The sequence below is a fragment of the Nicotiana tabacum genome, chromosome 17, assembly GCF_000715075.1.
Source record: "Nicotiana tabacum cultivar K326 chromosome 17, ASM71507v2, whole genome shotgun sequence".
NCBI lineage: Eukaryota > Viridiplantae > Streptophyta > Magnoliopsida > Solanales > Solanaceae > Nicotiana > Nicotiana tabacum.
Window position 1 is genome coordinate 73,105,059 of NC_134096.1, and position 72,089 is coordinate 73,177,147.

Consider the following 72,089-nt stretch of genomic DNA (forward strand, 5'->3'; position numbering starts at 1 on the left):
ACTTACCCAATTCAAAGTCGAGAAAAATCGCTTTGGAATCGCCAAAATCTGAGACTCAAAACTCAAAAATGAGTAAAAATGGCTAAAACCCGATTTTTATGTGTTCTGTCCAGCATTTCTGCTTCTGCGGAAATTTGACCGCATCAGCGGAAAATTGAACGCATGTGCGGTTTCCGCTCTGCGGAAAATTGATCGCAGGTGTGGTTTCCGCTTCTGCGGAAATTTGACCGCATCTGCGGTTCCGCTTCTGCGGAAAATTTATCGCAGGTGCGATTACACCGAAAGGCCAAAATTTCATATCTTTTTTTTTAAGTCCATATTTGATTCGTTAACCATCCGGAATCCACCCGAGCCTCCCCGGACCTCAACCAATTATACCACCAGGTTCTAAAACATCATATGAACTTATTTGAAACCTCAAATCACATCAAACAATGCTAAAATAATAAATCACACCCTAATTCAAGCTTAATGAAACTTAAGAATTTCCAACTTCTACATTCGATGTCGAAACCTATCAAATCAAGTCCGATTGGCCTCAAATTTTGCACACAAGTCATAAATGACATAACAGAGTTGTGAAAATTTTCAGAATTGGATTCCGACGCCGATATCAAAAAGTCAACTCCCCGGTCAAACTTCCAAACTTTAAATTCGTATTTTAGCCATTTCAAGCCTAATTTCACTACGGACTTCCAAATAAAATTCTGATCACGCTCCTAAGTCCAAACTCACCATACGGAGCTGTTGGAATCATCAAAATTCTATTCCGGGGTCGTTTGCACATAATTCGACATCCGGTCACTATTTGAACCTAAACTTTTAATTTTTCATCAAAATTCCATATCTCGGGCTAGGGACCTCGGAATTTGATTCCGGACATATGCCCAAGTCCCAATTCACAATATGGACCTACCGGAACTGTCAAAACACTCTGTTTGCTCAAAATATTGACCAAAGTCAACTTAATTGAGTTTTAAAGCTCTAATTCTTATTTTAATCTATTTTTCACATAAAAACTTTCCAGAAAATTTTACAGACTGTGCACGCAAGTCGAGGAATGATAAATAGTGCTTTTCGAGGTCTTAGAATATTGAATTAATTATTAAATTTAAAGATGATATTTTGGGTCATCACATTCTCGACCTCTAAAACAAACGTCTGTCCTCGAACGGAGTTAGAAAAAGTACCTGAGCTGGTGAATAAGTGTGGATAACGGCTGCGTATATCATGCTCGGTCTCCCAAGTCACCTCTTCGACCGGATGACCCCTCCACTGAACCTTCACGAAAGCAATGTTCTTTGACCTCAGCTTTCGAACCTGCTTATCTAAAATAGCCACTGGTTCCTCAACATAAGATAGATCCTTGTCCAACTGAACCGTACTGAAGTCTAACACATGAGATGGATCGCCGTGATATTTTTGAAGCATAGAAATATGGAATACCGGATGAACCACAGAAAGACTAGGTGGTAGTGCATGTTTGTAAGCCATCTCTCCAACTCTCTCAAGAATCTCAAAAGGCCCAATATACCTAGGGCTCAACTTGCCCTTCTTCCCGAACCTCATCACACCCTTCATAGGCGAAACCCGGAGCAATACCCGCTCACCAACCATGAATGCAACATCACGAACCTTTCGATCCGTATAACTCTTCTGTCTAGATTGGGCTGTACGAAGTCGATCCTGAATCAACTTAACCTTTTCCAAGGCATCCTGAACCAAGTATGTACCTAATAGTCTAGCCTCCCCCGGTTCGAACCAACCCACTGGAGACCGGCACCGCCTACCATACAAGGCCTCATACGGATCCATCTGAATGCTTGACTGGTAATTATTGTTATAAGCAAACTCTACAAGTGGTAAGAACTGATCCCAAGCACCCCCAAAATCTATCACACACGCACGAAGCATATCCTCCAGTATCTGAATAGTGCGTTCGGACTGCCTATCCATCTGAGGGTGAAATATTGTACTCAACTCTACCCAAGTACCCAACTCACGATGTACTGCCCTCCAAAATCGTGAGGTAAACTGTGTACCCCGGTCAGAGATGATAGATACCGGTACATCGTGAAGTCTGACAATCTCGCGAATATATACCTGAGCCAGCTGCTCTAAAGAATAAGTAGTAATCACAGGAATGAAATGAACTGATTTGGTTAGCTTATCCACAATCACCCAAACTGCATCAAACTTCCGTTGAGTCCGTGGGAGCCCAACAACGAAATCCATAGTGATACGCTCCCATTTCCATTCTAGAATCTCTAACTTCTAAAGTAATCCACCCGGTCGTTGATGCTTATATTTCACCTGTTGACAATTTAGACACCGAGATACATACCCCACTATGTCTTTCTTCATCCGCCTCCACCAATAGTGTTGTCTCAAGTCCTGATACATCTTTGCAGCACCCGGATGAATGGAGTACCGCAAACTGTGAGCCTCCTGGAGAATCAACTCACGCAAACCGTCCACATTAGGCACACATAGCCTGCCCTGCATCCGTAATACATTGTCATCTCCAATAGTTACTTCCTTGGCATCACCGTGTTGAACTGTATCCTTAAGGACAAGTAGATGAGGGTCATCATACTGACGTTCCCTGATACGATCATAAAGCGAAGTGTGAGAAACCACGCAAGCCAAAACTCGACTCTGCTTGGAAACATCCAGTGTAACAAACTGGTTGGCCAAGGCCTGAACATCCAAGGCTAAAGGCCTCTCTGTTACCGGTAACTATGTTAAGCTGCCCAAACTCTTTGCCTTACGACTCAAGGCATCGGCCACCACATTGGCCTTCCCAGGATGATAGAGAATGGTGATATCATAATCCTTAAGCAACTCCAACCATCTCCGTTGCCGCAAATTAAGATCCTTCTGTTTAAACAGATGCTGTTGATCGGTGTAGATCTCACAATGGACACCGTACAAATAATGCCGCCAAATCTTCAAGGCATGAACAATAGCTGCTAACTCAAGGTTGTGGATTGGATAATTCTTCTCATGTACCTTTAACTGTCTGGACGCGTAGGCAATCAACCTACCGTCTTGCATCAACACTACACCGAGACCAATACGCGACGCGTCACAATACATAATATAAGATCATGTAGCTGTAGGTAATACCAATACTGGAGCTGTAGTAAAAGCTGTCTTGAGCTTTTGGAAGCTCTCCTCACATTCCTCGGTCCACCTGAACGGAGCACCCTTTTGGGTCAATTTGGTCATAGATGTAGCAATAGAAGAGAAACTCTTTACAAATCGGCGATAATACCCAGCCAAACCAAGGAAACTCCGGATTTCCGTAACTGAGGACGGTCTGGACCAACTCTAAACTGCTTTAATCTTCTTTGGATCTACCTTGATCCCCTCGCACGAAACTATATGACCCAAAAATCCCACTGAATCAAGCCAGAATTCACACTTTGAAAATTTTGCATATAACTTCCTTTCTCTCAAAATCTAAAGCATAGTTCCCAGGTGTTGTTCATGATCTTCCCGACTCCGGGAATACACCAGAATGTTGTTAATAAACACAATGATGAAGGAATCATGATAGGGCTGAAATACACTATTCATTAAGTGCATAAATGCTGCTAGTGCGTTGGTCAGCCCAAAAGACATCACAAGGAACTCGTAATGACCGTACCGAGTCCTGAAAGCAGTCTTCGGGATATCTGGCTCCCAAATCTTCAATTGATGATAGCCTGAACATAAGTCGATCTTAGAGAATACTCTAGCACCCTGAAGCTGATCAAATAAGTCATCAATACGTAGCAATGGATACATGTTCTTCACTGTAACCTTGTTCAGCTAGCGGTAATCAATACACATCCGCATAGAACCATCCTTCTTCTTTACAAATAAGACAAGAGCAACCCAAGGCGATACACTGGGCCGAATGAAACCCTTATCAAGCAACTTCTGTAACTGTTCTTTTAATTCTTTCAACTCTGCTGGGGCCATACGGTATGGTGGAATAGAAATAGGCTGAGTGCCCGATAACAAATCAATGCCAAAGTCAATATCCCTGTCGGGTGGCATACCCGGAAGATCTGCTGGAAATACATCAGGAAAATCCCTTACTACAGGAACTGACTCTACAGTAGGAGTATCAATACTAACATCTCTCACATAGGCCAGATACGCATCACACCCCTTCTCAACCATTCGTTGAGCTTTAAGAAATGAAACAACCCTGCTAGGAACATGATCCGAGGTACCTCTCCACTCTAGCCGCGGTAGTCCCTGGCATAGCCAATGTCATCATCTTGGCGTAACAATCAAGAATAGCGTGATAGGGCGACAACCAGTCCATGCCCAAAATAATATCAAAATCCACCATATTGAGCAATAGTAAATTAGCTCTGGTCTCAAAACCACTGATAACAATTAAACATGACAGATACACACGATCCACAATAATAGATTCACCCACGGATGTAGATACATAAACAGAAGAACTCAAGGAATCACGTGATACGCCCAAATACGGGGCAAAATAAGATGACTCATAAGAATAAATGAAGCCTGGATCAAATAAGACTGACGCATCTCTATGACAGACCGGAATAATACCTGTGATAACATAATCGGATGCAACAGCATCTGTCCTAGCAGGAAGGGCATAATATCTGGCCTGGCCTCCCCCTCTAGGGCGACCTCTACCTGCCCGACCTCCACCTCTAGCTGGATGTGCAGGTGGAGTGGCAACTGGTGCAGTAATCATGGCCTGAGAAGCCTGAAGACCCTGTGGAATAGGTGGGGCCTGAGAAATCCGTGGAGGTGCACCCCTTCTAAGTATGGGACAATCCCTCATGATATGACGAGTGTCACCATACTCAAAATAAGCCCTCGGAGGACGTGGCTGTTGGGACTGGCTCGGGCCTGATTGACTAGACTGCCCGCTGAAAGCACCTCGTACAGGAGGTACAGAAGACACTGGCGGTGCATAATATGGAACCCGAGGTCTGGGACTAGCCGGAATACCACTGGACGCTGGAAGTGCTAAATGAATAGGAAGGCTCACATAACCTCTACCATGACGGGCTGCAACTGGGCACGAGAATTATTATATGTGCCAGAATCTCGGGGTCTCTTAGCTTCTCTCTCTTCCCTCTCCCGAGTCCGCATGCCTTCCAATGTCCTAGCAATTGACACCACCTGTTGGTATATGATATGCATCTCTAGCTCTCGGTCCATACTGTATCTGATACTATGGTGGAGACCCTCAATAAATCTGCAAACCCACTCTCGAACATTAGCAACTAAGGCTGGTGCATGCCTAGCCAAATCACTGAATCGGACCGCGTATTCTGACACGGTCATAGAACCCTGGCGCAGCTGCTCAAACTCTGCATGCAATGCATCTCTACGACTCTGAGGAACATACTCCCTTAAGAACATATGTGAAAAATGAGTCTAAGTAAGTGAAGCTGCCTCAGCCGGACTATCCAACTCATATGCCCGCCACCACTGGTAGGCTGCTCCTCTAAAATGGAATGTCGTGAAAGAAACCCCACTGAAATTCACAATACCCATAGTACGAAGGATACAATGATATTCCTCCAGAAAACCCTGAGCATCTTCTGAAGCTAAACCGCTGAAAGTGGGAGGGTGGTACTTCTTATACCTCTCGAGCCTGAGCTGCCCCCCCCTCCCCCTCTGAAACTGCTGTCCTAATCTCAGGCCGAACTGGGACAACTGGCTGCACTGGTATAACCTTTGGGGCATGGTCAACTTGGGCCCGTGGCTCTGGAGTACGGGCGGCGGGAGTCTGCGCTCCTCCCCCAGTCTGAGATGTGGCAGGAGCAAGTGGAATTAATCCTGCCTAAGCTAAAGTACCGAACATGCTCAAAAACTGGGCAAGAGTCTCCTAAAGTGCAGGAGTAGTAACAGGCATCTCAGGTGCCTGCTCTCCAACTGGAGCTACTGGTGGCTCTGGTGCAGCAGCTCGTGCAGGTGCTCTGGCTGCACCACGTGGTCTTCCTCGGCCTCTGGTTCGGCCTCTGCCCCGACCCCGGCCTCTTGCGGCTACAACAGGGGGTGCGGGTGTCTGATCATCATATCCAGTTGTGCGTGTCCTCACCATCTGTGAGAGAATAGAAAGACAATTGTTTAGAACTTTGAAATCAACAAAGGCGCACGATAAGGGATCAAAGAAGTGAATATTTCCTAACAGTTCCATAACCTCTCGAAGATAAGTACAGACGTCTCTGTACCGATCCGTAAGACTCTACTAAACCTGCTTGTGACTCATAACACCTATGAACCTAGTGCTCTAATACCAACTTGTCACGACCCCAAATTCCCTCCGTAGGAGGTCGTGATGGCACCTAGTCTCTAAGGCTAGGTAAGCCTATCAATGCATAATAATCATAAATATCTGAAATAAATAAACTACAATTCAAATAATTACAACTCTAAAAACCTGGTAGAAATAAGTCACAAGCTTCTAAAAATTTATTCTCAATATTTCTATGTATCAAGGTCTAAAGAAAAATAAGGAAGCAACATAAAAATGATAGAAGGGGACTCCAGAGTCTGCGGACGCTGGCAGATATACCTCGAAGTCTCCGTGCGCAGGTAACTCATTGGCGTCTAGACTGGTAAGATGTATTTGGATCTGTACAAAAAGATGTGCAGAAGCATAGTATGAGTACACCACAGCGGTACCCAGTAAGTGTCAAGCCTAACTTCGGTAGAGTAGTGACGAGGTCAGGTCAGGCCCTACTGGAGAATAGATAATGACATGGAAAATGTTTAAACAATTTAATAAGATAAAATGACTATGAAAATGAATCAAATAGTATGTCACATTTAATGACACCAAATAATTTCAAATAATATCTCGTGGAATCAAAATAGAATTTCTTTCAACTTTATGAAAATCACAACAATTAATCGAAGGCAATTATGGCCATAAATCAATATCAACAAGGGCACTATCGAGGTACCGCCTCGTAGTCCGAAATTATAAATAAATTCACAATATCTCATTTCCTTATATCATCGCGGGAGCCTTAACAATTTATTTAAAGAAAATATTTTTTCCGAAATAGCATCCCGTGTTTTAGCCATCCTTATCACACTGCATGACTTCTAGTAGTTCCCCCCTACTAGCCACGCGTATCAAGCCACCCTTATCTCACCGCATGTATTTCAATACCCAGCCCTTATATCACCGCATGCGTATCAACATCATAATATATCACAATTTGCACCTCAAGTGCTCAAATAATTTAACTCACCAAAATAATTCAACAATAATATTTTTTCACAATAAAGAGCTCATGTCAAAATAATTCAACAATAATATTTTTCCACAATAAAGAGCTCACTGCTCCATCACAATGAGTACGAAAATCTTACAAAAATATTCAGAAATAAATAATTCAGCAAAATAATATTTCAAAAATTTTAATACGTTGCTTCGATACCAAATTTAAAAATGTTAATTACTTCATATTAATAATATTTAATTTAAAGAAAATCTGCTCAAATAATGCACAGAATAAAAGAAACCAAGTTCCAACTAAACAGATAAAACAATTAGCACGAAAAGGTCAAGCAAATTTAAAATATAAATATTAAATCAATAATGAAAAATATAACAAAATAAAATAATTTAATTAATGCGCAACAGTGATCTACACAATTTAAAACATAATCTTTCACATTTAGCCCGTGCACACACTCGTCACCTCGTGTACACGACTTTCTACACATTATAATTATCAATCATAAGGGAATTTCCCCCGCACAAAGTTAGACAAGTCATTTGCCTCGACTTGGTCCAATTTAATCAAGTAATATGTTTTTTACTCGATTTTTCAATTCTGATTGACTCGAATCTAGTCATAATTAATTCGATATAGTCAACAAAAATTATAAAATCAATTCCATAAGAATATACTACATTTTTCAATAAAAAATCGAAATTAACTCAAAAATTACCCGTGGAGCCCACGCCTCGGAATCCGGCAAAACTCACAAAATCCGACAACCCATTCAATTACGAGTCCAACCATACAAAAATTATCAAATTCTGATATCAAATGGACTATTTCAAATCTTAAATTTTCGTTTTTGGAAGATTTTATAAAAACTCCAATTTCTTCCATCTAAATCCGAAATAAATGATGAATATAGATATGGATTTATGAAATATAATCACTTTTAGTTATAGAACACTTACCCAATTCAAAGTCGAGAAAAATCGCTTTGGAATCGCCAAAATCTGAGACTCAAAACTCAAAAATTAGTAAAAATGGCTAAAACCCGATTTTTATGTGTTCTGTCCAGCATTTTCGCTTCTGCGGAAATTTGACCACATCTGTGGTTCCGCTTCTGTGAAAAATTTATTGCAGGTGCGGTTTCCGCTTCTTCGAAAATTTGACCACATCTGCGGTTCCGCTTCTGCGGAAAATTGACCACAGGTGCGATCCAGAAGGCCAAAATTCGAGATCTTTTTTCTTAAGTCCAAATTTGATTCGTTAACCATCCGGAATCTACCCGAGCCCCCCAGGACCTCAACCAATTATACCACCAAGTTCTAAAATATCATATGAACTTATTTGAAACCTCAAATCACATCAAACAACGCTAAAATAACAAATCACACCCCAATTCAAGCTTAATGAAACTTAAGAATTTCCAACTTCTACATTCTATGTCGAAACCTATCAAATCAAGTCCGATTGGCCTCAAATTTTGCACACAAGTCATAAATGACATAATGGAGCTGTGAAAATTTTTAGAATTGGATTTCAACCCCGATATCAAAAAGTCAACTCCACGGTCAAACTTCCAAACTTTAAATTCGTATTTTAGCCATTTCAAGCTAATTTCACTACGGACTTCCAAATAAAATTCTGATCACGCTCCTAAGTCCAAAATTACCATAAAGAGCTGTTGGAATCATCAAAATTCTATTTCGGGATTGTTGGCACATAATTCGACATCCGGTCATTATTTGAACCTAAACTTTTAATGTCTCATCAAAATTCCATATCTCGGGCTAGGAACCTCGGAATTTGATTCTTGGTATACGCCCACGTCCCAATTCACGATACGGACCTACCGAAACTATCAAAACACTGATCCGAGTCTGTTTGCTCAAAATATTGACCAAAGTCAACTCAGTTGAGTTTAAAAGCTCTAATTCATATTTTAATCCATTTTTCACATGAAAACTTTCCAGAAAATTTTACGGACTGTGCACGCAAGTCGAGGAATGATAAATAGTGCTTTTTGAGGTTTTAAAATATATAATTATTTATTAAATTTAAAGATGACATTTTGGGTCATCACACATATGAATATAGAAACCACATAAACTCAACATTTAATGCACATGTAAGTGATGATGATGAGCACTTTACAAATGGGGATTGAGATAATGTTAAAATACTTATAGATTTTTTTAAAAAAATTTATATTGCTAGAAATGAATTTTCTGGGCAATATTATCCTACAATTTCTAACTGTTTAGTTTATATTGCAGAACTTGCAAATTTGTTTGCTCATTTTTCAAAGGGTAGAAAAATTTATAAACTTGCTATTGATTCTATGAGAAAAAAGTTTAAAAAATATTTTTTCCCTATTTCCCCTATTTATGGTGTTTCTGCTTTGTTAAATCCTTATATGAAATTAGGAGGTCCTCATTTTTTGTATGAAACTGTTTATAATGGTTTAACACTTGAAGATGAGAAATTGTCTCAACTTCCGGAAGCAATAGCCATAATTAGAATAAATGCTCAAACTATTTTTAATACTTATCAAGTTGCATTAAATCATGCTAGATCAAATGTTTCAACTCCTTCATCTTCTGATTCTCAATCATCTAAAAGAACTGCGGGAGTAAGAGCACTTAGTGCTTGGGGGGGTTTAGGGGTTCTCAAGGTTCTAGTAGTAGTGATTTTTCACAACTAAATAAGCTTGAAGTTTATTTGTCGCAGGGAATTGAGGAAATGAATCCCGACGGCTCCTTTAATCTTTTGGAATGGTGGAAGGACAAAGAAAAATACTTTTCGGTTCTTTCAAGGATGGCCCGAGATATTTTAACTATTCAAGCTTCAACAATGGCATCAGAGAGCGCTTTCAGTCAAGCAAGACTTCAACTCGGTGATTATAGAGCGTCTATGAGGGAGAGCTTGAAAAAATTAGTACTTTCCAGAGATTAGATCCGGTCGGAAAGAAGAAATTTTGGACTTGCTGAATCACAACCAGATGAAGACGAAGCTTACGAAGAAATGCTAGCTGAACTTGCGGAGGATGTTGCTTCGCCCGGAAGTGGCGATGACCAAGCTACTTTTCCGCCACCACCAACGAAAATTCCTCCCGACCTTGATAGATTTATGAAATTTGTAAGAGATACCATGTAACTTGTATGAACAAAAATTTGTATGTATTATGTAACTTATATTTTGGCACATCTTGATTAGTTTCGTTTTCTTCTCAATGGTGGTATTAGTACCTTGTTGTGCTCATTCCATAGGGGGATGAAGACTAAGAAAGATATTGTCATATTTTTTAATGCTATAATAAAATTACAAGGCATTGCTTTTAATATCTCTTTACAATATTTTTGTCTTTAGACTTTAAATTTGAATTAAAAAATATTTAAAAATTTAGGTCACAATTCTATAATAATTTTTACAAAGTATTGCCTTAGATATTATTTTTAACATCCTTTTGTCTCTAATTTCTATTTAATTTTTTAAAAAAATTCATTGGGCCCACTTAGCCCATTTAGCCCGCGGGCCAGGACCGTTTAGCCCGGGATCAAACGTTCTCGATCTCGGTCCCGGACCGGTCCCTACAAAAAGACCGTTTAGCCCGGGACTATTTGGCCCGTTTAATTGGGACCGACTCGGGACCGGGACCGTTTGAATCGGACCACTTAGTCCGTTTAGACCCGGGACCGACCCACTTGCCACCCTTAGTCAAAGTAGCAAAAAATGACAAATAGCTAGCAAGAGCAATGTTGGGCTTTGCGGTTGTTAACTGGAACAAATGAAGAGGCCAGAGCTCAACCCCGCGTTCGATTGGTTAATCAAAGTCAAAGCGGTCGGTTTATTTTGAATGGGTCACCAATATAACCCATATAACTTTTAAAATCTAACATCACTTCTCTCTTTCTGGCTTTGACCGGCCAAAGATTTCAAATGAGTATCTTATGGGGCAGTCATAGCTTAAACCTTCCTTCTCGCGGTAACTCCGGCAGCAAACGTCCTGGCTTATTAGATCAAAAGTTCATTTTCTTTACACGGGCCTACCATGGCACGTTGTAATTTATGATTCTTTTTGTCTAGGTGGGACAAATACCACTAAAACAACGGGAAGTATTACGATGACTACCAAGACAATTACATTATGACTTATGCCTTTTTCTTAATTATAATTGAGCTGGTCTAAGTCCTCAAAAAAACAAAATAAAACTGATCTTGGTACTAAAATTTGTACAAAATACTATTTGTTTGGAAAATAAAGCTGATCAAACAGGATATAAGAAAAAGAGAGCTAGGGAGAAGGAATCATATTCCGAGCAGAAAATGCCAAAAAGAAGGGGATGGCAAAAACAGAAGTTAAGAGGGAAAATCTACGTGATGTGGAGATTGTCTACCTATAATTGGCAAACCCCAATCAACAAAGCCCAGTCGTCTCGTCCAGAGACAAACAGCAAACACACAGATCGCGTGTGTACTAATCTCTGCCGCTGAAAACGACTAGAGATGAAAGGAGTGCAACAGTCAAACATAGAACGGGTACAGTCTTAATAGGGGCCATGGCATTCGTATGCATCTGCCTGCGGTTCCGATAGCTACAGCTGATGGGATGACGCCGCGCGCATGCCTCTCAGAATCCCCAACAAATCTCCGACCGTTTTGACTACCATTCTGACCTTATTGTCTCTTATCTTCCTCACACTCTTCCTACTCCTATCGAGTATGCCTTCCCTCTTTGTCCTTTCATTCTTTGCCCTTTGATCTCCTAGGATTTGGAATATTGCTTTGTGGCGTTTACATATAGCTTAAAAAGTATAATTCTTGCAACTTATTAATTGAGCAGGATCTAGAATTTTTAGCTTATGATCTCTAGATCACGATTTTTTTGCTTATTGGGTTTAGATAGATTATTTATACATATAAAATAATTTTTTTAACACAAATACTAGGTTTAAGACAAAATTATTGAGTTTTACACAATCCATGACTACAATAACTCTTTTCCCTTGCAATTACTATACGTGAGTGTTTTTTTCGGTACTCTTTAAATAACGCCATCTTAATTGTGTTGTCATTTACATAAAAGAGTGTTATTAAGAGTAAAATAAAAATATAGAAATTAAAGCATTTCATTATATAAAAAGGTACTATCATTTTTTTGAACGGAATAAACAACCATGTAACAACTCAATTGTATAGTTCAAAATAGAAAAAGTTAAATGAGGTGGTCTGGAATTTGCAGTTCTACTGTGCTATGTGTTTAGTCCATGTCAACTAACAACATTTTACCCTAAACCCTAACTTTAGACTTATATATGAAGATGACCGGTACTAGTGAATCATTCTATTATAATCTGTACAAAACCCAAATTTCATCTAACCGACCTATTTTTACCTAGTGTTGCCGGGAGGGTAAATGGAAGTTACCGGGGGGTTAAAACACGATGCTACTTGATTTGAGAGGTTGGTCATAGACTCAACAGTCACAGTAAAGCGAGAAATCCGGCAGAGAATATAGGGGGGTACGGAATAGAAACGAAATCAATAGTATTAGAGCAGGATGTGGGAATCTGAAGAAAACGACAAGTCTCATATATAAGGGGAAAAGACTTTTAAGACCAAAGTTGGGTTTGAGATGGGAACAGTCCAATAATTGAACACCCACGCTAATCCGACATTCATAATATTGTCGGTACTAAATAAATGCATCTATCAGTCCACGTTTTCTCTAATAATCTTTTTCCTGTTCTTACACGCTCAGGGTCGTTGCATTTGAGTGTTTTTTTAAGCCTCCCGCTCATGTCTTTCAAAATTATTTGGTTGGTTTTGCCCTTTTGTCCCCATTTACATTATTGCTTCATTTGGTAATAATTTCACTTGTTTCATTCCGCTTTTGACTCATTTCTCCCTTCGGTTTTTTATCATTTTGACCGTCTTTGAATGTACTACGTACTCCTACCATTAGAACAATCCGACTATTGCAGCTTGTTAAAATAAGATCAGTCATGTAAAAGAAGTAGCAAAAGTAGAAACTCTTCTTTGTCCAAGTTTTAAAAGGGAACGAAAGTAAAATGTTGTCCTCTACTAAACTTAAAGCATTTATGAATGACCGGAAAATATGGACTTAACTAATTTACACATATTAAGAATTAACGCTTAATTTGAAATATATGTAAGTTGAATATATGGCTTGTTGTAATTACTGACAATGACCAATTGTGCGTTTCATAAAATGATAACTAGCCAGAGATTTTCTCAGAATAATATCTTCACTTCACTTACTGTGTAAATTTTGTATAACTAGACAAGGATTTTCTCAAAATATTACAAATCGATTCTGACCAACAGTGTATACACATTCTTTATGATTAGTTTGGTTTGACAAGCATATGATTAAGTGAAAAGATATAGTAATTCAGCACTTGCGACATATTACTACCTCCGTTTCAAATTAGATGAGTTATTTTTCTTTTTAGTCTTCGAAAATAAATGACACATTTCTAAATTTGGAAATAATTCAACTTTAAACTCTTTATTTTATCCATTTTATCCTTAATGAGAAGCTTTTATAACCACACAAATGTCATGGCCCCACAAAACTTTTAACCCTTAAGTTTTTAAGACCATAAATTTCAAAAGTTTTTTTTCCTTAAATTTCATGCCGAGTCAAACAACATTATCTAAATTGAAACGGATGGAGTATGTATTATTTGTCGACTATGTGGAGGTCACTTATATCACTAATTAATGGTTTAAACTACATAATAATAACAGAAGCCCAAAACAAACAAATAAATATATAAATAAGGTTGTAAGTGGTATCTCCAATTAAATTGAGTGAGGAATATATTTAATTATTGTCTGCGCCGATCCTCTCCATTATAGATTATTCTGCAATATTAATTGTCTAACACACTGAGTGAACAATATACTGAGTGAATGAGACACGTTTATTTTATCATATACTATAATCAAAATATAGCGCAGGTTGAAGCATAATAATAAATACAACTTACAAGGAGCCTCCGCGCTCGTATAGTACTTCTAGGAAGATTACACATAATGGAGTAGCAAATAGGTAAAAACTAGTATTATAATGTCATAGCCGTATCTATTACCTCGTGAGTTGTAACGGCAACCAAATTATAATTAAAGAACAAAGTAAATGCAGAACTGCACACCTGTATAGGCACAAGGCCATGATCGGACCAATGATGCTAAATCCCACTAATTAATTTTCGTGGATTTAAATCGTGCTTAATTAATTAACGAGTAGTATAGCGTCCACTAAGAAAGAAATAATCAGATAATTGGTGTTGTACATGTGGGATAATGTGTATGGGAATAGGTTAGCAAAAGCCTCCATTTAGGAGCCAACCCCAAAACAAAAAGCCGTTTTCGAGCCGTCTGAATATATACATAGCTAGCAAAATAAAAAACCCTGCTAAAGCTGCTCTCTGTTCTTTAGCACATAACCCTCAGAATTCCTCAGGCCTCCTGTTTCACTGAGCACTACGCAGATTCTCTCTCTCTATCTCCCCCATAAAAACCCCACCACATGCTTCCATAAACCCCACATCTTTCTTTCACTTCATTAAACATATAGGAAGTCTCTGTCCTTCTTCTTAGTTCAACAGCCAAACAAGCGAGAAAGAAAATGCCTTCAGACGTATGTGAACGAAAAGCTACCAAACAACAGCAAGGAGGTGCACCGGCACCGGAGCCGGAGCATCTTCCTTGTCCACGCTGTGATTCAACCAACACAAAATTCTGCTACTACAACAACTACAACTTCTCTCAACCACGTCATTTCTGCAAGTCGTGCCGCCGTTATTGGACACACGGCGGCACACTTCGAGATATCCCCGTTGGTGGGGGTAGTCGCAAAAATGCCAAACGCTCCCGTACAATCACTACTAACAACACCAGTAACAGCACTAGCAGCTGCTTGTCCTCCACGCTCTCTCCTCGCGACTACCATCACGCGCCTATCCCATCACCCGTTTCTCCATTTTTGGTTCCTCTAACTGCCGATCATCACGGCGGGCCACTACCCTTTGACGTGAAGCCGAATGTGAACATGTGCGGGAGTTTTACTTCGTTGTTGAGCAATACTCAAGGGCCTCATGGTCTTTTAGCACTCAGTGGGTTTGGGCTTGGAGTTGGGCCTGCAATTGAAGATATGGGCTTTGGCCTTGGAAGGCCCATTTGGCCATTTCCTGGTGTAGTCTCGCATACCAGTGTTGATCATAATAACAGTAATGGTGCTGGAGCTAGTATGTTGGGCAACACGTGGCAGCTTGCTAGTGGAGAAGGTGGATTTGTTGGAGCTGGAGGAGATTGTTTTAATTTCCCAGATCTTGCTATTTCAACGCATGGAAATGGTATGAAATGATTGTTTAAGGAAATTACGAATTGGATTTTGTTAAACTTTAGGGTAGTATACCCATGTTTTTAGAGTTTATAATCTAGTTAGCTAGCTATATCAAAGTAGAAAATGCGAAATCCCAGAAAAATCAAAACTCTGTATATTTTTGGTTTTCATTTGCGCCAGCTTCTTGGCATTTGGAGTGTTGTCTTAGAATTCGGGACTGCAGTTTCTCCATCATCAGTTGTAATTTGAGTCAGAAAGCCTTTTGAAATGGTTGTTGTACTTTGTTTGTTAGACAATATCACCTACAAAAATGTCCCTCTCTGCCTCTTGTTTAATTTCTAGTACTTCTTTTGATTGAAGATGATTGCAAAGTATTGTCCATCTGAATATGCAGGCATTTTGAGGAAAATAGGATAAAATATATGTACTAGTAGTAATCTTGAAACCTTCTGTTTTTTTTTACAAAATTGGACGAAATGCTCCGTATAATTTGTAAATGGAAAGGAAGATATTTTTCTAAAATTCCCTTGATGGTTAATGGTTAACATTAGACACGTAGCCACTCGGGCCTCAGCAGCATTGGCTTGTTTGAGGTTTATACTATAGGTTTAATAATCTTTAAAAGTGCTGTTATTCCAAAGTTTGGACAAACTACTCAACTTCAATCATAGTCATAAAAGATACAAGGATAAAGAATTACCATAAGTAGTTACTCAAGTTCAATATAATAGTTAGCCAGGGTGTTCTTCCAAAATTTTAAAAAATTGTATCACCGAAGGATTGGGTCATTACTATATATTCTCCACCAGTTTTTATCCAACCAAATTTAGCCTAATCTACTTATTTGACGCACTAAAAGTATAGCGTATTAAAAGGAGGCATTGACAAAGTGTTTTACTTGTGGTGGCACGTGTAACTCACAAGCTACATGACATAAACTCCATAGTAAGTTTTTATTTTAATATTTTAGTAATCTAAATATCATTTAAAATAGATTAGATTATATATAAAATGATTAACATTCAAGAAAGAATTATAACATTAATTTAACTATCTAAGGACGGTCATATAATTACATTGTGAAATTGTAACTCACCAAACTATTAATTATAGGACAATACGTTATACAGGTTATGCTTAAATACTTAAAAGTAAAGTGTATAAGGCATGTAGGACGAACATAAATGAAATAAATTCTCAAATAAAAGAAAACATGTAAACTGCAGACGAGGGAACTTTGCGTCAATCAATAGAGATATTAGGCCCTAACACTTGGAGCTTCATGACTCCCTTTAGGAGTCGTTTACTTTGTAATAAAAGTTATATCGTGATTATAATACGAGATTAAATGATAAAGAATTTAATATTTAGTGAATTTACGTTGTTTGATAAATATTTGGTTTGTTCAATTAATAAAAAGTGGCATATATAATACTCCATGTAATATGTGTTTCGTTTCATAATATATAAAGTTGCATAAATTTTTTTTTTAAAATTTTAACCTTTGACTAAGTGTCACGATCCAAATTTACGTGACTAACACTCGGCACACTACCAGACCTGAGTAATTCAAACTGTATATGCACCCGAACCATATGTATGAAAATCAATCTAATTGCGGAAGCTTTTTAAAAATCATATATATATTCAAATTAATTCATTGAATATTTTTCACTTCAAAACCATATATGACGTCTTTCATAATAATAATAAAATCAAATAAAATAAATATCTATTTTCATATATCTCATATACAATCTCATTAGTACAACTCAAAACAACTATTTATGGAGTCTCTATACCAAAAAATAAAAATAAGCACTTAGGAAATTCCCAACTAAATAAAATAAGAATAACATGACAGCTACCATGGAATAGAAATAGTGTCTCGCCATATATCTCGGGAAGAGAGTCATCCTAGCCATATGTTCGCTCATGACATAGCACACTTCATCCTAAGATATGTAAAGTAAACTAGGCCTATAGAAGGGAGGCATATGAAGGATAAGTACACCGTCACATACTCAATAATTATCATAAACTCTTTCTAACTTAAGGTCATGGGATAAGACTTAATGAAAAAAATAATCCATTCAATATTGGAAAAATTACGCGGCACTTCAAAAATTTGTACTGTATTTATCATTCATAGCTATACTTTCAGCAAATTTATCATTCGTAGCTATATTTGAATTTTATAGCAAATCCACGAAATAAGAGAATAATTATTTTGAACTGAAACAAGAGAGCAACAACCTCTCGTAGCTCAGTTGGTTAGAGCGCCAACTTATTTAGCGGGGGTCTTGAGTTCGACTCTCAACAAGAATATTTTATTTTTCTGTATTTCTGTATTTTGCCTTAGTTCTATTCATTGCGCGAACAAATACAGTCGATACATGTTGTATTCTTTGTATACACCCATATATACAGTCGATACAAGTCGTATCATTTGTATACACCCTTGTATTTCGCCTTGGACAGTTAATACATATTGTATTTATTGCACGAACGAATACAGTTGAGACAAGTTGTATTTGTGCGCGCTTGAATACAAGTGACACAAGTTAGCTGCAATTAAATAGTAGCTACAAATTATAATTATGCAAACTATGGAGTTAGTGGCTCTAAACAATAGTGGTTTACGAAAATTTCTCTTCAATATTTGATATAAAGCGGTAAATAATCATGTTCTTTAATATTTTAAATGAAAAGATAAGTAAGATGTAAATAATTATATAAACTTTTAAAATATTTATATCTATTTATGACTGTAATAATAATCATACAAACCATTTCAATTTTATTAAGTAATTAAAATCACTTTCGATCCTTACTCCTTAGGTCTAAACATAAGAAAATCATTCTTTATCTTTCACAAAATGTACTATACTGACACTGACATAACAAACAACCACCATGTGATCAAACCTAGCAACAAGTTTGACCCTAGTTGTCTGGATGACTTCCCGTAGTGTCGTGTAAGTAGACTTAACCTCATTACCTTAAGTAATAATAAATTGCCCTCACAATGGGAAGCTTTATCCCACAAATCTCGGCTTAGCCTTAGTGTAACGATCCGGCCATCTGTTTTGAGTATTATAGTCTCGTTCTCCTATTTATTGCATATTATGTGTTTGTCTGTTGTTAAGTAATTTGACGGGGTAGTTGGTTTGGTTACAGGATATTTTAGAATGAATTGAGACCCTTACTTCCAAGGTTGGAAACCTAAGTTGAAAGAGTTGACCGAATGTTGACTTATGTATAAATGACTCTGGAATATAATTTTGATAATTCTGATAGCTCAGTATGGCGATTTTAGACTTAGGAGTGTGTCCGATATTGATTTGGAGGTCCGTAGATATTTTTAGCTTGAATTGATGAAAGTTGGAAAAAAAAAAAAGAAGTTTAAAGAGTTGAGAGGTTTGACAGAGAGTTGACTTTGTGGTTATCGGTTTCGGATTTTGGTTCTGGAAGTTGGAATAGGTACGTTGTGTCATTTATGACTTGTGTGCAAAATTTGGGGTCAATCGTTGTTGGTTTGATAGGTTTCGGCATCGATTATACAACAACAACAACAACAATAATAACAACAACAACAACAACGACCTAGTAAAACCCCACTAGTGGGGTCTAGGGAGGGTAGTGTGTACGTAGACCTTACCCCTACCCCGAGGGAGTAGAGAGGCTGAATTGGGGAAGTTGAAAATTCATTAGTTTCATTATGCTTGAATTGGGGTGCGATTAGTATTTTTGATATTGTTTGATGTGATTTGAGGCCTCGACTAAGTTCGTATCGTATTTTAGGACTTGTTGGTATGTTTGGTTGAGGTCCCCGGAGCCTCGCGTGGATTTCAGATAGTTAAGGGACTGAAATTGGACTTAGAAGAGTTGGTGAAGTTGCTCATTCATGTGCTTCTTGTTTCCTCTTACGCGATCGCTAGGAGAGAGACGGAATCACGGAGGGTAAGGTCCGGCATGTGGGAATTTATTCTATGTGGTCGCGTAGATAGGGGTGCGATCGCGGCGCCTTGAGGGAGTTGTGTTACACGATCGTGTGGGAGAAGTCGCGTTCGCGGAGAAGGAAGAGGAGGCCTCGGAGTTCCACGCGTTGTTCATCGCGATCGCGTGAGAATGTACGCGACCACGTAAGTCAAGGAGATCAGTCAACCCGTTCGCGACCTAGAGTGTACGTTCGCATAGAAGGTTTTTAGGCTACTGAAGATTTTGTTCTTCGCGATCGCGAAGGGAGTTTTGTGATCGCGATGTGTGACCATTATGCAGACTATTAAAAAATCAAAATCGAGCATTTGAAATCATTTCTCATATTTTGAGCTAGAGACCTCGGATTTGGGTGATTCTTGGATGGATTTTCAAGGAATTAATTGGAGTAAGTGATTTTAACTCGGATTTGGTTAATATACATGAATCTATCACTATTTTTACTATTTAATTAGTGTTTTGGGTTAAAAAATAGAAAAAACTATAGAAACTTCATAGACTTTAATTTGAGGATTTGGAGGTCGAGTTAAGATCAAAATTGAGTAATTTTGGTATGGGTGGAGTCGTTGTTGAATGAATTTTCGGATTTTTTTTTAATTTTATCGGATTATGAGACGTGGGCCCGGGGTTGACATTTTTTTTTAATTACTTTTGTTAAAGAACCTAGCTTTATCATATGGAATTGATTCATATAGCTTGCGTTGATTGTATTAAGTTGTTTGTGCCTAGATTCAAGTCGCTCGGAGGACGATTCGCGAGGCAAGGGATTATTGGAGTAGGGATTTACGCGGGTTGAGGTAAGTAACACTTCTAAACTTTATACTGAGGGTATAAATCTCCGAACTATGTGTTATGTGATTGGTGTTGAGGTGACGCACATGCTAGATGGCGGGCGTATGGGCGTGCACAGTAATAATTGTGACTCAGTTGATTCCGTGGAATTGTGGAGTATCTAATCTTGATATTATTCATGTGTTAGATAATTTGAATTGTGATTTATGTTTGAAATCATGTCTAGTCTATATGCTGGTATTGTTGGGACCCACATAAGTCGTTCTTTGCTGTTCAGTTATGTTCTCAATCACACTCATCATTTGCATATCATAGCTCAGTCTGAGTTACCATTTATTGTTACATCATGTATCATTGTTTTGTGCTGATTGACATGAGTGTTTAGAGCCGAGAGACTAGAGATATTGATAACTGAATGAAGCCAAGGCCCCGATTGTGAATGATATTAATGGAATCGGGTTTCACGCTGCAACGAGTTTATTAATTCATGATGGGATCAGGCTGCACGCCGCAACATGCATTATTGATTCATGGGATCGGGTTGCGCGCCACAGCAGATTTTATTAGCACTTGGGCAGGATCCGCCCCTCCGAAGCCTGACATACCAGCAGTAAGCGCAGGTACCGTACAATGTTGAGTGACTGAGTGTGATGAGTGAGAGTTGAGACAGTGAGATTGAGTACTCTAAGAGTGTGAGTACGCGAGGTTATCATTGTGATGCATTGCATGTGACATGCAGATGTAGAGACGTAACCGTTCTCATATCAGTCATACTTGGCATATTTTATCCGTGTTGAGCTTAAACTGATAAACTTGAAAGCATGTCTGCATTTATGTATTGTGTACAAACTAAATATGAGTTTTCTCCGAGATATTATTGTCATTTTCCTTTCATATATGTACTGTTATAATCTGGATTTGGACTGTACCTATTTGAGCTCGTCATTGCTTTTAGCCCAAGGTTAGTCCGGTTACTTATTGAGTACATTAGGTTAGTTGTACTCATACTATACTCTGCACTTCGTGTGCAAATCCAGATACTTCCAGGCACGACGATTGCTAGATTTGGAGCTTCATATGTTTGGAGACTATTGAGGCAGATGCCTTGGCGTTCGCAGATCTCGACTCTCCTTCTTTCCAGTTTATAGCACTGTTCTATCTTCGTAGACGGTTATTTTAACAGTTAGAATATGTTAATATTTTTGTAGCTCATGTACTCATTAACACCCGAATTTTGGGAATATGGTATTTGAGTCACATTATTTCTTATCGACTATTTATGAGAGTTATTACTGTTAAACCTGTTTCATCTTGTTTTCATTTTAAAAATGTGTAGTTATTTGTGAATGTCATCTTGCCTAGTACGATTATAGACGCCATCACGACATGTTGAGTTTTGGGTCGTGACACTTAGAATGTATCCCTACACCAGCATGTGAAGTTTCATATTTATGAATTCAATATTCGAACCAATCCCGGTAGTTTTCACTAGTAATTTTCAAAATATTTAATATTTCAAAAATAAATTCTATCATAGTAGCCTCGTGGCCAAACCAAACCATTAGAACAAAATCAAACACATAATCCTTTTTATGGTAAATTCTTTAGCAATTTAACATTCATCTTTTAAAAATACAATGAATGCTATTCATTAATCAAGTTTCAAAAGAAATAATTCTCATGAAAATATATTTTAGCACTCAAATATTTTATTTTTTATCAACAACATAAGTTTTTAATAAAAACTCATAATGTCAGCCTCAAGTTTCATTTTGCCAACAAAATTTTATAACAACAAAGGGCATTTTTATTAAAACAGGAGGACGAAGGCCATTTTCTTACCATTTTCGATACTTTAAGGGTAGTTTTGGCTATAGAGACTACAAGACTCTTTACTCCAAGGGCAACTTTGAAAAAAATAATTTAATTACTTCTTGATACTTGAAACAATCAAATATTGTGAACCACAAAAAAATTAAAAAATCAATTAAAGTGGACGGAAGAAGTTTAGAGTATTATAACTTTTTAAAATTTTGTGGGCAATCAAATACTTTTACATAGAACGAGACAAGGAATAATACCTAAAAGAAAATTCAAAAAACGAATACATTTTGAGCATATTTGGAAAGTCACCTTGGAATTAGATTTGGGTGTAATTACACGGTTTGACATGTTTGTCTAGCCAAGTAATTGCTTGGTCAAGAATTGGAGAGGTGTAATTACACTCTCCAATTCACAAGGGGAGGGGAGGAGGGGGGGGGGAAGGGGAGGAGGAGGGGAGAATTGGTTGTAATTACAAAGTTACTATTTAATTTCTTTCCTTTTTGTTTTATTTTAATTTATTTTCTTTATAACTTTTTATTTCATTTTTTTACTTTAATTTCTTTTTAAATTTTAACATATATTTTTCTTTTTACATTTTTTTTTATCTTTTATTTCTCTATATTTACTTCTTGTGATTCCATGTAATTGCTCGTATATTTTATTTCTTATTTGTTTTATTTTCTCCATTTAGCGTAACTGCGTTATTATTCTAGTTTTTTAGATTATATGTCCTAATATTAGAAATAATAAGTCATTAACAAATTTGGCATATAACGAGTGATGTCATTAAAGTAAAATTTTGTAATTGAGCGTGGTTATAAACTTATTATGTTTCTTAATATTAAGTTGTACTGGGACTTATTTTTATTATGTTGGAATTTGACATATATTAATTTTTTTTTTTGGATTTAAATTTGTGTTATATTTATGGTTTTAATTTACTTGTTTTAGTAGTATTGGCTTGTTATTTCACATTGCATGATGTTCATTTTTTAGTTAGAATTGATAAATTAGTTTTGTTAAACATTTGAATAATGTTACGACATTATATTTATAAATATTAATTTATTTTATCATACATGCATTACATGATGTTCTTACAAAATATATGTTTTTTATTTTTATAATTAATTAAACTAAATATAATTAATTTAGAAAATATATATCAATTTTTTACAATATTAGTTATAAATATATGATTACTAATTAATGTATATTCAAGAAAAAAATATGCATCTAAATACCAAATTTAATATTATTTATACTTATAAAAAAATATTTATAGGCATATATTTATTATAAAAACTTTTAAGTTTTGATAATTACTTCATTTAAAATTTAATCCAATTGTGTAGTTATACTTGTGCAACCAAACAGTACACTTGTAATTACGGTATAATTATTTTATGACAAACAAATATGTTATCATAATTATTATATTGTGTAATTAGTAGATTGTATAATTAGTTAGTAACCCTATTAATTACACCAATTTCAATTAGAGGATTACTTTCCAAACAGACGTCGTAGCGGTCAGGTGGGCCTCGTAGCGGGCCGGAACTTGGACACAGAACCCGAAAATGGGTCGCCTTCATTTTCACAACAATGTAACAACCCGAAAGATGGCGCCTTTTTCATTATTCCCCAATTCATATTCTTAGGGTTTTAGCTGTTCGAGGAGTTGAGTGCTTCCTTCCTAAGCCATCACTACAATTTCTCAAACATTCTTCTTCTTGCCCTAATTCAACTACTCGTAAATTTCCGATGAGCCAAGCGTTAGAATAGCCAATGGCGTTCTCTTTCACTCCACAGGCACAACAGCCGTCGCCATTCCAAACTCCAGGCCAGCAACAGCCGTCGCCATTCCAAATTGCCGGCCAGCAACAATCGACGCCTTTCCAAACTCCCGGCCAGCAACAGTCGTCGCCATTCCAAACACCCGGCCAGCAACAGTCGTCGCCATTCCAAATTCCCGGCCAGCAACAGTCGTCGCCATTCCAAACTCCTGGCCAGCAACAGTCGTCGCCATTCTCGCAGATCACTCCCTTTTCGCAGCAGCCGCAACAACAACAGCAACTTCAATTTCAACAGCAGCAGCAACAACAACAACAACAACTGCAACTGCAATTGCAGCAGCAACAACAACTGCAGCAGCAACAGCAGTCGCAGCAACAGCAGCAGCAGTTGTACCTTTTCACCAACGATAAGACGCCAGCCACTTACAGTACCAAATGGGCAGACCTCCACCCGGATTCACAGAAGCTGCTGTTGCAAATTGAGTGGGTTAATTTAATATAAACAAGATTGAAGTTGATTTTTAATTTTTTTTCCTTTTTGTTGGAGAAGTTGTCTAATTTATATTATGTGCTTGTGGATATAGGGAGAGAATACTGGAATACAGGGATGAAAGTCAAAGGCTTGACCAATGTAGCCGACTTTATGATTCATCAGTGGCCAATGATGGCTTTGAGTTGGATGCTAGTCGCAGCATTCAGGTCTTATCTTATGATTTTTTTTATTTTTCAATCATAATTCCTCTAGAATATAACTCTTTAGTAAATTTTCGTGCTCAATTACCAAAAGGTAAAGCTGTTTTTATTGTCGATCATATGATATATGACTAATTATCAAACATTAAAATAATCGAATTTTGGGTTGCAGAACTGTTCTTTGTGGGAAAATAATATTGGAAGTATTTGAAAACCAAATTCTTTCTATCAATGTCTGTAGTTTTGGTCAAGCTGATTTATTCTTCTGGCATGCAGTCTATGTATAGCTACATTCCTTGTGTCTATTTGTGGTTAGCACGGACTGGTGATGATCCAGAGGTCTTGGCTAGAGCTGTTTACTGCGTTATTCAGATTTTCATACCACCTAACAATGCTCATCATATTCTGATTGAGGATATTATTTGCCGCAAATGTTAAACATTTTATAGTCTAATTCTCTTGCTTTCCTTTCTAATTACTGTTTCGATTACTTCATATATTACTTAATTGCATGTGCTAATCTGAAGTTGCTTTTCAGGAACTTGGTGGAGTTAGTACATCAATGGAAAGGCAAACAGCTATCTTGCAAGAGCTAATGGTTGTTGTTAAAGATATGCTGCGCAATACAGAGGTTGCTGTGCGTTCCTTTATGATGTTATGCCCAAGGTTTCTTCGTCAAAGTGCACCTGCTGCTGCAAGTTCTACTGCTCCATCACAGGCATCAGGTGCAACAGTCGCTCAAACAGCATCCACTCAAGCACAGTCTACTCCCAATGCACCAGTTTTTGATTTTTACAGGGGGATACCAAAGAAACCCTCTCCGTTTTTGCAGCAAACAGTCGCAAGATTTGAGAAATATCTTTTAGAATGCCGGCAATGGGTTGAAGAATTGGAGCAGCTGATGCTCTTAGATTCTGACAGGAATTCCATGAACTCCAGTTCATCTTTGTTGCAGTCTCTTCCAAAAGTCATGTCAAATGTGCATGACTTTTTTGTTCATGTTGCAGCAAAGGTAATGGGAATGGTTTCTTTAGTATATGAAGGTATCATGCTTGTTCAGAATGAAGTAAGAAGAGTAAAAATGACTAGGAGTAGTTTTTCCTCTTTGTTTTTTTTTACCAAACAAATACACATATATCTACGTGTGACTGTGTGTGTGTGCACTAGCCACTTTGGAAGTCTCTCTTACTTATGGGACATGATAATGTATTCAGTAGGCGTTTAGACAATATTTGGGTGAAGTTGAAAAAGGAATATTTGAAGTTGAAATTGAAAAAAAGTATTTGGAAGTTGAAATTGAAAAAAGTTATTTGGAAGTTGAAATTGTGTCTGGAAATGAATTTCACTTGGAAAAGAAGTTGAAATTGTGTGAGTGAAAACTATTATTTCTCTTGAAATACTCCTCAAAAAAGGTTTTTAAAAGTTGCAAATACTGATGACCAAACTTCAAGTTTCAAATAATGACTTCAGTATTTGCAAGTGAAGACACCTCTTTAGAGACTCGTAGATTCTGGTACAGTTGAAGTTCCTCATTAATTTAGTCTTGTACCACTTATAATTAGTATAAGAGAGCATAAGATTGATGTCTGATATACTTTTGAAGCAGCAAAATTTTAGTGCTGCATGCTAAATGTATTATGTACCTTATTTGTAAGTTCTTGACCAGAAACAATCTTTCTAACTTCATAAGGTAGGGGTAAGGTCTGCGTACACACTACCCTCCAAGACCCCACTTGTGGGATTACACTGGGTTTGTTGTTATATTTTGTAAGTTCTTGCGTATACCTTTATTGCTGGTTTCTGTGATTTTAAGATGTTTATACTTTATGTAAAGCAGGTAGAGAGCATTCATCAGTACATTGAATCAATGAAAACGGCATACCTGGCTGATCAGCGCCGTCGAGGGGATGGGAGCGATCCTTTTCTTGAGGCGGATAGGCGGGAAACAGCTAAACTGGAGGCAGCTGCTAGAAGGGTACATCCAACTTTGCATTTACCCGCAATTTCACAACCATCAACTCAAGTAGCAGGATTGATTTCCAGCTCAGCAGCACCTGGGGCATCCAGTGCACCACAAACATCATCTGCAGTTCCTTCTGCCTTACCTGGAAGTGGATCCTCACTCTTTGCTACTCCATCTGTTGCTGCTTCATCTTCTTCCCTGTTCACTACTCCAACAATGTCAGCTCCAGTCTCCTCTTTGTTCGGAACATCTGGTGCTTCCCCTCAAAATTCACTCTTTGGGTCCTTGTCTACTTCCAGTCCACCCTCTAGTGCTCCATTATTTGGTTCTACCCCCGCTTCTGGAGTTTCAGGTTTTGCAACACCTTTTGGTTCAGGTATGCTTCCAGAAAACTCAATGATGACATATTTTGATCCTCTGCTTTGTATATCTTTATTTAGATTAGCTTTTACAAGAATTAAATTTCTATTTATTCCCTTTATAAGATACTGAATATCTTTTAATTCCCATAAAGATAATTGATGTAACATACATCTATAACTTGGTCTTCAGTTTGCTGAATCAATTATATACTCCCTTGGTTTCAGTTTATGTGACACTTCCCTTTTCGGACGTTCCAAAATGTTTGACACCACTCCATTACTAGGATCTATATAACTTTCACAATTTTTAAGAATTCAAAATCATGTAATTATTCATAATGAAGCTTTGATTCAATGTTTGCTTTATTAAACTAACATTCGAACCACTACATAAATTTTTTTCCACAACTGCTAGTATAATACTACACTGCTAAAAATATAATACACACGTTAGAAAAGGATTCCAGTCCAGCAGGTCACACTCTTTCCTTTTAGAAAAATACACAAGTCAAATTTAATGTCAACTTGGTGTTCAGTCAAACACCGCTGCATAAAATAAAACAGATGGATTACTACATACTAGATACTGATGTATAGTCACGGTTTTTGTTTTGTGATTTTAGGCTGCTAATGCAGTTTGCTTAAGATTCTCTTTTTTCTTTTGATGGAAAGCCTAATGATTCTAAGTGTATGCTGTCATGTTTTTTTCAGATTTCTTTTAACCAATAAGTTAATGCCCTTTATGATTAACTTTTTATTTGAGGTGGCCTACTTTATAAAAGAGTGTCAAGGTATTGTTTGGAGAATTTTCTTGATTAAGTGCCATTCTCAAAAGTTCTTTCGGGTTAATGTTTCCAAATGCTGTGGTGCAGAAAAGTTGCTTTTGTGTTTTCATTTCTGAAACTTTTTCAGAGGAAGTTACATTGAGTAGCTAAGCTTTTGTTTTTGGAAATTTTCCTCTAAATGCTTGTACTTTGTGATTTATTACAACACATACTATCCTTTTTTGAAAAACGTTGTTTTATGATCCAAAATTCCTTCTATCCTTTCTTTTATAATAATCTGCAGTTTCTTACCTACTTCATCTGATATTAGAAGTTTTCAGATATCTTGAGAATATTTTCAGTAATCAGATATTTTTGATACTACAATATTTTCCATGAAAGAGATTCTTCTTTTTGTCCTCTTGTTCTTCAATCCCTAGGACCTGCCTCCATATTTTGTATGCTGATTTGTGCCTGAGTGTTGTTCTTATGTTTTTGAAGGTGCTGCACTAGGATCAGGGGCAAGCTTTGGGACTGTATCTGTGAGTATACATGTTCTCCTATATTCAGATCTTTCTTATCTATGCCTTGACCTATCTCCTTCTGCCTGCACTCCTCCCAACCCTTCAAAAGTAAAGAAATGAAAACACTTCTCACCTACTCCTAAAGGCTAAAGCACAACCTGAAGAAAAGGGAAAAGAAAGTGGAGTAGAGGACTAGTTTCATATGGCAATGTTGGTGAATTTATCTGCAGTTTGGTTATATATTTTTGTGAAGCTTGGATTGTTTATTACAGCTTTGTGGTAATCCAATCCTGAAAAATTGCGTAGTTGAATGTTATGATGTTTTTCAAAAATCTTGCTGCTTGGACCTTGTAGTGTGTGACAAGTTGATCTTATTACACTCAGAAACCATGGTTCATTAACTCACAAGGTAATTTCTTATAAAAGGAAAAACAGTACACACATCAAATTGTTTGAATCTCTATGAACAAAATTTTAATTTAATGAGAACATCACTACTCTGAGAAACGATGCAGTCATAATGGGCCTAGACATCTTTGGTATTGCCCGCGGTTGCATAAATTAGGTTTACAAACCTCGGGTTGAAATTGTTTCATCATTGGTCTGGTATATGTTTGCACCAACATTTGGGCAATGATAGATTTATATTCTCAGATAATGTCTAAGTGATTGTTTCTTTAGAATATTTCATGAAAAGAGAGATCTATGTTTTTGTTTATCATGTGCCTACGAGTGGTTGCGACTTGCTCTTTCATGACAAAAGGTTGCTGCTAGTTTTGTGTTTGATGTTTGCGTGGCTGAGATCTGTTATCATTTCTATTTCATTGGAAGAAAGGCAGTTTTTATTAATAAAAGGACAGTTTTCATTTGAAAGGCTAGCTGCCGCTATTACTACTACTCCCTCTGATCCCCCAAAAAAAGCCGAAGTCTTTTTTGGTCCATATTAAAACAGTGTCAATTTCCCTCGAGTGGTGGAAACCTTTCAATATTTACTACCTGTGGAATCTTGTACTGCAACAGTATGAAGTCTATTTTTACCTCAATAAAATATTTTCAGAAAGTAACCTGTGATTCTACTTTTGGAGCCATTCCATCTACTCTTGTTCTGCTTGCTGGACTATATTATACAGCTTCCATGACTGGTGGGCAGAGGTTGCCTAGGATAATTAATTTGGATTAGCAAAATTTAGGCTTGCAACCTGCTTATGACAATGTCTAGGTAGTTTGCTTTTAATTGTCCCATCAACCATATATGGAAGATGAAAAGACCATCTAGGCCGAACAGTTCCTTGCTTTCCTCCTGCCCCTTTTTCTCTTTTTTGGCTATATCTTTTATGATATCTCCTTAAAACTCCTAAAAGGAAGAGCGCACATTAATGGGCTCCGGGCAGGGCAAGAGGAATTCTAAAATAGGATATATAGCATTTTGAGAATAAACTCATCATTTAGCACTTACTTCATTATGGTATTCATTACTCCTGTAATAAAACCATAATGAGGTAGGTGCTTATTACTTTGCAAACATGCTCCTAGATCTGAATGCTTTTAGCTTACAACTTTCCATGCTTACTATGCTAGTGAGTTATGCAAGATGGTCTTTGCTGCCTAACACTATCCATCCTTATACCTGATATCTTTGTTGTCTATCATTCTTTTCTGCAGAAGTCTAGAGCAAAAAGTCGTACAGGCAGACGTTAGACAGTGTGTTGGCTATTCAGACATCTACTTTCACAATCTGAGAATCTTAATGGATGCAAATTTTCTTGCTGCAGCAACACTTATTACCTGTAACAATATCCTGGCGAGGTCAAGCATATTGTCAAATCATGAAATGATATTGTCTAGTGTCTATCTACCTCCAGTTTCGTTGGCTTGTTTTACTATTGTGAATTGCTATTTCTGCAGAGATGTACTATCAATAGGGATTTTGCAGCAATGCTATTTCCCTATTTCTTCTGATTTTGTGTATCGAAGCTTGATTGTAGACGATTTCAATTATATTTGTTGTCGTCTGGATCTAACCTCCAGCTAGCATCATTTCTTCAGAAATAAGTTTGTGTAAGCATTTACTCGAGATCTTACTTGCCAGATTCCATCGGGCAAGAGATTTTTTCCTCAATTTATAAGCCCTCTTAGTAGGGTTTTACACGCCTTCTTTCTTCTCCCATTTCAAATTAGGAAAGCGTTTTGGCATGGGCCGGAAGAGAGGAGATAAGACATCAGTAATGGTCTGTTAAATGACAAATACCACCTGATAAAATTAATTTATTATCTATTGTAAACATGTAGAGAAGAAAATGAACAATGCATCTTCATTTTTAGTCAAAAACATACCATTCCCTCGACTAAGGGTTAGGAACTAACTGTGAAGGTAGATATAAAACCTTTTACCCTTTTACAACAATCTCTTTAGAAACTAGATTAATATGATTTGCCATTGTACTGTTGCTGCTAGATAAATAATCCTTACAACAGATAGTTCGTGAACGACCTTATCAAGGTGTATTCTAGGCTTCTGCGTAAAAGAAATCCCCATTTATCCAAACTGATTAAACTTAAGAATGGTACAAAGTTGTATGTTTGGGCAACAGAAGTGTTAATTTAGATAACAAAAAGGAAAATTACAAAAAGAGTACAGAATATTTCATCCTTTAATAGTTTTAATATCTACTTCTATTTTAATTACTATGATACGAAAATAATGTGGATACTGCCACCGAAATCAAAAATGCATGGCGGAAAAAAACCCTAGTAAAATCATCTTATCTTGTTATTAAGAATACAATCAGATATAATTCTGTGTAGTAAAATCATTTATTATTAAAAATACAATCAGATATAATTCTGTGTAGTAAACTGAGAAAATGTTAATAAGAGGTTAGAACTCATATTATTTTGTATTAGTAAATACATATCCATGTAAGCTCCACTGCCTCAAAGAATTCAATGAGCTTTTATTCTGATTCTAGCCAATGGGGTTAGATTCTACTTACACAGCCACTGCATCTAGCATCAATTGATCTGCTTCTGTCTGTGTTAAGTTCCCTTGCAATCTAGGCAACTCAGCTCTTATTTCATCATACTGTGGATGTGAATGATCACTAGAAGAGAACACATGGATATCGTTTACAAGCTCTAACCAGCTCAGACCAGGATCTTTTTCCAACATCAATTCCCTTATCTTTCTCCTGATATCTGAAACACCATCCCACCTACCAGTTGAAGCAAAAAAGTTTGAGAGCAATACATTTGATGCATTGTCTTCTGCATCCATCCTCAAAATCTGCTTCGCAACACGTATACCTATGCTCCAGTTTCCTTTACTTACACAAGAGCTCAGTAAAATTTTCCATAGTTGAAGACATTCATCACCAAAAGGTGATTCCATTGTAACATTCTCAGCCTCCTCTAGCAAACCAGCTCGACTCAACAAAGTGATCATGCAAGAATAATGCTTAAGGCTTGGTTTTAAACCAATACCTTTCATGTAATTCCAGAAGAAAATACCCTGGTTGACCAATCCACAATGGCTACAGGCAGCAAGCAGAGAGATAAATGTTACAGGATCTGGTTTTAGGCCATGTTGTAAAATATCATTGAACACCTTAAATGCATCCTCTGCCTTCCCATGGTAACCATATCCTCCGAGAATTGAGTTCCAGCATTTTAGATTAGGCGTGGTTACACAGGAAAACGTAAGCTCTGCAGCTGCAAGGTTTCCTATTTTAGCATACATATCAACCAAACTCCCACAAACGGTCATCTCAGCTATATAGCCTGTTTTGATAGCCAGGGAATGAATCATTTCACCCTGCTTCATACTTGCCGCTTCAGCGCACACGCTTAAGGCACTGCTAAGAGTAAATTCATCAACCTTGTGGTCTTCCTGTAACAGTCCATGGAAAAACCTAATAGAGCTCTCAGCATTACCTTTCGTACAATGTCCAGCAATCATCTCAGTCCACAGGACAACATCCTTCTCCAGGATGCTAATGAAAATCCGTTGAGCAGACTCAACTTCCTCATTGTAAAAGTACATCGATATCAGTGTGCTTGCAATGTATACACTTTGACCGAGCCCCATTTTCTCAACTTGGCCGTGGAGTGGTTTCCCATAATCAGCTGCTGGAAATGCTCTTGTAGCAGAAATTGCAGCTGCAAATGTATACTCGTCAGGTGTGAAAAGGGATGATTGTCGAAATTGGACAAACATAGTCATTGCCATCTCTCCATCTCCATTGTTTGCATATCCAGAAATCATTGAATTCCAAGATACCAGATCTGGTTTCTTTATTTTTCCGAAGACTTTCAAAGCTGCGTCATTATCACCACAACTAAAATACATGTCGAGCAGCGCATTGTACAAGGGCAAATCTGGTGCAATCCCGGAAACAATTACTTTAACATGAGTTGCTTCCCCTGCAAGACCATCTCTCAACCTGCTACAAGCACTCAACAGCGTTGTATAAGTGAAATTTGTCGGATTAACTCGAGCCGTCAACATGCTGTCAAATAGCTGAAGGCCTTCCATGGTCCTACCATTTTCCAAATATCCAAAAAATATGGTATTCCAAGCCACAGAATCTTTATCTTGCATGGAGCAAAAAACTTTCTCTGCACAATCCAGGAAGCCACAACTTGAGTACATCCCAAGTATCGAGGTTTGAACACACACATCATACAAAAATCCAAACTTTATACATTGGGAATGAAGCACAGAACCGAGTACCTGATTCTTGAGGCCTGAACATGCATGTAAAAGGCTCGTAAAAGTTAACCCATTTGGCCTTAGGTTCTCACTTTGCAATTCAGCAAACAGACGGAAAGCCAAATGGGCAAGATGGGGTTTTCGAGAATAGGCAGAAATGAGGGCGTTGAAAGAGACGATGTTTCTCTCGGGCATTTTGTCGAACAGGACATGTGAGTCCTTGATAGACCCACATCGGGCATACATGGAGAGAATGTTGTTAAAGACATAAGGAGATTTAGAGGTGGCGGGTATGGAAGTGAGGATGAGGGCATGGAGCTGGCGTGCTTTGGTGGCTGAGGTTATGGAGGCGCACTTATTGAGGAGAAGTGCTGCAATGGAAGATGCCTCAGTCAATGGTGGCATAAGTTGGTAGCCCTCGTCACTCCATTGAAGCAATTTGGAGTAGGGATTATGAGATTGAACTATCGAACATTTCGTATGTGACTCTTAGTGGGCGTTTGCACATAAGAATTGTAAAATTCAAAAAAAAAAGAAAAATATTTTAAGTCAAAATATTATTTGAAAATTAGACTTGTGTTTAAACATGAATATAATTTTGGTTTGTTTTTGAAGTTTTGTAAGTAATCTGAGTGAAAATTTTGAAAAACAGTTTTTTTGGAGTTTTTTAAAATTTCGAAAAATTACAAAATGCATTTCAAATGAAAATTAAAAATTTTATGAATAAACACTGATTTCGAAAAAAGTAAAAATTTTTTGAAAAAAAAAAGAAATTTTTTTTTATGTCCAAACGGGCTCTTAGTGTGCGTTTGGACATAAGAATTGTAAACTTTCGGGAAAAAGTGAATTTTTTTTTCAAGTGAAAATGATATATAAAAATTAGAGTTGTGTTTGGACATGAATATAATTTTGGATTGTTTTTGAAGTTTTGTGAGTGATCTGAGTAAAATTTTTGAAAAATAGCTTTTTGAATTTTTTTAAATTTTCGAAAAATTGCAAAATCCGCCTTCAAGTGAAAATTTAAAAATTTATGGCCAAACAATGATTTCGAAAAAAGTGAATTTTTTTTATTTTAAAAAAGTGAATTTTTTCTTTTTTCCAAACGGGCTCTTACTGTCACCAAAGTGAACAAATCTGGTCTAAATTTGTAATCCTTAGAAATGCATAATGTCTTAAAGGTTCATTGTAGTTTAATTTTATACAAATTTTAAATCTGGCGCAATTATTTTCTTTTATCCAACTTGAGAAATAGTATTACAACATGTTTGGTTAAGCTTCTACAGTCAGCTTATATTGATTAAAAATATTTTTATAAAAAAATACTTTTGATGGAAAATTCTTTGTATTTGATTAATTAATTTGAAAAACACATTTGAGTAGCAATTATGTTTGATCAAGTTTTTAAAAAATACTTTTAAATATATTTTTTTAAAATTGCTTTTTAAAAAAGTGCTTTAGGGAGTTATTTTTTTAAATGATTCTAAAAAACTGCTTCGCTACTCAAAACACATTTTTTTTCTTCTAAAAATAATATCTTAACATTGAATAAAAAAAAAACTTTTGGCTAAAAAAAATTGATCCAATAAGCTATTAGTTAGGAAAAAGGTCCAACTTTACCCATGTGCTATTCAAAATTTATTAACATTTGTTACACTTTTAAGTACATTTATACCTTTTTCGCCCTAATAAGGTGTCAATTTTTTGAGAAAAAAGATTTGAATATACATAATAACTTTTGGTTACAGTTTAAAATTACTTTTAGATTGGAGCTTCTTAGGGACAAGGGTAAAACTAAGATATTTTTTTTTAATAGCAAGTATAATATTACCCAAAAATGTAAGGATGACAAAGTTGTTCAATTTGAAACAATAGAAGGCAAACTTGACCCTTTATTCATATTTTTCTGAAATCTTTTTTTTTTTTATAAGAAAAATAGTAATTAAATATTGCTTAAACTACAATTTTTAACAGTTTAAAATGTAAAGGTCAAAAACAAAAGAAAAGAGAGTCCTCGCCGAGTATTGCAATGGAGGTGGTTAGACTCTGAACTTGAAATTGCTGATATAAAAGTAAAACTGTCTCTGCTGAAAAGCAAGTTAACGTCCAGTGATATCAAGTCCGAGACTTGGTTAGTGTACATTCGTTCGGCAAAATCGCCGGAAAAAGAAACTTGCTGGAAAACGAGTGGGCGTATGGCAAACGAACACTCACGGCTGTGTTGTTTAATTGATCATTACCTCCGTCCTTATACTGTAAGCTCACTGTACCCACCCCCCTACCCCCCACTGATTCTTAATTGCCTCTGTGTATTTTTTTCTTTTCACCTCATTTTACATAAAATGAAAACTCTACGCCTTTGCAGGAAACTAGGTCTGCTTCTTTAACCAAAGAAATGGAGAAACAACTTTTAATTGCTCTCTCACATGTACTTGTTCCTTTCTTTACCAATCCCCCTATTTGGGATTTTTTTTTTGAGTCTTTGAATTGAAGCAGAGTTAATTGATTAAAATTTCGAACTTTTAGGTTTATACAGAAATTAAGCAGTGGATGAAGGAATATGAGTCCGATAACAGCTCTGTAAGATTCTTTCTCTATATATCTTATGGTTTTGGTTGGAATTATCTTAGGATACATTTATTTGTGTAAATTTATTAGGAGGACATGGCGGGAAATTCTGTAGGTGGAGGTCAAATAATCGCTGAGTCACATGCTCATAATCATCATTATTTAACTAAGGCTATTGGGGTCTTGGTAAGTTTTTTCGATTCGATTTCCCATTATGAGATATGGCACATGGATTCCAATCTTTTTATGACTTTTGGGGCTGATTGGTTAATTGGATTCACTGTGACAATACCATATTCTGTAGTACAGTTATGTGTATCAAATATTACTGTGAAGCTTTAAAGTACAAATGCTGTAACATGTTGGCTCCAGCATCGTGATGTTTTTTCAATTAGCATCCTGATATTTTCTCAATCTCCTGTTCAGTTTGGAGTTTAATTTCTGTACACTAATTAAGATCAAGAATTTAAGCTCATTTGACCAGTGCTGGAATATTGCCACAATTCTGATGAAAAATGATCTGATATGAAGCCTAGTTGCTCAGATTTTCGTAAACTAAAATTTCATATCATTTGATCAGTTTCAATCCCCCCCTTATACTTTATTCAACCTTACAACTTTCTTATGATTTCCTATCTTCAGATGGTTGTGGTTGCAACAGAGAATCCATATATCCATCACCTAGTTGGCAATATCCTGGTGGTTGTTTCAGATTTTCTGGTCGAATCTGTACGTGATAAGATAGTGGCTTTGAAATCACTACATTGGCACTTCTTTGTTTTGATATTTTGTGTGTGTTAACAAGTTCTATCTGCAGGAAAGCTTTTGGGGTGAATATATCAATTTACTCTATTTCTGCATGAAAATTTCAATTTCTAATGGTCTTTCCTCTATGGGCCATACGATGGAGGTCAAAGACTTGAGGGGGGATCCATCACCTTCTCATTTATTGAAGCTCAGCCTGAAAAGTGGAAATTGGTCAACGGCAGCTGTTATCATGAGAGTTCTACTCAGTGTACTGAAACAGTTGAACCGAGATCTTATCGATCAAATTTTCAACATTTACTTGGAGGCTACCACTTCTTTTATCTCAAATATGCCGTGGGATTTGCTGTCAGAGGTCTACCATGCTCAAGGGGACTCCAGTCCAGACCATTTGCCTCAAATGCAAGAAGCAAAACCTAAGTCAATACGAATATTTCAGGGATATCTTCTCCGATTGCTCTGTTCCTTGGTTAAAAGTGGTTGGACGGATACTGCTGTCAGCACTTCAGTAGAGCATCCATTTATTTGTGAAATCAAAAACCTGCTTCCAAGACTTTTGATATCATGCCTTACTAATGAACAGTGCTCTGATAATGTTGCCATCTCTCAATATCTTAAACATAAGATGTTGGTATGAATTCCTTCTCAACTCATTCTCATTAATTAGCATCTTTTATAAAATGCTTCCTGCTGCTAAGTATAGAAAAAATAGGTAACCTTATGACTTTCACTGGAAAAACATTGGTAGTTACCATGATGATATATCTGATTTGAATGTCTGATATTGCTTTCAAACATTTAATTGAAATAAACTTCTCATAGAAACAGATTGATTTTCTCCTTCCATGGCCTGGATTTGCGTTTATTCCTGAATTCCCCCCCTCCTTTCTTGTTATGCTTTATATTGGAGCTTATCGAATTACCGTTGCTTTTTCCCACCAGTTGAGACGCGGTTTAGGTACTGGCTTCGCTTTTTCAATGTGCTATTGTTCTTTATGCTTTATACTAACTACGGTTTACTCTTACCCAATAAGCATAATTTGCGATGAAATGTAAAACATTCTTTTGGGGACAGGCAAGGTATATCCTGAGCTGATATCTTCCCTCAGCCAGTGTTTCATAAATGTTGGCAGTGTAGGCAGTTGATGGTAGTACCTAAAATTTGTTTGTTTTAAAAAGTGATAAATGTAATCAACTTACAACTTATTTGAATGACATGCTAATCAGGGTTATATGATCACAAAACCTTATGACATGCTGAATATGCCTCTCTTACTGATCCTTTCTGGAAGAAGGTAGGATTTTTTTTTTCTTAATACAATTTTTTTTTTCTTGTATGGGGCTGAGTGTTGGCCAGCCAAGATCGCTAATGTCCAGAAGATGAAGGTAGCAGAGATGAAGATGTTGAGATGGATGTGCGGGCACACCAGGTTAGATAGGATCGGCCTACGGAGAGGTAGAGGTAGGCCAAAGAAGAGGTGGGGAGAGGTGATTAGGCAAGACATGTCGTAGCTTCATCTGACTAAGGACATGGCCCTTGATAGGAAGGTATGGAGGTCGAGGATTAGGGTAGTAGAGTCGGTAGTCTAGAGTGTTCATAACAGTAGTGTTGGCACGCAGTCTCGCTTTGTGTTGGTAGTAGGTTTTTATGACTAACCGTTGTTTTCTTTCATTGTTGATCACCTTACTATCTTGTTGTTTTTATTCTGCTTTTATATGGCTTTTTGGTACTGTCCCTTCTTGTCTATATTTTCATTAATGGGGTGCTTATGCTTTCCTGAGCCGAAAGTCTATTGGAAACAACCTCTCTATCCTCACAAGGTAGGGGTAAGGTCTCCGTACACACTAACCTACCCAGACCCCACGGTGTGGGATAATACTGGGTATGTTATTGTTGTTAATACAATTTTTTTGACGTATGTTATTACCTTCTTAACAAGAAGGTAGGGAATTCAATTGTTAGTCTGTGCATCTAATGCGAGTGGCAGGGTGAAGTGCTTTTGTGAAGTAGTGGAATCTGGTACGCTATTTGCTCTCTTTTCTTTGTTAGGTGGGCAATTATTGTTGATTTTAATTGCTCCTGAGAGTTGGTTCATCAAATGTTCAAGCAAAGGCAGGAAGAAGTCTCCATATGGCCCTTTATCCCCATTTTGTGCATATGAAAGTAACTAACAGAATATTATAAGAACATTGTGGAAGATTAAAAAGTCACTCTCTAGTTTTCTCAAACAACTTTGTGTGAAATCTTTTTATTTAACATCTATCTAGATCAAGATAGATGTGGGGAGAGGTGATTAGGCATCTTGTCCTTAATGGGGGCCACACCCATTGAGGAGGAGGAGCACAAATGCCCCGGTGATGAGGTGCGAGGTTGATATTGGAGGGCCTACGAAGAGGTAGAGGTAAGCCGAAGAAAATGTGGGGAGAGGTGATTAGACAAGACATGGCGCAACTTCAGCTGACCGAGGACATGACCCTTGATAGGAAGGTGTGGAGGTCGAGAATTAGGGTTGTAGGGTAGGTAGTTGATTGTTCATACCAGTAGTATTAGTACGCATTTTCGCATTCTGTTGGTAGTAGGTTTCTATAACTACCCGTCGTTTTCTTTCATTTTGATCATTTTATTATTGTGTTGTTTTTATGCTGCTTTTATATGGCTTTTGGTGTTGTCCCTCCTTGTCTATCTTTTAATTAATGCAGTGCTTATGTTTTCCTGAGTAAGGGTCTATTGGAAACAACCTCTCTATCTTCACAAGGTAGGGGTAAGGTCTGCGTACACACTACTCTCCCCATACCCCACGATGTAGAATAATACTGGGTATGTTGTTGTTGTCTATCTGGATCAATCAACTATGCCTCGATCCCAAATTAGATTGGGGTCTGTACGAATCCTCTGTAACCATTCTGTTCAATTCAAGCCTATTCTTTCTAATACTAAATAATTTGTCTATTGAGGCAAATTAGGGGGTTATGTTGACCTAGAGGTTCTCTAGATCTCACATCTACTTGTGCTTTATCTAATTTATTGAGGGATTTACGCTCTTAGATGTTGCATTTGTACATGCATAACACCCCCTTGGTGCCCTGAATCCAATAACACTTGATCTATCATAGGAAAAGAAGTCGGATGGAGAAAGTTTAATATGCTAAATGCAATAGTTTAATCTAAAGTGTTACAATTAGGTGGATGTTATGAGGCGTTCCTTTTTTTTGCTTTTTCTGTAATAATAATCTCTTCCATTCCGAATAGATATATGCTCCCGTGTAATCGTTTTATGTTGTTTACAGTGGTGTGATAAGTATATTTAAATTTTTGTTTGGAGTAGCATCCACCAATGGCATCATTTAACTGAGTTGAGTTTGTGGTTGCAATAACTGTTCATTTTTTCAGATACTCATGATTCGACTTAGTAACCAAATCCATTTGGAACCCTCAATTTTAGTGTCGTGGTTGGATCTTATCCACACTTACTTTCAAGATGTATTATTGCAACCTATGGATGGGCAGGAGTTTGGTCTAGATAAATACCTCGAAGGTTCTCCATTTGGGGTAATGACATTTGATATGGGGAAGAAATGCATTTCATCAAAGCATTTGCAAAGGCTGGCTATTTTCTTTTTCCTCAAATGTTCCTCTAGTTTGCTGAACATGAAAGAGATGACTGATCAACATTATGCTTGTAAAAATCTTAAGTCTTGCTCAAGCTTTGATCTGAATCCCAAATGTTGCAGCAGAAGAAAAGCTTTGCTAGAGCTCCACAAGTGGCTCAAAGAGCTTCTCCCTGGTGATAGTTTTGCTGACCATGATATGTACTCTGAGAAATACATGGACTTCGTCTCATCCTTCTTGCAGCTATATATGCAAGAGGTTTGTGCTCTTGCTCACAATGACTGTTTTATTTTAACTTGTTCATTTTTTTGGGTCCTCTAAATAAAATGGCTGAATTGCAGCTTCATAATTATATCTGATCTTCAAGGTTTGATAAGTTTTGGAACTGACTGTCGGTATGAGATAAGCTGGGGAACAATAAGAGCGGCGGAGCTAATATTAGCTAGTTACTAGGAAATTCATAGAGAGTGTTTAAATGCTCCCTGTGGTGCTATAATCGACCAAGAGTGAGGTACAAAACCTTGTATATGCAGTTGCATTAGAGCTCTGCATCTCTTTTTTCTGTCTCTCTTTTCCCCTTTCTGTTAACTCTTTCCTCGGCAATTTTGGAGGAACCACTTGACTAAATCTGGAGAACTAATCCTTAGACTGTGAGATTTTTATATTTATTCCTCACCGATTAGCACTGGCTCAAATCCATCGTTTGCACAGGTTTGTTGTCTAAGCATTAGAGATTCATCTGTTATCATTGGACTTCCAATGGCTGAGGATTGCCTACTTCAAATGGTTTCTAGCTTGTTTCTAGGTTTTAGTATACCTCCTACTATATTATGATGTCCAGGACATAGAGCTCAGCTAAAGCTTCATATTTGGTTGATTTGATTGGCTGATTTTGCATCTCAGAAGTGGTTTGTGACACAAAACCCGCTTGCTGTTCTTGTATGATAAAGTATCCACGGATGTCTTGTAAATGTTTACTGATCCAACCGGCTTCACTTTTCTGACTTTCCTTTACTCTTAAATTGTAGGATGATATACTATTTGAAATGCTCTTGCAAATGTTTTGCTTGCCATTTTACTCTGAACAAAAGTGAGTTGCACGTATATTACTTAATTCTAGAGATGATGTGAAGTAGTATATGACAGTTCTTTTAGTGCTTCTTGTTGTATGTAGGTTTATTGATGAAGTGGCTTTCTCAGCTGTTGAAGTGAGAGAGTTTTCTCTGATTTCACACCTTTTTCACCCAATACATTTCTTTCACCTATTCCTGGCTGGAGTAAGTTTGAAACATTCCTTTGTCCACTTCGTTGTTTGCTCTCCTTCTGATATCAAGACGAAATACTGAGTATTTACCCATGCTGAGTGTTACCTTGCTTACAGATACACTATGATCATCAAGTTCTTCTTGATTATCTTATCTCAAAAGACACAGGAGCTAGCTCTGCTGAATATCTTTTGAGGTATGTACCAGACTCTACATTTTTATTTTCTTCTCTAGTCTTTGGACATGGCTATAAGATCTGTAAGTGGATCACATATGTGTACCACTTATGGTGTTTTGACAGGCCCAACCTTCATATGGTAAATCATACTAGTCCCAAATTTGCAACCCATCTTTTTCTCCCAATTTTCAAGTATGATGAAAAAATGATCTGATATAGGATCTGCACTAATTTAGTCTATGTAAGGAGTTCCAGCTGTACCGTGTAGCATATTCAAAAATTACAAGAGTTGTAAGCTCTATGTAAAAAACATCATCTTTTTTATCTTGCAAAAGTTCCTTAAATTGTCTTATGAATTAATTTTTCTTTTCCTAATATATCCTAAAAACCAAAACATAACCACATGTTCCTCCATTTACATTGCATATTCATTTCTTTCGGTGATTGCTCCAAATCTAACTAGCATATTCAAAATCAGAGAATTGGAGCAACATTAGCCCCTCCTAAACAAAATATGTTGATTTATCCCTGTCTGATGTTTTCCATATAATTTCTACCTGTGTCCTCATAGGTGCCTGCGTAAGGTATGTGACTCATGGAACATATTTGTGGAATTTTCATGGAGCGGAAAAGGTCGAAGCAGAAAGAGAAAAAAGTTTTCAGCAGATGATTATAACTCTAAGGGAGAGATATCAGCTGTGCCAAGTTGTGTTAGTGGAGTTAGTTTACCACTTGAAAGCAAAAGCAAAAAAGCCCATGGATGTTGCGATGAGGATTATGTAACTCAGATATCACCATTTGAGTGTGCAAGGAACTGTCTTTTTTCACTTAAAGCATCTATTGAAAGCCTTCACCTAAAGAACCTGTTTCCTTATAATCCACAAGTGCTACTACGTCGGTACGTTGTTTGACATATTTCTGTACTTCCTCATTGGTTTCTATTGTATTCTTGGGATAGTATCCTTGCACTCAGCAAACTCCATAATATATTTATTATTTCCACCCAAGTTCACTTTTCTGTATCCTAGTAATAGGAGATCTTATAATATGCTGTAATTTGTTTAAAGTGTAGCCTTTGCTTGATGTTTTGATTGGCTTATTGGATGTTCTTCACAGTTAGGTTAAGCAATTCTTACTTTGATATTTAAGCTTAAATGGGCAGTTACTCCAAATCTATTTTGCTCAAATCATGCATATGTAGTTAATTGTTCAACTGCGTATGAATTTGTAAAGACAAATTGGTGTATAGTAATTTTTTGAGCCTTTGGGTAGCATTTTACATATCTCCTGATAGTTTTGAAGAGTTTTACCTCCTAGAAACTTACAAAATATCTGTCTCGTTCTTTAGAATCCTTACTGCGAAGTTGGAATTGCATTTGGAGAACATGCAAAAACTGAGTTTGCAAACAACTTTTCGATCAGTACCATCTAACTTGTTTAAAATGGGTTTTAGTTGCCTTTGAAGTTTTAGTTAATCCATGGATTTGCTTTGAACATTTTGTTAGTACCTGGACTTTATCTTTCTTCATCATCTGGAGGCAAATGATAAATTTCTTCTCTTGATTTTCTTATTGCAGGATTTCATACTTATTACCTTTATTTAACTTATTTTTAATCGCCTAATTTCTCATTCTTGGTTACTATGCACCATGTTGTCTCTCAGTAGCAAGTTGCATTGTCATCCTTTTAACATTCAAGCCAATTTTTCGAGGATTAATAGCTCATTCATCATGTTCATGTTCGTCAGCTGTTTTTTATTCATGCACTTCCAAAATTGAACACATTTTTGCTTTGATGTAAATGGTCTTGATAGTTTAAGAATTCATTGTTCATGTATTGCTTGTTGATTATTGAAAAAGATACTTTTGTTTATTAATTTGAGGGGGTGGGGGAAAGCATTGGTGCAACAGTGAAGTTGCTCCCTTGGTGACCAAAGGGTAGGTGTGGCAACAGCCTTTATGCATAAATGCAAGGAAAAAGGCTGTGTACGGTATAAGCCCATTCTCCTCTTACCCTGGCACTAGCCTGGCGGTACTTCATGCACGGGGTAAGCCTTCTTCAGGGAAGGAAGGACGGGGAGAACAGTTAATGATCAGAAATTAACTTATGCTCTACATTGCAGTTTGATGCGATTTCAGGAGTTCTGTGGAAATCGACCATAAAAGCTCTCCGGTTGTCCTATCGCATTGAAATCTATGTTCGATCTTATCCTTCCATGCCAACTTGAAATTGGCTAATCGAAGAAAGATTACAACTTGAAAGGGAGGATAACTCTGGACTCATTGGAGTAAAATACAGCTGGGATGTGAATCCAGTATTAGCATTCTTGACTTTTGAGGTGATTTTACCATGGAATGCTTATCACATTTCTGGAATGAACGGATCAATATTCTTCAGATGCCGACAGGTGATTTTAACTACTTCTCATCAAGTTCGTCCAGGGAAGCCAAGGTGAAAGGGCTCTTGGATCTCGTTCAGATGGCATAGTACTAAAGTTTTAATTCCAGACTCGTGATATCTGGGGAAGTTGTTGCATTTGTTAGTCTTGCCCCTTTAAGCACGAGTCATGATCATCGAGGGCTAGACATCTTGTACTGTTTTAAAGTGAACTTATTCTTATACTCGGGACTTGTTTTTCTGTGTTTTTTAGGGTCAATGTTATTATTGTTATTATTTTTATCAGGTACGTATTTGACTATTTAAGTTTTGCTGGGTGTGTTACTTCACACCAACTCAGATATTAGGTGACTATATATCAGGGTCTAGGCATAAAGAAAAAAAATAATCTAGCATGACTCTATATTGGAGTAACTATTGTTTCAGGTGAGGAGTGAGTGAAGAAGAAGAGAGAAGTAAAGGAAAACTTGGAGAAAAAATATAAGATGTTAAGTAGGAAAATACATTTTAAAAAAAGGTGGTTGAATTAAATTTTTAACCTGTGTTTTTTGTCTCCCACTCTCTTTAAGAGAGTGTATATCACTCTCAATCTTTGAATACATATAAGTGGTCATCGGACCCCCGCAAAATACAAGGGTGCAACTGGCGGTTGGTACAACCCCAATGAAGTAATTATGTATTATCTCTAAATGCAACTTTGTATATTTTTCTTACCTTTTAGGATGCGAAACTAAGCAATGTTTTTTAAATCACTTCATCTTAAAATACAAATACATGCCCCTCAACTATGGGATTTGGTACAATATTGCCCTCCGTTCACCTATCGGGTTAAAAATGCCCCAGGCGTTAACCTTTCGGCTCAAGTTTGCCATTGTTTCTGACGGTCCCTTTATAGTCGGGGCCATTTTTATCCCAATAGGTAAATGAGGGGCAATTTTATACTAAATCTCATAGTCTAGGGGTATTTTAGGCCCTTCTATATTTTTTAAAATAAATAAATTTCACCTAAATATGCGTTTCCCTTGATATTTGCAATGCTCCATCAAACCTCTTTTGGAAGAAAAGATAATATTGAAGAGTTTATATACGTAAATTTTTCTCTTATTTTTGTAATACCAGCTTCTCTCCAAGGTCCATAAACCTATCAATTTCAACAACATGAAATAAATCAATATTTATTTAACTATAGTTGCAGAAAATTGAATTATCATCGTAATAAAATAATAAAAAATACAGTCAGAGAACTAATTAGAAGGAGAAGTGAGACAATACCTTTTATATATTTATTCTCCACAAAAATCTTTACACAACGAGTTGTTAATTCTCTTGTACTGCATCTCGCTGATAACTTTTACTTACATTTGTCCATGTTATTTACGTTAGTCCATGTCTAGCACCACCTGCAAATCAAAGAAAATGAGAAATCAGTGGTACGAAATTATTATGAACAATGAAAGTAATAAATTCTAAAAATATTTTTAATGATTGATGAAAAAAGAAAAAAAAGCTAAACGTTACAAAATCATTTTAAGTATTTAATTAGGAGGAGTAATCTAACGTGGGGGAGGTAAAAAGTTTTTACCTTCCTTTAATTAACAATGAATATGTAAAGGATGGTAAGAGAAAAGTATCAAAACATTAAATATTTTTAGACTTTGCAGCATAAAAAAACATTAAAAAACCAAAAAAGGATTTCAAAAAAAGAGAAATAAATTTCTTGGCCAAAGAGGTGCACAATCACTTTTTCTATATATATCAAAGTTCATACTTCACAAAAGTACTAACTAAAGCTTAGAAATTAGCATTAGTGGATCCGAGCTTGGGATGATAATATTTTGAGGACCCGAGCTGAGCAATATGATTTTGATTCATGCAAGAGAATTTATTAATGAAATTATTCAGTAAATAAATTTTTTAATTACCTAATGGAATGTAATGCATGAGTTTTTCACCAAGCTTAGTGGAAAACTGTTGGAGTATTATGAGTAAGTCTCTAGAATTTTATTGAGTGCAAGAATTCCAAGCAATGTAACATTAATACCTTAATATAAAAATACCTATTAATAAACATTAATTATGGGAAAGGGGAAGCGATAATTGAGATGAGTTTTTTGCTAGAAGAATTTCAAGTCATGCAACATTGGTACGTATTACTGCCAAGAAAAAAATTAACTCTTAATGCAATTCCATGTTTGCCCACTAATGAAGATTTACGGGCTGTAAGCTTTGCCTCTAATTCTACTAAATCTATTCCACATGAATATTAGATATTGTTACATTCTACAAGGGAGTCCCACAAAATATAAAGAGACAAATTTCAAGCAAATGTCAAATAATATGGTCAAGTATATAATGAAAAATGGCCTAAAATGTCTCTGAACTATGGAATTTGGTACAATATTGCTCTCCGTCTACTTATCTTCTAAAAATGCCCCGACTATAAAGGGACCGTTAGAAATAAGGGCAAACTTGAGCCGAAAGATTAACGTCGGCGAAAGTTTTAGCCCTATAGGTGGACGGAGGGCAATATTGTACCAAATCCCATAATTCATGGGCATTTTAGGCCCTTCTCCATTTTACTTATAATTAAAATAAACTCTATATTATTTATTTATTATTTTTATAATATTTTTGTACATCTAATTTTTTCCTTAACGTTAATTTTCAAGAAATATAGGTAGCATATCAAATTTATCAGTAACATTACTGTGAATAAATCTGAAGTTGACGTTCTTAACCATCCCTAATAAAATATTTTTAATAAAAAATATAAAATTAAAGCTCACAGATGTATCAGCCAAGCATTAATACTTTTCGATAAATAATATTAATAGATAATCTGTAAAACAATTAATATTAAACACAAATATCTTTAATATTTTTTAAGTTTTACTGACTATAAAAAACTCATTTGTTAAATAAATCTGTTTTATTATTTCAAATGAATATTAAAAAATAAATAATTTGTCGTTCTTATACTTTACAATATGTTCATCTTTGAACATGATTAAAGAAATTGAGTGTCATGGGAAAATTAAATGTATAGATATAAAATAATAAAGAAAATAATATAAATTTATTTTAATTATAAGTAAAATATCTAGGTAAAAATATATTATATAGTATATAATATAGAAGGTGTTACATAAATGAGAGGATTTATAATATTAAGGGCATAATAGACTTTTCAAGTAAAAGTATTATAAAATTTGGTCAATGTCACTTTCGTGATAAATAGAGCAAAGTAAAATAATTTTTGTGTAACAAAAGAAAGAAAAGTGACTTTGGATGGTGAACCTAAAGTTGAATGACTTTTACGTAACAAAAAAAGAAAAGTAATTTTTGGGTAATACACAATATTTTCTTAGAAGAAAATGGAGATTCCAAACCGTTTTACACTTTCTCGATATCACGACCCAAAATCCAACTAGTCGTGATGACACCTAACCTCACCCGCTAGGTAAGCCAAATAACAATAATCCGATTCAATTAATATTTAACTGGCTCTAATACACTCTTAAAGGACTGGTAGTACAAATCATGAGCTTCTAAGATTTAGAATTTGCAAAGCTGATATGAAATAAAATACATCATCTATTTGCAATATACATGAACGGATTAATAATTCTAAAGCTACCAAGAACAAGAGGCATCTATGACCAGATTGCGGAAACATCTTCAATGCCAGCTCCCGCTATACACCGCAACGTCAGCATCCAAAATCTGCACAGAAGGTGCAGAAGTGTAGTATGAGTATAAACGACCCCATGTACTCAGTAAGTATTTTGTCTAATCTCGTTGAAGTAGTGATGGGGATTTTTAGTAAAATGATACTCACTCTTATAACCTGTGCAGTATGCTAACAATAGAAATAATTATAGAACATACTAGATAAGGGTACAATGAAACAACTATGTGAGGCAGAAAAAGATTACTAGGAGAAATCACAATAACAAATTCATAATTTTTCTGGTGTGAGAAATATATTCAAGATATCACATCGAATGGCACGTTAATACCTCCGTGCACTTGTCTCATTCTCACCCAATATATATATATATATATATATATATATATATATATATATATATATATATATATATATATGTAGATCAAATAAATTGGCACGACAACATCCTTCTGTCACGATCCAAAAATTTTCATGTCGTGATGTCGCCTATCTCGATACTAGGCAAGCCGACAACCTCAATAAACCACAATTTTTTTTTAAGTTTGAAAATATAATATTTAAATTCAATACAAAAATCTCATAAATACCGACATAAAACACTCCCAAATCCCGGTGTCACTCAGTACATGAGCATCTAAATGATAACAAAGTCTGACTAATAAAACAGTGTCTGAAAATATAGAACAATACAAAAACTAAAAGGAAAGAGAGTCAAGGTCTGCGGACGTCAAGCAACTACCTCGAGAGTCTCCAACAGATAAAGCTCCGAAAAACCAGCAATCACCATGTTTGGAAGTACCTGGATCTGCACACGAGGTGCAAAGCTTAGTATGAGTACAACCAACTCAGCAAGTAATAATACTAAATAAAGAGCTGAAGTTAGTGACGAGCTTCACAGCTAAGTCTAATTGCAGTAATTTCCAACATAAGAAGGTAGTCATGATTTCAAGTTCAACATTTAATACTCAAACAGTAATTTCATATCATGTTCGACTGAAACAAAAGATAATATCTTTCAGAAATTATTAAAGCAGTGATATATGACAGCTGAAGTGCAACAATAATGAAATCAATGCATCATCTCAGAGCAACAATCACTCAGTCCTCCTATTTACTCCAACCTCACAATCACTCTTTCCTCACAGTTACTCATTCCTCTCAATCACTCAGTACTCAACACTCGGAACTCGCACTCAGTAGGTACCTGCGCTCACTGGGGTGTGTGTACAGACTCCGGAGGGACTCATTCAGCCCAAGTACTATGACAAGCCAATCATGGCATAAATCAATGAAACATGGTGCGGCGTACAACCCAATCCCATAAATATCCTCACAATCAGGACCTCGACTTCACTCAATCATCAACCTCTCCAGTCTCTCGGGCTCTCAGAAATCATGATAAGCAACCCAAACAACAATGATATGATGCATCAATAATGAACAATAGAGACTGGGATGTAATATGCAAGTAAAACCGTGACTGAGTACAAAACAACAATTTAGCAGATAAGTCAATATGTACACGACCTTTGTGGGTCCCTACATTGTCAACACATGGTTTAAACATGATTTATGGTTCGATTTCTCTAATACGTGGAAAATATACAGATAACAACAGATTATTCTACTACACAGTTTCATAGAATTTTATCAAGTCACAATTCCTACGGCGCACGCCCATCACCTAGCATGTGCGTCACCTCAAAACCAATCACATATCACAAAATACGGGATTTCATACCCTCATGACCAAATGTAAAACTGTTACTTACCTCAAACCGTGTAATTATTTATTCTGCTACGCCTCGAATCTTGTCACAAACAATTTAATTCAGTCAATACAAATTATAATAATTAATTCTATATAAAAATACTATTTTCCCAATAAAATTTGAAATTGCACCCAAAAATTGCCCGTGGGTCCCACATCTCAGAACCCGACAAAAGTTATAAAATATGAATGTCCATTCAACTACGAGTCCAACCATACAAAATTTACCAAATTCTGACATCAACTTGATCCTCAAATCTTCAAATTAAACCAAGAGGGTTTTCTAAAATTTTCAACTTAATTCACCAATTAAATGTTAAAAACAACCATGAATTCGGGTAATTTGACCAATATTGAGTTAAGAACACTTTGTAACGATCCGACCGGTTATTTTAAGTATTATAACCCTGTTTTTCCATTTACTGCTCAAGTTATTCTTTATAATTATTTTATGACTTACCGGGTTAGCTGGTTTGGGTCCGGAAGGATTTCAGAGTGAAATGAGGCACTTAGTCTCATAATTGAAAACTTAAGTTGAAAACGTTAACTGGATATTGACTTATATGTAAACGACCTCGGATTTGAATTCTGATAATTCCAATAGCTCCGTATGGTGATTTTGGACTTAGGAGCGTATCCGAAAAATTATTTGGAGGTTCGTAGTGGAATTAAGCTTGAAATAGCGAAAGTCGAATTTTTGGAAAGTTTGACCGGGGATTGACTTATGATATCGGGGTCGAAATCCGATTCTAAAAATTTTAATAGGTCCGGTATGTCATTTATGACTTGTGTGCAAAATTTGAGGTCAATTGGACTTGATTTGATAGGTTCCGGCGTCGTTTGTGGAAACTTGAAATTTCAAAGTTCATTATGCTTGAATTTGGGTATGATTCGTGGTTTTAGCATTGTTTGAGGTAATTTGAGGGTTCGACTAAGTTCGTATGATTTTATGGGACTTGACGGTATGTTTGGTTGAGGTCCCGGGGGCCTCAGGTGAGTTTCGGGAGGTTAACGGATTATTTTTGGACTTGGCATGTTGGTTGAAGACTGCTGGTGTGTTTTTCTGGTTTCCTTCTTCGCGTTCGCGAAGAGGAGGTGGGTTGTTCATCGCGTTCGCGATTGGGTATCGCGTTCGCGAAGGGAAAAAAATAGTGGGCAAGGGTTTTTGCCTCCGCGTTCGCGAAGAGAACCTCGCGTTCGTGAAGAAGAGCTCGGTAAAGCATCGTGTTCGCGAACAGTGTCTCGTGTTCGCGTAGAGCAATGTTGGGCAGCACGATTTTGTGCTTCGCGAACGCGAGGGACCTGTCGCGTTCGCGAAGAAGAGAGGTCTGGACAGAAAGTTTAAGTTCTAAAAATGGGACTTCGTCCCATTTTCAATTTTGATGGATTGGAGCTCGGGAAGAGGCGATGTTTGGGAGATTTTCAAATAGGGTAAGTGTTCTTAACTTATTATTGGTCAAATTACCCGAATCCATGGTTGTTTTTAACATTTAATGGGTGAACTAAGTTGGAAAGATTTGAAAACTCTCTTGGTTTAATTTAAAGATTTGAGGGTGGAGTTGATGTCAGAATTAAGTAAAATTGGTATGGTTAGACTCGTGGTTGAATGGGCTTTCAGATTTTGTAACTTTTGTTGGGCTCCGAGACGTGGTCCCCACGAGCGATATTTGAGTTAAATTTCGGATTTTTGTAATGGAAAAATTGTATTTTCATATGAAATTAATTCCAATAAATGTTATTGACTGAGTCAAATTATTTATGGCTAGATTCGAGGCTTTTGGTGGCCAATTCACGAGGCAAAGACCTAGCGGAATAAAGAATTTTACGGTTTGAGGTAAGTAACCGTTCTAAATTTGGTCCTGAGGGTATGAAACCCCGGAATATGTATTATATGATTGGTTTTGAGGTGACGCACATGCCAGGTGATGGGCGTGTGGGCGTGCACCGTAGGAATTATGGCTTGATCAATTCCATGGAACTATGTAGTTGAAAAATCTGTTGATATCCGTATATTTTTCCCCGTATTAGAGAAATTGATCTATGAATCATGTTTAAATCATATGTTTACACTGTTGGGACCAACATAGGTCGTGTACTTGTGAAATTATTTGCTAAATTATTGTTTTGCACTCAGTTACAGTTCTATTTGCACATTTTTACCTCAGTCTCTTTTATTCATTATTGATGCATCATATCATTATTGTTGAGCTGCTTATCATGATTTCGGAGAGCCCGAGATACTGGAGAGGTTGATGACTGAGTGAGGCCGATGGCCTAATTGTGAGGTTATTAATGGATCGGGCTGCACGCCGTAGCATGTTTTATTGATTTATTTCATGATTGGCTTGATATATCGCTTGGACTGAAGGAGCCCCTATGGAGTCTGTACATATCCCTAGTGAGCGCAGGTACCTACTGAGTGCGAGTGCCGAGTGCCGAGTGCCAAGTGATGAGTGACTGTGAGGAAAAAGTGATTGTGAGGAAAGAGTGACTGTGAGGAAAGAGTGACTGTGGGATTGGAGTGAATGGGAGGACTGAGTGACTGCTACTCTGAGAGGATGCATTGATTTCATTATTTGCTGCATTTCAGCTGTCATATATCACTATTTTGGAAATTTCGGAAAAATATTATTTTCTGTTTCAGTCAAATTTGATATGAAAATTCTGTGAAATTTTAAATGTTGAACTTAAGAGCATGCCTACCCTTTTATGTTGGAAAGTACTGTATTTGGACTTAGCTGAGAAGCTCGTCACTACTTTCAGTTCCTCATTTATTATTGTTACTTACTGAGTTGGTTGTACTCATACGACACCTTGCACTTTGTGTGCAGATCCAGGTGATTTCGGACACAATGGGTGTTGATTCTTTCACACAGTTGATTTTTCGGAGATTCAGAGGTAGCTGCTATGTTTCGCAGACCTTGTCTCTCCTTCCCTATCCTTTTGTTTATTGTATTTGGTCTCAAATTATTATAGACCATATTTTTCCCAGACTTGTAATGTATAGATGCTCATGTACTCAATGACACCAGGTTTTGGGAGTGTTTATATTTATATTTGTGAGATTTTTCCGCTGAAATGAAATATTATGTTTTCAAATTTAAAAGATATGGTATTTTATTGAGATTGTCGGCTTGCCTAGTATTGAGATAGGCGCCATCACGATAGGTGAGATTTTGGGTCGTGACAAGTTGGTATCAGAGCCTAGGTTACATAGGTCTCACGAGTCATGAGCAGGTTTAGTAGAGTCTTGCGGATCGGTACGGAGACGTCTGTACTTATCTTCGAGAGGCTACCGAACCCTTAGGAAAATTTCACTTTCTTGTATTCTATCGTGCGAAATTGATTCATCTTGAAACATAATTCTTTGAATTCTTTCCACGCATTCGTGTGCGCATGTGAGCGCTCAGCATTAGCTGTGTATTGCTGGCTTGTGATTCCATGAACAAGGTTCGAGATGAGTATTCTGTGTTTTGTTGATGGGCCAGTCTGGAGGACTTGAGGCCGGAGTTAGACCGCAGCTTAAGCTCAGTAGTTTCGGTTGTGAGAACATATGCAATTGGACTTATGCGTTCGGTAGTATTCCTATGAATGGAATTTGTGGCTCGATGAGCGGTTGAATGACTATATGATAAGTATGATGTTTATGTGGGATGTGTTCAGATGGGTTGAATGAGACAAATAAATTTTACTTGTGACTCAAGAGTTTTCTATTAGGTACTTGATTCCTATTTTGATGTGACGTGCAGTCTTGAGTTGTGAGTGCGTTGATGGATCTGTCATGCTGTTTAATTATGAAGCGAAGTAGATTTTCATGTCGTGTTGATGAGTTCAAACTGAGAAATATTAAGTGATTCTGTGGTAATTGTGGTTGCGAAATGGTATAGTAATATGCCAATTTGAGGCTAAACAGGTGGCTTATCTCTTGCGGAGTAATCTACGTTGGTGTGTTCCTTATAATGTTGAGTGGCGAGTTTCTTTTCTACCAGGTAGGCATGTGTGTTGAGATTTGAATTTGAATCATATTGAGAAAGTTGACTTGACTGGCACGAGAATAAATGCGAACTTAGCGGATGATTGAGGTATTTTATGGTGAGTGTTGCGTAAGCTTGAGAAAAATTTTCGTTGAACTGATTGCAGTATTATGGCAGTAATAAAGTATGATATTGTGAGTTATGGAGTGTTTTGTTGTATGGCTTTGAGCCAAGTGGGGGAGCCTGCTATTGAGAATTCAATTTCATGGATATATGTTAAATTTTAGTTTTGGTCTGAGACAAACTTGTGGGTTAGTTATGACTTGCAGAGGTGGAGATCGATGATGACTCGGGTAAGGAAATTCCTGGATACAGGTTACATTGCACTTTATGAAAATATATAAATTATGGAATGATTAAGTTGTTATTTTGAAAGATGTAGTGCGCACGAAGTATGAATTTGATTGGTCGTGTTAAGGCAAGGTTACTTCTTTGAGTGTTGGTTATGCTAAAGGAGCACGTGTCTTTCGGTCCGTTTGGGTGGAGGAAATTAGATTTGAGAAGAGTGGATGACTCTAGAGAGGGTTCTAATGGATTCAAAATGTATATGTGGCAATTGAAATTTTTTTGAATTTGTATATCACTAGAATCAATTACTTACACTGGACGGTATCGGGATGTGCGATAATTCTGTTTGACTATGGATTCTACATTTCAGTATAAGAAAGGAAAGAGGAACAATTTTAAATTCACATAAGGTCCTTAAGAGTGAGGGTCTCGATTGTGGTAGTTATGGAGGTGCTTAAGAAGAATACAATGGCTTATGGGACTTAGGGGGTGTGGTTTTATGTTGGGATGTCTTGTAGTGAGCTTTGGGTATGGATCGTAGTGTTTTTACAAGGAGAAGTGTCAACTTGAGGGTAATTCAGAAAAAAACTCGAAGAAAATAGGATAACTGGGTAGTAGGCTAGACCAATATGGTAATGGTATGTTCGGTTCTTTTGGGATAATTATGATGTGGTGAGACTTTACCGATATTTTAGTGGCAATATTCTTGGGTTTGGTGACCTGCGTGGCTTGGTTGAGTTAGAGGAATTCAGTTTTGATAGCTTGGTTATGTGCAAATGGATTTGAAAGTGTTCTTGATGGTTTCTACCATGGTTTGAACTAGACATTTTCTACCGGTATGGGAGACATATTGTGCATTGTGAATTCCTCATGGACGAGAGAAAATGGAAGGTTTCTAATTGACCGGGTATGTAATATGCTGGTGACTCAGAGTTAATAAGGAGATTCTCGTGCTTGTCACATGATGGCATAATAGATGTGTTGTGTTGTGCGAGATTAAGACTTACATGTACAATGTGGCAGTTCATTCTGGAAAGCAAGACCACAAATTATGGACAAAATAGTCAATTTCAGATGTTTAGACAAATATTATAACTACTCGGTAAACCCTGAGAAGGGTGTACATTTCAAAAGGGGCATTGTGTTTTGACTTTCGGATGTTATCGGTATTACGATACTCACCTGGTTAATAGACTGTTGATATTCCAAGTATTGCTATGTGGCACAGGAGGAAATGTGGAAGTATTCCTCATGGGATGATCGTGCGTGAAAGATGTGTTAGTCATTCGAGTGCTAGAGTTGGGACCAGTCACGGTGATTCCTATGTTCTATGAATGTGGAGACTGGGGGTTCTCAGAAGCATATTGTTTCAGGGTTGCGGCCTGTTTGAGGTGAGTATTTTATTTTAACTCAGTGGAGGCACTAGTTGCCTTTGTGATGACTACGTGCTACGAGTGCCTAGAGTTGATGGTTATATATATGAGGTTTGAGCCCATGTGCGAGCATCGGGGCAAGTATTCAGACTCGGAAAAATGTTTAGACTATGATATGCCTAGAGTTGATGGTTAAGCGTAAAGTTATGATGTTTCTCGTATTCGTACCTTTGTTGAGAACTATCTGGGCTATACTTGAGGTTACAAAGAGGCTAATTCCCTGAATAAACTGGGTAGTTACTATTTCTACGTTCACTTGCCGATTTGAGTTGTGATAGCGCACTTTGCACATGCCTACTCTATGGCGTGTTATTTATACCAGTCCAGGAGATGTGATTTTTTTTCATTTATCATAAACATGTGTACTTAATTGATTGCTCCTATATGATACGCTTGGACTGGAAGCCTATGACCATACCAGGAGGATTATGTTATTGGCACGTGAGTTGTCCGTGCAGATCCATATACTGATATTATTAGCACGTGAGTTATCCGTGCGAGTCTAGATATTGATACTATAGCACGTGAGTTATCTGTGCGGGTCCAGATTTTGATACTATAGTACGTGAGTTGTCGTGCAAGTTGATCTTAATGTGAGCTCTAGGAGAGCTGGTTACCGTTATTAGATTCGCGTGTCTTGGTTTTACCATGTATGGTGAGCTCATAGCATGTCGGTTCTAGAAGCGCTTGTTGAACTTGTGAAACGGTTCTCTTCTATGAAACATTTTCCATTTTTGGGTACACGGATTGCGCAGTTTGCGGCTTGAATTAGATTGGTGTGGCATGTTTGTGGGATAGTTGTGTTTAATAATATATGGTCATTGGACCTATAATGAGTACTATCAGGTTTGATTATGGTATATTTGGGAGGATGACATTGAAAGTCGGCTTAGAAAGTGATTATGGTTCTGGTTGAGGCAAGATAACTCCATGACTTGTTGATCTGATAAGAGGTTATGAGATTCCACGTGTTTCGTTTATTATCAGCAGTGTACGAAAGTTTTGGAATGAGGTTTTGTGGGATGCAGGGTTTAATATAGTACTTGGTTGGTTTGGAGTAGTTACCGAGATCGGAAATGGTGCTGCGAGTATGCAAGTTGTGTGATATATCATGTGATTACATCGTGAGTTATGGCTATGGCTTGATACAATTTGTTCAGACTTATACAGTGTGTGGATGTGAGATTCGGGTCTTGAAAAGAATTCTGGATGTTAGAAATGAGGCTCCAAGGTTTTTGGAGAAGGTTAAATTGATTCAGGAGCGACTTCGCACAGCGCAGTCTAGAGCTGACTGGAAGGTCCGTGATGTTGCTTACATGGTTGGGGAGAAGGTTCTGCTCAAGATTTCACCCATGAAGGGTGTGTTGAGGTTCGAGAAGAGGGGCAAGTTGAGCCCTCAATATATTGGGCCTTTTGAGATACTTAAGAAGATTGGAGAGGTGGCTTATGAACTTGATTTGCCACCTAGTCTATCAGGTGTTCATCCAGTATTCCATGTGTCCATGCTCCGAAAGTATGTCGGGGATCCGTCTCATATTTTGGATTTCAGTACAGTGCAGCTGTATGAAAATTTGACTTATGATGTAGAGCCGATGGCTATTTTAGACCGACATGTTTGAAAGCTGAGGTCAAAGAACATAGCATCAGTGAAGGTACAATGGAGAGGCCAGCCAGTTGGAGAAGCTACTTGGGAGATTGAGCAGGAGTTGCAGAGTAAATATCCACACTTATTTGAGACTCCAGGTATGATTCTAAACCCGTTCGAGGACGAACAATTGTTTAAGAGGGGGAGAATGTAATGACCCAGTCGGTCGTTTTGAGTATTATAACCCCGTTCCCCCATTTACTGCTCAAGTTATTCTTTACCTTTATTTTATGACTTACAGGGTTAGTTGGTTCGGGTCCGGAAGGATTTCAGAGTGAAATAAAAACTTAAGTTGAAAAAGTTAATCTGTTATTGACTTATGTGTAAACGACCTCGGTTTTGAATTTTGATGATTCCAATAGCTCCGTATGGTGATTGTTGACTTAGGAGCGTGTCCGAAAAATGATTTGGAGGTCCATAGTGGAATTAGGCTTGAAATGGCGAAAGTCAAATTTTTTGGAAGTTTGACCGGGGGATTGACTTTTTGATATCAGGGTCAAAATCTGATTTTAAATTTTTAACAGGTCAGTTATGTCATTTATGACTTGTGTGCAAAATTTGAGGTCAATCGGGCTTGATTTGATAGGTTCCGACGTTGTTTGTGGAAACTTGAAAATTTAAAGTTCATTAGGCTTGAATTGGGGTATGATTCATGGTTTTATCGTTGTTTGAGGTAATTTGAGGATTCTACTAAGTTCGTATGATGTTATGGGACTTGACAGTATGTTTGGTTGAGGTCCCGGGGGACTCGAGTGAGTTTCGGGAGGTTAACGGATCATTTTTTGGACTTGGCATGATGGCTGAAGACTGCTGGTGTGCTTTTCTGGTTTCCTTCTTCGCGTTCGCAAAGGGGAATTTGAGGCAGGCAAGATTTGCCCTTCGCGTTCACGAGAGAGTCTCGCGTTCGCGAAGAGGAGCTGGGTTGTTCATCGCGTTCGCGATTGGGTATCACGTTCGCGATTGGGTATCACGTTCGCAAAGGGGTAAAAATAGTGGGCATGGGTTTTTGCCTCCGCATTCGCGAAGAGGAGCTCGCGTTCGCGAAGAAGAGCTCGGTAAAGCATCGCGTTCGCGAGCAGTGTCTCGCGTTCGTGAAGAGCAATGTTGGGCAGCATGATTTTGTGCTTCGTGAATGCGAGGGACCTGTCGCGTTCGCGAAGAAGAGAGTTATGGAAAGAAAGTTTAAGTTCTGAAAATGGGACCATTTTCCATTTTTGACAGATTGGAGCTCGGGAAGAGGCAATATTTGGTAGATTTTCAAGGAAAACAACGGGGTAAGTGTTCTTAACTCATTATTGGTCAAATTACCCGAATCCATGGTTATTTTTAACATTTAATGGGTGAATTAAGTTGGAAAGATTAGAAAACCCTCTCGGTTTAATTTGAAGATTTGAGGATCGAGTTGATGTCGGAATTAAGTAAAATTGGTATGGTTAGACTCGTGGGAATGGGCTTTCGAATTTTGTAACTTTTGTCGGGTTCCGAGATGTGGGCCCCACGGGCGAGTTTTGAGTTAAAATTTGGATTTATTTTATGAAAAAATTGTATTTTCATATGGAATTAATTTCAATAAATATTATTGAGTGAATCGAATTATTTGTGGCTAGATTCGAGGCTTTTGGAGGCCAATTCACGAGGCAAAGACCTAGCGGAATAAAGAATTTTACGGTTTGAGGTAAGTAACAGTTCTAAATTTGGTCCTGATGATATGAAACCAAGAATATGTATTATGTGATTGGTTTTGAGGTGACACACATGCTAGATGACAGGCGTGTGGGCGTGCACCGTAGGAATTATGACTTGGTCAATTCCATGGAACTTTGTAGTTGAAAAATCTATTGATATCCGTATATATTTTCACGTATTAGAGAAATTGATCTTTGAATCATGTTTAAATCATATGTTTCCACTGTTGGGACCCACATAGGTCGTGTACTTGTGAAAATATTTGCTAAATTGCTATTTTGCACTCAGTTTCAGTTCCATTTGCACATTTTTACCTCAAGCTCTCTTATTTATTGTTGATGCATCATATCACTGTTGTTGGGATGCTTATCATGATTTCTGAGAGCCCGAGAGACTGGAGAGGTTGATGAATGAGTGAGGCCGAAGGTCTAATTGTGAGGATATTTATGGACCGAGGTGCACGCCACGGCATGATTCATTGATTTATGCCATGATTGGCTTGATATAGTGCTTGGACTGAAGGATCTCCGGAGTCTGTACATACCCCAGTGAGCGCAGGTACCTACTGAGTGCGAGTGCCGAGTACCGAGTGATGAGTGACTGTGAGGAAAGAGTGATTGTGAGGAAAGAGTGACTGTGAGGTTGGAGTGAATGTGAGGACTGAGTGACTGCTACTCTGAGAGGATGCATTGATTTCATTATTTGCTGCATTTCAGCTGTCATATATCACTATTTTGGAAATTTCGGAAAAACAATATTTTCTGTTTCAGTCAAATTTGATATGAAAATTCTGTGAAATTTTAAATGTTGAACTTGAGAGCATGCCTACCCTTTTATGTTGGAAAGTACTGTATTTGGACTTAGCTGAGAAGCTCGTCACTACTTTCAGTTCCTCATTTATTATTGCTACTTACTGAGTTGGTTGTACTCATACGACACCTTGCACTTCGTGTGCAGATCCAGGTGATTTCTGACACTGTGGGTGTTGATTCTTTCACACAGTTGATTTTCCGAAGATTCAGAGGTAGCTGCTATGTTTCGCAGACCTTGTCTCTTCTTCCCTATCTTTTTGTTTATTGTATTTGGTCTCAAATTATTATAGACCAGATTTTTCCCAGACTTGTAATGTATAGATGCTCATGTACTCAGTGACACCGGGTTTTGGGAGTGTTTATATTTGTATTTGTGAGATTTCTTCCGCTGAAATTAAATATTATGTTTTCAAATTTAAAAGATATGGTATTTTATTGAAATTGTCGGCTTGCCTAGTATTGAGATAGGCGCCATCACGACATGTGAGATTTTGGGTGTTGACACACTTACTCCGTTGTTTTCCTTGAAAATCTCCTGAAAATCGCCTCTTTTCGAACTCCAATTCGTAAAAAATGGTCCCATTTTCAGAACTTAAACTCTCTGCCTAATCATTTCTTCTATGCGATCGTGGACCAAGTCCCGCGATCGCGAAGCACAATATTTTCACTGCCCAAAATAACCCTATGCGATTGCGGACAACGTTATGCGATCGCGAAGACCAAAATACACTGCCCAAAACTCCTTTACGTGACCGCACCAAAACACACGCGAATGCGAAACACGAGCTTCCCAGGCCTACGCGATCGCGGAAGGCCCACATGTTCTCATAGAACAATGCTCGCGAACCCAACTGCCTCACCTCCTCTTCGCGAACGCGGCTTGATCCATGCGTTCGCGATGCATTCTTTCTTCCGAGCTACGCGATCATGGTCGTCCCCACGCGATCGCATAGAACAAAACTCAGCAGCCCCCAATTAACCCTACGAGATAGCAGACCTTCTCACGCGATCGCGTAGAAGGAAACTAGATACATATATCAGAAAATTTCCAGCAACACTCCCAAGTCTAAAAATTGATCCGTTAACCATCCGAAACTCACCCGAGGCCCCCGGGACCTCAACCAAATACACTAACAAGTCCTAAAATATCATACGAACTTAGGCGAAGCTTCAAATCACATCAAACAACAATTAAAACATGAATCATTCCCCAATTCAAGCCTAATGAAACTAAGAAATTCTAACTTCTACATTCGATGCCGAAACCTATCAAATCAAGTCCGATTGATATCAAATTTTGCACACAAGTCACAAATGACATAACAGACCTATTCTAATTTCCAGAATTGGATTCCGACCCCGATATCAAAAAGTCAACTCCCTGGTCAAACTTTCAAACTTAAATTTCTATTTTAGCCATTTCAAGCCTAATTTAACTACGGACTTCCAAATAATTTTTCGGACATGCTCCTAAGTCCAAAATCACTATATGGAGCTATTGGAATCATCAAGAATCTATTCCGGGGTCATTTACATATAAGTCAACATCCGATCAACCTTTTCAACTTAAGTTTTCATCTCAGAGACTAAGTGTCTTAATTCATTTCAAAACCTCATCGGACCCAAACCAATTACTCCGGAAAGTCAAATAACAAACATAAAGAACAATTTGAGCAGTAAATGGAGAAACGAGGTAGTAATACTCAAAACTACCGTCGGGGTCGTTACACCTTCGTACATTTATCTCTTTCTCACCGAGCATACATATAACAGTACCGACTAGGTAGGAGAAATATCAATAACAATAAAATAAATAAAGTGGGAGGCATACAAGAAGCAACAACAAAAAAAGCAGTCAGTACAGACCACGAAAATAGGCTGGGAAAAAGGGGCATAGAAATTATGACAACAATTATGAAGGAAAAATATATATTTCACTAATTAGCATGGTATAAGGCTTAGATGCAAATATAACAAACAAGAAGAAAATCATAATATTTGCAAGTTAAACAGATAGAAGTCATGGATAACACAACAACACTTGGGTAGAGGACACAGAAAGAACAACGACTATAAGTCACATAGAAAATATGGGTGCACAATAACAGCTCAAGATAAAGGAATGACTGTATACACAACGAAAAGATATCACAATATAATGTATGTCTCTTGTCCTCGCCTGCACGGAAACACCCTTCGTGCCATGACCATATGATAATATAAAAATAGTGGCACGTCATCACCCTTCATGATTTTACTCTCATCCTCACATGATAATGTAAATAAAATGGCACGGTATTATCCTTCGTGCATAATAATGTATATGAATGGCACGCCATCACTCTTCATGGTTTATACTTTTCTCACATGATAATATATATGAAATGGCACGACGTTACCCTTCGTGCTTTACACTCTCCCTCACATGATAATGTATATGAAATGGCACGACTTCACCTTTCGTGCTTTACACTCTTCCTTACCAAGCACATGTATATCGTTAACAAGCAGGGTAGGAAGCATATATAACATCAAGGAGAGTGTTTAAACAAATATTCCAAATCTAACATAAATCATGACTTTCAAGCCAATATAATTCAATAAACTTCAAGTACTTTATTGTTCCAGTATTTCAACAAGTCCCAAAAATGATCTTCAACTCATGTATAGAATTTAAAATCTCAAGAATAACGACCGTAGAGTCGTATTTGTGATTAAGTATAATAACGATCAGATTTAGCACATCAATAATTTTCACAAAGGCCCGTCAGATTTTTAATCAAATTATAATAAGCCAAATAAGGGTTTCTAGCATTTAATGTCATATTCATAGAAATCTAGAAGTCAAAGATGACATGAAACAAGAGTGTCACATAATTCTACAAAGCACAATAAATCATATAATTTACCCCCGAGCATGATTAACCTTGGCACATGCATATATGCTCGTCACCTCATATATGTATCGCTCCCGCATGTAACAAACAATGGCAATTAGTAGGAAAAATTTTCTTAACAAAGTTAGGCAAAACACTTACCTCAAACAAGCCGAATCCGCTGTCGAGCAAGCTAAACAATACTTTGGAAATTTCATTCCGCGCGTACCAACCTACGAACGCCTTCCTATCTCCTCAATTCCAAGCCAAACGATTCGAAACTAGCCAAACAACGTGCAAATTAATCAAAATATACTCCAATGCTTGCAATTTAACAATTTATAAAAATTCTCAACTCCGCTAGAAAAGATAACCAAAAGTCAACGGTGGGGCCCACATCTCGAAATCCGACAAAAATACAAAATCCGAACCCGCATTCAACCACGAGTTTAACCATACCAAAATTACTCAATTCTGACCACAACTCGGCCTTCAAATCCTCAATTAAAGTCTATGAAATTGTCTATTATTTTCAACCCAAAACACTAATTTGTCGATAAAAACAACAATAGATTCGTGTAATTTAACAAAAAGTGAGTTAGAATCACTTACCCCAATCCATATGGTAAAAATCGCCTAAAAAATCACTTCAATCCGAGCTCCATAGATCCAAATATGTTAAAATGGCCGAAACCCCCATTTTTAGAATCTGTGAAGGCAAGTCGCAGGTATCAAATGTGACTTGCCTCTGCCCTAGAAAAACAACAATCTTTCTCGACACGGAAATAGGTATAACTCTCTTATACGATGTCCGAATTCAATGATTCTTCTTGATAAGACTCCGTAATTTCAATACGGATCTAATGCTTCAATCAAAACTGAATTTGGATCTCATTTGTTTAATGCGGTACCATTTATTCTTGAAGAAACGACGTCGAAACATTCTAGAAATATCCAAATTAAATTTCGGGCATACGCCCAAGTCCAAATTCACCATCCGGACCTAACAGAATTATCAAAACTCCGATCCGAGGTCGAATACTAAAAAGTCAAACTTGGTCAACTCTTCCAATTTAAAGCTTCAAACATGAAATTCATTCTTCCGAACTAATTCCGAAACACCTGAAAACCAAAACCGACAATTCACACACGTCATAGTACATCATATGAATTTATTCAAACTTCAAATAGTTGAAAGGAGCATAAATATTTAAAATGACCGTTCGGTTCGTTGCACTATCTTTTCAATTATGATTAAGACACCTGTTTATTTAAGTAGAAGTGAACGTTTGATATTTAAATAGGACAATATCACACTTGAGAGTAAGTTGTTTAAAGAATGATGATAATAAAAAATGGAGAGGCGTCTGGATCCTTTCTATTCCTATATACATCGTCTAATAGAACCAATGGATTTTCGAGATTTTGCATTAACAACTATTACAAGGTAAGGGACCTTGAATTACGTAGCCGTTGTGATCTATATATGCTAACCATTTTAGGTGGATTACTTCTTGTCTTAGACTATGATTTAAGAACAAATGGCACATATTATGGCTGTCATAGTTAGAAAAAAGACAAATACACAATGTTGACACCTTATATATTTAGGATATGATTGTATTGGGTAAAATTTGGTATGTTAGGTGGCCGTCTGAGAAGAGGTCACATGGAGTCAAAATCGGGAGGAATATAAAACCGGACACAATCATCTCGTGTGTCACCGGAAAGGGGCAAGTCCATAAAGGGATTAAGTATGCTGCGCCCGGTAGCATTTACTGAAGAATATTCCACAGCATTAAAGAATAACGGCTCATTAATAAGATCTGAGCACTTATGTTTACCGTTAGTTTTCCATTATCACATTCCAATAATTATCATTAGTAGTGGGCCCGGCCACTATGCCCACTGAGCTATAAATAATAGGCTCAACTATCATTGTAAGGGATGGTTTTTCTAGAATACATTGACTATATTTTAAACAGTAATCTGATACCTTTTTCTCTCTCTCGCTTGTGAATCTTATCATCACTGTGCCCAGAAGCCTTGTTCCCGGGCTATTTGAATCTATTATTCCATCTATATTTTGAGCTAAGTATCTTACATCTAAATCGATTAATTCATGATCTTTGGGATCTAATTGACTCGCCTGTCTAGAAACCACAGACAAATTTAGCTATACCGATTTACGAGTAAATAATTTGGCGCCCACTGTGGGGCCTAGAAAATCGTGTGGTTAAGTTGATCCTTACTTCTTTCACTCATAAGCTTTGATCATTCTTGTCTTAGCAAGATCACAAAAAAGGGCAATCGATACCATCCACAACCCTCACGGTCCTTTAGTTCAAGGGGAAAACCCTCATCTTGAGGACACAATTAGCGATAGTTGCAATGAAGGGGAAGATGTCACGCCGGTGTATGACGGGCGATACCCTAGACAAGTATGGTAGGTGACTCCGGATGATGCTGACCGAGAGCACGTAGCAGATGTGGTAAGGATCCTGCAAGAACAACTTGAAATCATTCTAGACCACCTAACACGGCAGGATCATGTGATGACAGAGTTAAAACAGGCGCTATTAGGCGCTTCAAATAATGCAAACGGGTGAGATACAATTCCTCCCGCTGTTCCTACTAACCAAACAACGCAGAGAATCGGCAATAATACTCCCAGGGGCGAAGCTGGCTCCGACGGGGCTGGGGGGAGAAAGTCTGGCCTCAACAATGATGACGATCCGTTCAAGGAGGAATTCTTGTGGTTCATGAAGGAAGTAAATGCCCGGATGGATCAAATCCCGGGCGCTCCCCCGGTGTTGAAAGGCCCAAGCTCAAAAAGGTACATCCAATTACCGTACAAGCCGAATGCAGTCCCAGAACTGATACCAAAACGATTCAGAATGCCTGAAGTGCCAAAATACGACGGGACCTCAGATCCACAGGAACACATAATCACCTACACAACAACAGTAAAAGGAAATGATCTGGCTCCTCACAAAATCGAGTCCATGCTATTGAAGAAATTTGGCGAGACTCTTACAAGGGGAGCCTTGACATGGTACTCATTATTGCCCGAGCATTCCATAGATTTCTTCGAAATGCTTGTGGATTCATTCATCAGGGCCCATGCTGGTGCCGGGAAGGTACAAGCCCGGAAGGCCGACATATTTAGGATCGCACAGGGAGAATCTGAACTATTACGGATATTCTTTAGCCATTTCCAAAGGGAAATGATGTTGTTACCGGCTTTCCCGGACGAATGGGCGGCTGAAGCGTTCATAAAGGGCTTAAATCCGAGAAGCTCAGATGTTTCCCGAAAGTTGAAGGAAAGTCGACTCGAGTTTTAAGCAACAACTTGGGAAGATGTCCACAACCGGTACGAGTCAAAGATAAGGATCGAAGACGATCAGGTCGACTTCCCATCCTCAGCAAAGGGACGGGAGAAGAATAAGGAAAAAATGAAAGATGACGTCGACTCAAATAGACGAGGTTCAAGGGGGCGGTTCCTACCTTACAAGCAGACGGAAGGTAACGGTAGGAGCTTACGGTCGGTAGACAAGTTTATCAGTGACATAAGAACTGATCGCGGGAGGAATAACAGATTGCTACAGGATAGAGAGACCCCGGGGCCACGAGGTCTTCCCTATCCAAAGTTATCAGAATATAACTTCAACATTAGTGTGGTGGAGTTAGTGTCGGCCATGAAAAACATCAAAGAGGTGCGGTTCCCGAGGACAATGAGGTCCAATCCCTGCCAGAGGGATCCAAACTTATGGTGTGAATATCACAGCAGTAATGGCCACAGGACCGAGGACTACCGGCACCTTCGAGAAGAAGTGGCAACACTGTTAAAGAACAGACACCTCAGGAAATTCTTAAGTGACCGGGCCAAAAATAATTATGGCCGGGATATGGACGACACCCAAACTCCGAGAGCAAGAGAACCTCCATGCCAAATGATCAACATGATCTTCGGAGGGAATGAGGTTAATGGGATCACCTTCTCGGCCGCAAAAAAGACAAGAGTATCGATAACTCATAGTAAGAGGTTCGGGGAGGACGATATCACGTTCACGGATGAAGACGTAGACGGATTACTACAGCCACACAATGACGCACTAGTAATCTCTTTAAATGTGTTAAATTTCATATTTAAGCGTGTTTTAGTGGATCCAGGAAGTTCCATCAATATCGTTCAATGGAGAGTTTTAGATCAAGCTAAACTCACCGGGAGCATCGTCCCAACAACAAAGCTCTAGCTGGATTCAACCTCACAAGCAAGACAACCCGAGGGGAGATTTTGTTGATTATGGATACCGAGGGCGTAAAAAAGACGGCTCTCTTCGAAGTAGCAGATGGGGACATAGGATATAATATCATCCTGGGAAGGCCATGGTTACACGAGATGAAAGTGGTGCCTTCAACGTACCACCAATTGCTGAAATTTCCAACACCAGAGGGGATCAAATGGATAAGAGGTGATCAACCAACAACTAGAGAGATGAATGCAATCTCGGTCTCCCATAGCAGGGGAAAAGAACCTGCGGCATAGTAATTACCGAAGCCCACTTCCGATCCTGAACCAGAAGAAATTTCCCCGGGGACAGAAGGGACGGAGAAACATCATGTACCAAGGTATTTTCAGGTACCGGAAGAAACAGACGCAATGAAATCCATGGTAGAAGAGCTAGAGCAAGTTGCACTGTTCGAAAAATTTCCAGAAAGGAAATTTCATTTGGGGACAGGACTACACCCGGAACTCAGGTAAGATTTTATCGAATTCCTTAAAATTAACACCAATTGTTTTGCATGGTTGCATGAGTATATGACAGGAATTTCGACAGAGATAGCCGTACACAAGTTAAGCTTGGACCCGAGCGTACCTCCGATAAGGCAAAAGAAGCGTCCTATTGCAGAAGCAAGAAATAAATTCGCCAAAGAAGAGGTAACTCGCCTACTTAAGATTAGTTCAATCCGAGAGGTAAGATACCCGGACTTGTTAGCTAATGTGGTAATAGTTTCTAATAAAAACAAAAATTTTGCATGTGCGTAGATTATAAAGATCTTAATAAAGCGTGCTCAAAGGATTCAGTACCATTACCAAATATCGATCAAATGATCGACGCTATGGCCGGGCACGAGTTAATGAATTTCCTCGATGCCTATTCCGGGTACAATTAGATTAAGATGAACCCGGAAGATCGGGAAAAAACTTCATTTATTACAAATTTTGGTACTTACTGTTACAACGTAATTCCCTTCGCACTAAAAAACACCGGAACCACCTATCAACGGCTCGTAAACAAGATGTTCGAAAAATAAATAGGAAAAACTATGGAACTATATATAGATGATATGCTCGTTAAGTCTTTGGATGCAGGTAGCCACCTGAGACACCTGCAAGAAACGTTTGACACACTGATGAGGTATAATATGAAGCTTAACCTCGAGAAGTGTGCTTTCGGGGTCGGTTAAGAAAAATTCTTAGGATTCCTAGTCTCACAAAGAGGAATCGAGATGAATCCCGACAAAATCAAAGCCATAGAGGATATCCCGGATCAACTATTTAATGTAAAGGAAATATAGAGACTCACAGGCAGATTGGCGGCTCTGAGCAGATTCATTTCCTGATCATTGGAAAAGTGTCACCGCTTCTTCGCACTGCTAAAAAGGAAGAATAACTTCGAGTGGACGCCAGAATGTCAACAAGACTTGAAGGAAATAATGAAATACTTGTCGAGCCCCCTTTTACTGTCGAAGCCTAAAGAAGGATAAACATTGCTGGTCTACCTGGCGGTCTCGGAAGTCGCGGTAAGCGCAGTCTTGGTCCGAGAGGAAAAAGGTACGCAATCCCCTACGTATTACGTTTGCAAAACTTTCTCTGGAGTAGAAAATCGCTACCCACATTTGGAAAAATTGGCCTTAGCCCTTGTGGTGGCCCCTCGGAAGCTGAGGCCCTACTTCCAGTGCCACCCGATAGCGGTGGTGACTACTTTTCCTCTGAGGAATATCCTCCATAAACCCGAGCTCTTAGGTAGATTGGCCAAATGGGCCGTCCAAATGAGCGATTTTGATATAGAGTATAAGCCTCAGACTGCGATTAAGTTGCAGGTCCTGGCTCACTTCGTAGCCGATTTCAGCCCAGGGTTGATGCCCCTGGCCTCCAAAGAGGCAATAATGGTGTCAGAGCCGACATCGGGAGTCTGGACCTTATTTACGGACGGAGCTTCAAATGTGAAAGGGTCCGGGCTCGGAATAGTCCTGGTCATGCCTTCGGGGGAAACCTTAAGGCAAGCCATCAGGACGATTACTTAAACTAACAATGAAGCGGAATACGAAGCTTTGATTGCAGGGCTCGAATTGGCCTGGGGGATCGACTCCGAAGCAATCAACATCAAATGTGACTCGCAACTGGTGGTAAATCAGGTCTACAGAATTTTTGATACCAAAGATGAGAGAATGCAACCGTACGTGGTAAATCAGGTTTCGAGAGTGGTCAATAACCCACATCCCGAGGGAAAAAAATGCGGAAGTAGATGCGTTAGCAAATCTGGGCTCATCAACAGAAGTTCAGGGACCAGAATCGGGGGCAATAGTTCACTGATGAACTCAGCCTTAGACACAAAGAGTTACTATGAGGTAAATTCAACCAACCTGGTCTAGGACTGGAGAAACGAGATAATCGATTATCTCGAACAAGGGAAACTACCCAAAGACCCCAAGGCATCGAGAGCACTGCGGACTAAAGCTGCGCGATATAGCTTCGAGAAAAGGGCAGTTGTACAGAAAATTATTCCAAGGCCCGCTGGCCCGATGCCTAGGAACATCTGAAGCTAGCTACGTCATGAGAGAAATCCACGAAGGAATATGTGGTAACCATTCGGGCGCAGATTCTTTGGTGCAGAAAATTTGGTATGTTACGTGGCCGTCTGAGAAGAAGAGGACATATGGAGTCAAAACCGGGAGGAATGTAAAACCGGACACAATTACGCAAAGGGATTAAGCATGTTGCGCCCGGTAACATTTACTGAAGAATATTCCACAACATTAAAGAACAACGACTCATTAATAAGATCTGAGCATTTATGTTTACCGTTAGTTTTTCATTATCACATTCCAATAATTGTCATTAGTGGTGGGCCCGACCAATATGCCCACTGAGCTATAAATAATAGGCTCAATTATCATTGTAAGGGACGATTTTTCTAGAATACATTGACTATATTTTAAACAGTAATCTGATACCTTTTTCTCTCTCTCACTTGTGAATCTTATCATCACTGTGCCCGGAATCCTTGTTCCTGGGCTCTTTGAATCTATCATTCCATCTACATTTTGAGCTAAGTATCTTATACCTAAATCGATTAATTTATGATCTTTGGGATCTAACTGACTCATCTGTCTAGAAATCACGAACAAATTTAGCTGTACCGATTTACGGGTAAATAATGATGCAGTATTTAAGCACCGTTGACACCTTCTATATTTAAGATATATTGCAGTATTTAAGCACTGGACTAGACCATGCAAGGCACGTACTCTGGATAGAATATAACATTCCTATGGATTATCTAGCAATTATAGGTGGATTGCTACTTGCTTGGACTTTGGTTCAAGGCATTTGTTGGCTAGCAATAAGCAACACATATGTAACAAAAAACTTCCACCAGGACCAATTTCCCTACCATTGATTGGAAATTTGCATAACATTCTTGGTGATCAACCCCACCAGTCACTTGCTAGGCTTGCAGCAAAGTATGGTCCAATAATCAGCCTCAGATTGGGCCAAATAACGACGGTGGTGATATCTTCATCAGCTGTGGCTAAACAAGTACTTAAAAACCAAGATTTGGCCTTCTCCAGCAGAACTATCCCAGATGCACTCCATACCCATAATCACTATCAATTTTCTGTGTATTTCTACCAGTTACTACTCGTTGGAGATCCCTGTGGAAAATCCTGAATTCTAATATTTTCTCAGGCAGCAGGCTTGATAAATATCAGCATCTCAGGTACAGATGGCAAATTGGCTTGGTTGAGTTAAACTTGGACGGTCAGATCAATAAAACGTTATGAACTAACCTGTCCAAAGTTTGCTCTTAGTCAAAATAAGTTTGAACCAATATGACCCAACTTACCATCTTTTTTTATTTTGCTTTTTTCAAAAAGAAAATGTTTTCAAGATAAGTTTGCTTGATTACATTGTTTTGACCCGATATTTGATGGGTCATTTTGGGTTTAACTGGGTCAAGTCAATAGACGGTCATAATCTTACGTGTGTTTAAACCTGACAGCTTTGGCGGGTTACTAACAAGCTATAATGTTGTCACTTATAATTTCAGGTCCCGAAAGATCCAGGATTTTATTGCTTATTGCCGTCGGTGTAACCAAACAGGGGAGGCAGTGGATATAGGCCAAGCTGCTTTTGAGACCTCTATGAATTTACTTAGGAGTACTATTTTTTCCAAGGATGTAGTGGACCCTTATGCAAATTCAGGCAAAGAATTTAAGGATGCAGTGTGGAATATCATGGAAGAAGCTGGTAAGCCCAATTTAGCTGATTATTTCCCCGTGTTGAAATATATTGATCCTCAAGGGATAAGGCGACGCATAGGAAAGCATTTTGATAAGTTGCTTCAGTAGATTGAGGGATTGATCGATGAACGATTAGAGCAAGGACGAAATTGCCGAATAGTGGTAGCACTGATGTTCTTGATGTTTTGTTAAATACTAGCCCGGAGGATCCACAGGCAATTGACAAACATCAGATAGAACACTTGTGCCTGGTATTTTCAATTTCTTTATCTTCGTTAAGTTCTTTATTTGTCAAGTGCTGCTCTATTCATCTTCATTCGATTCGTTTTGACCTTAACACGTTTCAGGATCTAATTTTCCCTCCTGCTTTTGGCCAAGTTGTGCACAGATTTATTATCACAGTTACATTAATGCATATTAGGAGAAGAGCTATACTCATATACTACATTGGTTTATTTATGTTGAAAAGAATATACATTTACTACCTCAGAATAATAAAAAAGCATACTCACCGTTGTGACTTCTAATTTATAAGTTTTGACATTCCTTATTATGTTGCAGGACCTTTTAGTTGCGGGAACTGATACAACTTAAAATACATTAGAATGGCCAATGGTAGAGGTCATGAGAAAACCAGATATTATGAAAAACGCTAAAGCCGAGCTTGCACAAGTTATTGGCAAAGGCGAGGTAATAGAAGAAGCCGATATTGCTCGCTCCCTTATCTGCAGTGCATAGTGAAAGAAACCTTGCGGTTACATCCACCAGTTCCCTTTTTGATTCGCAAGGTAGACCAAGACGTTGAGGCGTGTGGATTCTTTATTCCAAAAGGCTCTCAAGTGTTGGTGCACGTATGGTCAATGGGCCGCGACACAACTATTTGGGAGGATCCTTTGTCATTTAAGCCAGAAAGATTTTGGGAATACGAAAATGGATGTTTTTGGCCATGATTTTGAGCTCATTCCATTTGGTGCCGGTCGAAGAATTTGCCCGGGGTTACCGTTGGCAACCAGGACATTGTCTGTAATGTTGGGTTCATTATTGAATTCATTTGATTGGAAAGCTGAAGGGGATATTGCACCAGAGGATTTGGATGTGGAAGAAAGGTTTGGCATTTCACTAGCAAGATCAAGTCCTTTACGAGCTGTCCCTATTCTGGTATAAATATAGGCTTCAAATTAGCCATTTAATAACATTATTACTGACAAGGCAACACCCAAAATTATAAAATTGGGGAGTCTTGATGTTATACCTTAGTCATGAATAATGAAATTGAACATTTTACTATATTAGTTCATGATTTGTGTGTGCAAATTTCCTAAGCACGGATCTCTTTTTTTCCCTTGTATACTCATTTAACTAGTTGAAAAAGAATAAACTACTAAGGTACATCTTGGAGTACATTCTTCGAATGATTACTCAACTATTCAAAATTATCTATTAAATTCATGTTTCTTTCGTTTGTAATAGAAAAATCACTTAACTATTTTTATAACACTCGGAAGGTCAC

At 37.7% G+C, this 72,089-nt stretch overlaps 4 protein-coding genes and 1 pseudogene across 4 annotated transcripts; 4 read left to right on the forward strand and 1 right to left on the reverse strand.

Annotated features, from left to right (window-relative positions):
* Positions 1-14,579: 14,579 nt before the first annotated feature.
* LOC107765238 (dof zinc finger protein DOF3.4-like) lies at positions 14,580-15,921 on the forward strand. The gene has a single exon (XM_016583864.2). It carries the CDS (start codon positions 14,890-14,892, stop codon positions 15,625-15,627), a length of 738 nt encoding a protein of 245 aa, XP_016439350.1. The 5' UTR covers positions 14,580-14,889; the 3' UTR covers positions 15,628-15,921.
* Positions 15,922-23,842: 7,921 nt separating this feature from the next.
* Positions 23,843-30,372, forward strand: LOC107765235 (nuclear pore complex protein NUP58). The gene is made up of 6 exons (XM_016583860.2): positions 23,843-24,500; positions 24,602-24,716; positions 25,249-25,722; positions 26,548-27,049; positions 28,301-28,341; positions 29,986-30,372. Exons 1-6 carry the CDS (start codon positions 24,010-24,012, stop codon positions 30,019-30,021), a joined length of 1,659 nt encoding a protein of 552 aa, XP_016439346.1. The 5' UTR covers positions 23,843-24,009; the 3' UTR covers positions 30,022-30,372.
* A 702-nt stretch (positions 30,373-31,074) lies between these two features.
* On the reverse strand, positions 31,075-33,541 carry LOC107765236 (pentatricopeptide repeat-containing protein At3g50420-like). The gene has a single exon (XM_075234490.1). The coding sequence runs from the start codon at positions 33,434-33,436 to the stop codon at positions 31,313-31,315; it is 2,124 nt and encodes a 707-aa protein (XP_075090591.1). The 5' UTR covers positions 33,437-33,541; the 3' UTR covers positions 31,075-31,312.
* A 650-nt stretch (positions 33,542-34,191) lies between these two features.
* Positions 34,192-44,095, forward strand: LOC107765237 (uncharacterized). The gene is made up of 13 exons (XM_075235651.1): positions 34,192-34,209; positions 35,017-35,283; positions 35,394-35,456; positions 35,555-35,608; positions 35,687-35,782; positions 36,239-36,325; positions 36,414-36,992; positions 39,753-40,229; positions 41,000-41,061; positions 41,146-41,248; positions 41,353-41,432; positions 41,986-42,312; positions 43,537-44,095. The coding sequence occupies exons 1-13, from the start codon at positions 34,192-34,194 to the stop codon at positions 43,574-43,576; spliced, it is 2,253 nt and encodes a 750-aa protein (XP_075091752.1). The 3' UTR covers positions 43,577-44,095.
* Positions 44,096-69,606: 25,511 nt separating this feature from the next.
* Positions 69,607-71,743, forward strand: LOC107765239 (geraniol 8-hydroxylase-like; annotated as a pseudogene).
* The last annotated feature ends 346 nt before the right edge of the window (positions 71,744-72,089 follow it).

Excerpts from the sequence above, each read along its gene's own strand:
- LOC107765238 (XM_016583864.2), top strand. The coding sequence starts at position 14,890 with ATGCCTTCAGACGTATGTGAACGAAAAGCTACCAAACAACAGCAAGGA.
- LOC107765235 (XM_016583860.2), top strand. The coding sequence starts at position 24,010 with ATGGCGTTCTCTTTCACTCCACAGGCACAACAGCCGTCGCCATTCCAA. Across the intron at positions 25,723-26,547 it reads TTGTTCATGTTGCAGCAAAG|GTAGAGAGCATTCATCAGTA; the intron begins GTAATGGGAATG and ends TATGTAAAGCAG. Across the intron at positions 27,050-28,300 it reads TGCAACACCTTTTGGTTCAG|GTGCTGCACTAGGATCAGGG; the intron begins GTATGCTTCCAG and ends ATGTTTTTGAAG.
- LOC107765236 (XM_075234490.1), bottom strand. The coding sequence starts at position 33,436 with ATGCCACCATTGACTGAGGCATCTTCCATTGCAGCACTTCTCCTCAAT.
- LOC107765237 (XM_075235651.1), top strand. Across the intron at positions 35,783-36,238 it reads CTAAGGCTATTGGGGTCTTG|ATGGTTGTGGTTGCAACAGA; the intron begins GTAAGTTTTTTC and ends TCCTATCTTCAG. Across the intron at positions 40,230-40,999 it reads TGCAGCTATATATGCAAGAG|GATGATATACTATTTGAAAT; the intron begins GTTTGTGCTCTT and ends CTTAAATTGTAG.